This window comes from Photinus pyralis, unplaced genomic scaffold (genome assembly GCF_008802855.1).
Source record: "Photinus pyralis isolate 1611_PpyrPB1 unplaced genomic scaffold, Ppyr1.3 Ppyr1.4_LG4, whole genome shotgun sequence".
NCBI lineage: Eukaryota > Metazoa > Arthropoda > Insecta > Coleoptera > Lampyridae > Photinus > Photinus pyralis.
Window position 1 is genome coordinate 8,717,045 of NW_022170511.1, and position 65,256 is coordinate 8,782,300.

The window sequence follows — 65,256 nt, forward strand, 5'->3', positions numbered from 1 at the left end:
ACTTGCAACTTGTTCGCATAATTATAAGAGTTTTAATTTATTCATTTGTTTACGGTTGTTTTCAATATCGATGAAAAGTTTTTCAAAATTAACGCGAAATCGCAAAACGACTATCTAACCTTTACACTGCCAGCTCACAAACAAATTACGGACGTTTTCACAGGAGGTTTGAAAACTACTCTACATACTTTTATTGATTCTTAAGAATTACCATCGAGCGTTCTTTGTGCGAACTCTCATATAGTGAATTTAACTATATGAATTTAAGAGCGGTATGAAAAATCACGTGAGAAATAATTTCATGAGAAAATGCTGTCTTAAAAGTTGCTTTTCCTTTACGAAAAGCACTTTAGCTTGTAATGTTTTTATTTTCTGACGCAAATGGGAATTTTTGGTTTATACCCAAAGTAACAAAAGGATTTTATACACCAGTGAGTAGTTTTTAACACGCAATGTTTTATGAAGCGGAACTTGAAACAAGTAAAAAAGCGGATCAAAAGAAATAAAGAAAATGTATTCAATTATTTTATTAATTTGCCGCCTGAAAAGCTCTCGACGATTTTGTTATAATTTATGAAGTGTGAAATGTCTAGATAATGACAAAGAAAATTGATGTTTCGCCATAAACGAATATTAAATACAAATATTTATTCCAAAATATTCCAATTTCCTTTCGTATCTTAAGCGTATTTCAAATTAAGTATAAAGCCTCTTTTGATATCCACAAAGTATGGTAGTGGAGGAGCGGGCTTATTTCCATTTATTTGATGTAGAAATATCGCCCATGGCGGTTAGTTAATTGGTAATATCTCTTTACTTCTAAACGGAATTGTCAATAACGAAATAAAATTGCCGTAATTTTAATTTAAGTTCACGTCGGTCCACGAATTAACTAAATTGGATTTATAGACAAGTGTTTTATTAAATATTGCGCTTTATGGGGCTGCAGATTCGTGTGTAAGGAAGTATGGTAGATGGAAATTAGGTATAATTATGGTTTTCGTAAACTTCGCCTGGCAATCGTATGTTAATTTAATTATACGAGGCGAATCAAATTGCAGCCTGCATATAAACCGAAATCTTTGGTAATCAATTTCGGTAATTTTGACACGTTTGTAGTTTTGAATTGATCATTTAACTATAATTCAACCCTTCTCATCTTAATTATAAGTCTGTTTGATCTAATAGGTTTAAATTTCTACTTTTATTATGTTACAAGCATCACAAAAAAATGTGGAGGCATTTAAAGATCAATAATTCATTTATCAGTCGCTTCAAATTATAACATACGCAATCTGGAGCGTCATTATTTATTGTGTCCAGTAAATAACACCGTCCTCCTCTTTTTTTTCGAACGATTCTCTCGTTTTCACGGACCTTGATCTTTAATCACTATAATCGCATCATCCCATAATATAATTCTAAAATTATCTTTCTTATAATAAACTAAAAGCAACTCTCGTTCACTTATAATGCAATCAGACGAGGATGGGGATATAAAGAGAGCGAAGCGTATAGAGCGCTCCCACTTTTATTCTACAGGTAGATGAGTTGGTCACTAAAATCCATGAAGTAACCGCCGTAAAACTGCCCGAAGCAGCTCGAGTCAAGAGCGAATGCCGTAAACTTGACTACTGCCAGAGGTCAGTAGATTAAAAATAAGAAGAAAGAGAAACGACCACAGATTTTATCTACTTACTTCACGTCGTATTGATTCAAGCATTTGGACCTTAAAATTTCCAAAAGTTTCTACATTATCGCAAGATATGTCCGTTTAATAATCGTTTCCACTTTACCTGACATTTTCGAGCGCGTTGTTTTATTTTAACAGGCCGAACCAGACCACCGTCTCTCCCTATATTAACACTAATTATCTAAAGTATCTACCTTGCCGCACTGTAATTTAGTTTTCTTAGTAAAGTTTAGGTCTGAAACAATTCGAAATGTCAACACCAGATCTATGTAATTATGAGAAATTCCTGATAACTTGTACATGAATATTAGTGTCGCTGCATGCGGTTGCTTTGGAATAGTTTAATTAATTAATCAAAGTGTATGCATAATTGATATTTCTGAAGGCGTTACGTTTCCGGCTTTGTATGTCAATTATTTCTAATAAATTCAATTCTACCTGAAGGGTATGTGTAACTTTACGGGGTTACGAATCGTCCAATTTCAGTTTTCTTTGGACTAGTACCAGATGTAATCAATAAATAAAATGAGTCACAGTTTTTTCGAAGTTTCCATATACGACTTCGTCTTCTCTTCCACGCTTGATTTCATTTAATGACCAAAAAAAGGGACCCACACGCACATATGTTTACCTACAGTCTGTGTCTAATCTAATTAGAGCCTTGTGTTTCTAGCCACTAATGAACCATGGATTCAGTTTTTAATAACCGTGCACTAAGCAAGCGTGTTTTTAAAATTCAATTTCGGTCATGTAATTCATCTATTTTTGTGTGTATTTTCTCATTCATGGTGATTGCCTTTAATGTGTAAACTCGAGGCTCTACTAATAAACAAGCTGTAAATCAGCATAATGCATGATGAAAGCGCATTTTTGGAAATGCAGATCAGTATTTCATTAGCAAAGTTTAACATTATCGATCTCACGAGTAATCTAACTCAAAATAGACTAGAGCCTTTTTCCAAAAATGCGCTAAAAAGGGAAATTTAGAGAAACAGTTGATGAGTGAAAACTTGTTCTCTCCTGAAAATAGGAAAGAATAATCGTAAATCTAAAAACAGCTTCATTACTCTTGATATGCCTCTCGTTGCTGGTCATCTTTAATCATTTTTACATTTCTCCTCCAAATTGTTGACAATTGATAACATTTCAAAAATTTAATCTAAACGTTTATCATCTCTGTAGTATGAATTAACTGAAAATTCAACATTACGACGTTCCCCATGTCTTCATCTGACTCTCATACGGTCATCATCCATACCCCAACAGAATTGGGATTCATCATTGAACACTACCCTATGCCACTCAATGTTCTAGAATCGCTCTCTTTTTGCCATAAGTCTAAGATGGCGGTCTTGCACCTCGTTTGTTTTTTTCCGCCACTTGGGTGGCTCGGTGGTAGGTCCTTATGTGGGATTAGAAATTTAAATAAGAATAATGGTGGAAGTGCAGAAAAATTTCAAATTACTATTTTTGTTAAGGAAACGACAAATCTTATTTAACTTAATGAAAAATTTCAAATGTCGACTGCTGAAAAAGGTCCTTTTCGTTGGGGAAATATTATCAAAAATTATTTAAGAAGGCGGCTCTGTAAACGGCCTGTAAACGTCTGTATTCAGTTTAAAAATAAAAACCGGACATGTTTAGGGAATTTTGGAAATGTACAGTAAATACTAAGACATGTGTAGGAAATGTGCATAGTATTTTAGGAACGTCCGAAGCGTTAGAAACATTTTTCAGCGTGTGACGTCACTTGACCTATTCGCATACCAGGCCTATTCGTTCCTTTTTAGGTGTACGGTTGGTTATTGGTGCGCCGCATCGTTACCACGGTAACGAGTGGTAACGACGCCACTCAATTAGGTCAAATGATGTCACAGGATACAGAGAGTGAGTGTAAACAGACGAAGGGGTCGCACGAAAGAATTTTTGCTTTAAGAACACTGAAAAGTAATTGATCTTTGGTTTGAAATGAGCCCGGGATGGTCTTCTTTGCGAATCTTTGTAGGTCATGGTATGGCATCCTTTGATATTCTATGATATTTCTTTGGTTGATTTCAAATTTCATTTGAAAAGTATCCACCATTAATAACTCTTGGCCTGATGTTTTTATTGCTTTGAATGGAAACACGTCGATCGAGGGAGAAGTTCAAAAATGGTACCTGTGTGTATTACACGAGGTATTACCACTTCCCCAATAGGAGTCTATAAAACAAGATCATACTCGTAAAGTACATAGTATACAGTATACTATACTGACATGTTTTTAGCCACTTTGTCACCCTGAAACAATAAAGGTGATACTTGGGTGACCCTTAAGTCCAAGTTTTGTAAAAAAAATGAGTGAGATCGTTATCAAAATGATGATTTTTTTATCGTATACTTTGGTAACAGTTTAGTAATTTAGTATATCTTTCATATATATTTTTCCTTTATAAATTATAAATTATAACAAGGGTGGTATTTTATGAGTGATCCTTTACGAGTATTTTAGTAAACTTCTTACATCCGAATTTTTACGACTTTTATGTAACAAATATAATTACTCTGAATGCGATCGTAAAAACCGATCGAAACCTAATCTCTTTTAGTGGAACTACTCCCAAGTGCAATGGAACGGTATTGTGCTTTAATTGTACATATATTGTAATGGCTGCAGTTATGTAACGATGTCACTTTGGGCGTTAAAACACATTTCTCAAGCACCTATTGTACATAGCTCGAAGTATTAAGATAAATCCTTCCATTAAATCGTCCTTTTAAGCTAATTAGCTTACATCGTGTTTGACTAAATCCTAGCTGGAGGGTGCCTATATCGACGGATTTGGTATATCGAAGATAAAACACGTTCTCCCAATTAAATTTTCATAGAAAAACGACGAATGCACCTATGCATTGCAAGCGTTTTTCAGGCAATTAATTTTTTGTCTTTTACACAAAATCAGTATTTATGAAGCAACTGAAATTCTAGGTCTCTTCGGAAATCGCACAGTTTCAATTAGCACAATAGACATTCAATATGCAGGCTGTTTATGAAACACCCGTTTTATCTAACAATCAGCAGCGTGTAATAACTTTTGGGGAGTGAAATTTTCTGTTAAAATAAGCAGGTGTGTTTGTAAAACAAACAAAACCTTTTAGATTGTTATCCCGAATCTACCTGGCATGACTTTCAATCTTCAAGATTCTTAAATATGGATTTGTGTGACACGAAAATAAAAATCTTCGGGAATTATCTGATTATATCTCCTGTTTCTATTTGCAAGGTTTCCCAAAAATTTTTCATCTCGAAGGCGTTCCTTTCATCCGCGATTAAACTTCCCATAATACGATTGTATTTTCAAGCCGAAGCGACACAAAGTTCATTATTATTGCGAAAGCTGAAAGTTCTTTTTGAAGAGAGTTTGTGCTGTTCTCGGAACAAATTACGTTACTAGTATTAAGATTTTCTAGAGGCGTTCACATTTAAATGTTGGGTCTTCTGCTAAATTAATTTCGAATTCGGAGCGAATCCCCCTTCGTTGGGTGCTTTATCTGTTAGTAAGGGCTGCTACAGCCCCTTTACTATATTAAAGGCAGGGACAGAAATTGCATGTTACGTTCCGTAATTGCCAAACTTCATAAGAAAATATGTAATATACCTAGTACGCTTTTCTTTTTCGCCTCGGATTGTCTTGTTTAAACCGGCTTTTAGAAAATAATAAAATTTCATATATGCCAAAGATAAAATCGGTTATTTTTCACATCTTGTTTGTGTAATCGATTTCGAATGACAGAAATACAGGTTTCGTTACAAATTCGATGCCTGTATTTGTTTTTTAAAAAAAGCAATTCAGGTTAAGCTGTGTAAAATTTTGTAGCGGCGAATGTAAATCCGCTTTTTCAACCTCTTATTCGACCCGATTGGCAATATTAACGCGCATTTGTAAGTGCATTTCAAGTAAAGTTATGTAAATGTCAGAATTAAGGTTAACTTTTGCATATTATATAGAAGAAATAGCATGCACTTCAAGTTTTCTCTCAAATCGTTAACGTTCTCCGTTGCAAAACTTGCGACTTTATTTTTTCGTGCATGCGAATCATGCTGTTGAAAAACTGGTACTAGAATCTATCATTTATAATTTATACCTCTAAAAAGGCATCTTATTAATTAATTCTGTAGACATCGCCTTATATGTCCACAAAAGTTTCTTTAGTGTCTTTCGTGAAAATGAATATATTGATCTTATTACCTACGCCCATATCTGTTATAGAAATAGCAGTACTGATTTGAATTTCGAAACCAGATAAATCAAAGCGGATTAAAGCTATATAAATAAATTGGGGATTAAAGAGGTATTAGTTGCTGATTGAATTTAATATTTATTAACCGGATTTGGCATTAAAATTGAGTATAAATATATTTAGAAATTAGTTTGTCATATTTTATTTCTTTTGATGGTACCGCTTTGTTATATAGATTATTATACTTTTTATTTAATCCCATGCAAAAGAGGCATTAATGAACTAATAATATAACGCATTTCTCAAATGTCGCCTATAAAAACGTTTTATTTTATCTGTTCATTATGAGATGGAATATATTTTATCTTTTATGTATATACGTTATGTAATGCGGTCTAAAATGACATAATCTAAATGATATTTTTATTGGTACGTGTGTGGTACGCATACATAGGATATATTATGGGCGACCAACAGTTATGTTTAAAATTCATTAAAAAAGTAAGACTAACCAAATGTATAGCAAAACCTTATAATTTCCCAAATGATCTTGATTAATATTTAAAAACAGTTATTTTTTATGGGTATATTGATTTTTGTGTATCAAATTATATTTATTTGAACTTACCGGGAAGATAAAGCGTTATGAGTTAAGTCGAACTTAAAATTTTTCAAAGGAATTTCTGAAAACCACAGTGGAAAATTTCCAGGAAATAAATGGTGCCAGAGTTGGAGAATTTAGTTCCGGATAAAGAAGAATTTATAAATGATTGTTTGGCATATGTCGCGGGCCAGCGCAATGGCGGCAAAGTGGTGGAGATGTACCCCTGCTAGTACCTGTCAGGGTCACGTCCCTATCCCCCATAATGGTGGCACTGGCGAACGTTTAAGAAATTTACCCAATGCATTCTTAGGACGTTTCCGCTCTTTCTTAGGAGTGGGTAGGACCATATTTATGTGTAGATGTCGCGCTACGGTGGAGCTTGTGCAGTCGTAATACCTCACTATAGGACAGCTCGGTTTGATCCTACTGTTTACTATAGGTCAGCTTGCAGTATAATGAATCTAACGCACGCGTCGCCTTATAAAGCCTTGTTCGTCGGGGGGATGATTGTTTTTCACAGCATGGGGGAAAACACCGAGTCGCTTTTACTGACATCCCGCTATGTTGATGTGGTGTGATGCGTATCGGCTACCATATGTACCACCACAGACCGATTTTTTCGTATCGAACGCCGATTAACTTTGAACGACTTTTTCCTATCAGCCGGTGAATAGCATCGTCTTATCACTCGAAAGGGGAAAGGATACCTTTCGCATCTTTCATAGACTACCTCTTTGTTATCGACCGCCGATTCACTCCGAGCGTGTTTTTCGTATCAACCGGTGATTAAGTGCAATCAAGTTGTAGAAAATTATTAGTAGTGAACTTTGTTAGTATTTCAAGCTCGAAAATTACTGCTCAATGTACACATAAATTATGTAAAACATGTATTGAACTAGGTACTTACTGCTATTTGGTGGAATTAGAAACACAACGGTTATACATTATTTTTTAACGTTTATTAAATCGTGAAAAAATAACATAATCTCTTAAGAAATTTTTAAGAAGATTGTGGATAGTTTAGCGCTTCTCCTGCAAATTTCTTGTTGAAAACGCTTAATTAAGGTGCCTTCTAGCCATTTTTATTAATTTTAGAATCGTAGCTGGAGAGAAAAATTATACACGAACCGCACTGGTGGTGTAGTGAATGCTATGGCAAACTTTCATCCACTTTCCTTGTCCATGATATTCAACTTGTACAAGAAAGAGGTCCCAATATTTTTAATTGTAAAATTTTTTCGTAGTGTAACAAATTGGGGAGTGGAACTTGCGGCTTTACGTATAATTTTGAGTGTAATTTTTTGATTTTGCTAACATGTTTCTTATATTTCTACTGCGAGGTGGGTTAAAAAATTCAAACTACATATATTGAAAAAACAATTCCAACTGTAGGTAATCTTATTTGAACCAAAATATGCTCAGTATCCGTTTTTACTTTAAAAAAACCTTCCAGTATACAACTTATGGGCGGAATGGTCTAAATATATTCGAAAATACGCTTGGTTGACTAAAAGTGCTCGACTGCACATGATCATACCCAGTGTTTACGGCAGTTTTTTTCTCCTTCAGGTCGTGCCGTGCGACCTTTGGGAAAAAAATTTCAAATTCAAGAATGGCATACTCAAAAATCTACTGCTATAGTTGCTGAGAAAAATATTACAGAAGACACGCACTTTTTTATAGACTTTTGGATCTACAGTTTATTTGGCAAAATGAATCAAAAATTAAGAACGCACTTAGGAGCGTTCCGCCTAGTAAATGACGTAAGAAAAGTCGTATATTCACCCATGTTTCCAGTTATCCGTTTGTCATTCCAAGAGTGTAATTTCTTATTGGAGAGTAGCTTATGGACTCGGCTTCAGATAAACACACAAATGGAGACACAAATCTAGCACCTAAATATTATTACTATAACTTCACGGGAGTAGCTAGCATCCCCACTGCAAATTTTGCTTTCCTCATGAAGTACTCAAAAATACTCTAATTAGATCAAAATTATGAACTTCATGTTTTTAAATTTTACGCCTTGCGAAAATCCATCAAATTTGATATAACATGTGCGAGTTTCAGAAAAATTAGTGATCCACTGTGATTTGTCCCTTTTACATTTACCACAACGAAAAGGCATGCTGTCAATCTTACCTTCGTACTATACCAAAACGATAATACATTTTTGTTTCATTTCGAACATGGTTTCGCATGCTTTCAAATAAGTCTAAAATATAGCCAATTGCGAGGACAATTTGGCAATCGATACTTTTTTGTATCAGTCTCTAAACCGCGAATTGAGAAGTATACCGTAACGAATCAAAGAACGAGGCAATTTAAATTCAATATTTTATTCGAAAATTTCGTTTCTGGTATAATTTGTACAAGATTAATGAAATTTCTAGAATTTGTAATTTATTTACAGAAACCAAGCTTGTTTTATTTGAAACCGAACCACACACTTTGAAGCGTTAAGTGATTGACATGACATTAATTACTGTTTTATTTTCAGGTAAGCTACTAGACTTTGTTGCCTTCTACAACAAATCCACGTCACTATGTCAGATTATCCTCAACAAGCAGATGTGGGATAAGCTTCGTAAGTTTATTCAAATTAAATATTAGAAATTAATATTCTCGAGTAATTAATCAAAGTGAATTTAGCTAAACGTAAAAATACATTTTTGTGGGTAATGCTAATTAAATGCAACAGAAAGATGTTGAATAAGTAATTTAAATTGCTTAAACAACCTACTTCAGTCGCTTAAAAAGTTGTTTCGTTAAAATAGAACATGTCAAAGTGACATTACAAGAGACTGAATTAATGATAATCTAGAGAGGCTACTTTAAAAATGTGATATTCCCTTGTAAGTGATTTCAAAATGTAATTTTTCTTGTTAAATAACGTTTTTATTGATCCTACTCTCACTAGGTGCACCACCCTAATTGACATAAGTAATCATATCGTGTGATACGCACTTAAAGTGGAATTTTGCATGGAATTGCCCACGCAAATGGTTTAACACTTACAAGTTTCAATACACGAACTGCTCACTTAATATTTTTTGGATGTATTTATTGAAACTCGATGTGCAGTTAAACGAAATTTGGGACTCTTAAATTTGCATACTTTGTTATTATTTTAATTCTTGCGGCGGGTATTTACGATAAGTGGCTACCAAACGTCTCTACTCTATCATTGACAGCATACTTAATACTTATCTTTGGTTAATGATGGCGTAAACGCTGTGGCCACTGCAGTTTTTTTTCCTGTTTTCGTACAACTGGTTTGTGTTAGTGCGCAAATCTACATAGATTGCTGATTTTATTTTTTCCGCTTAACAAATTAGGGAAACGGTTACCGAGTTGTATTAGTACGAATGCAACTGGTTTTATAAAGACGTCGTTATTAGCACTATCGCTCGATTTTAATGTATGCAAGTACTGCCGGTACTGCTGCTGTTACAGTGCAGATAAGGCCGTAAACGGGCAACCCATTATTACTAATGATAAGTTTATGGGGAAATAGGTGATTTATTTGCCGAAGAGCGGACCGAATTGTATACACGATTATTTGTTATTCTATACAGGCAATTCCATCGCTTCCTGAATGCGAAAGTTAAGATTTCTCATTCGTATACACAACAGAAATTGACCCACCGGAATTCCAAAAAAGTTTCTCAATTTATTTTTTCCCTCGAATGCCAAATGAAATTCGTACACGAAGTGTTTAGCAATTATTACCATTTTCCTTATATTAATTGATGACAAATCGCTCGCACAAAATTGCAAAATGGGTATAGCTTACGGATATATCCGATTAATTTAGAATGCGCGCGCGTGCTATTGTTCCAAATACAAAGTTGCGTGTGTAACTACAATAATCGTGCATGACATCTCAAGGGGGAGTTTATTTGAAAAGTTGGGAGTCAGCTTATGGGATTCATCGATTATTACATTTATTGTAAATTGTGTGCGACGACGGCACGAAGTATTTTATTTTTTTTATTTCGGTTACCTATTTTGAGTATTTGCTAAGGCAAGACTAAAATCGATTCGAAAAAAGTTTTAGAAACGTATTTGAGGAATGTCATTGGCAGATCGCTTGGAGGTTTGGGGTTAACTCCCTCCTACAATTGTTTTGGTTTAATTGAGACTTCGATTGATCTCTTACATGTTCCTGTAGTAGTACACCGTATACCAACAAGAATATACGTATTACAACGTAGTATATTATATAAACTATCGATAGCTGTGGTGTGCTGTGGTTTTCGGAGGAAGGAGTAGATTGTTCAGTTTCTATCGCTTTCTCGCTCATGTGTTGGCATCTGATAGAGAATAAAGAACTCGTTTGACATTGGTTCACAAACTAGTGACGTAGGACTCACCTTTCATGAATTCAACTGTATTTTACAAAAATTTCAAAAAATAGAACGTCCGATCTCCCTTCAGTCGTCAAGTCTGAAATTTGTTACTCATATAGGAAACAAAAATTGACGAAGTCCTCATGTTCGATACGACTTCAGCGCACTTTTGTGTGGCAGATCAGTATCCTATTAGTCAGTTATGAACCCACTTCCAAAGTCTCGTTCACCCGCAATTCGCGTTTAGGGTTTTGACTCCACCATAAGTAAAATCTTGTCGGAGGCTACCACATTCCCTTTGTCGGTACCCACTTCCCACCAAAATTGTAGAAGATAGGAAAAACTGAAATATCAGTCAGTAAACCACGCTCGGAGAGGACTCCCAGATATCGCCGACCCCACATCATGTGGTAATTGTTGTTAATTTACATGGCTCCGGTAGGTACACGTAGATACAGTCCTTGTCTTTCTACAAACGTTCTTCTAGGGGTTATATCAAAATTATTAAAATAATTAAAAATTGAATAATGAATCCCAAAATTAATAAATCCCCTAATTCAATAATGATCGACCACGTTAATTTACAGAATTCACAATAATTTCCCTCGAAAACCGAAACCCGGACTAGAAAATGTAAAAACTCGGTCAGATATTAATTCGAGAATTCCAAAAAATATAGGTTTAATCGCAAGAATATAATTACGGTTTTTCGGTAAAATTGCAAATTTTAAAATTCGGAGCGTAGGAATGTGTTGAGCAAAAATATCCCAGCATAATATATAGGTACGGAGGCTAAAAAGATCATTTCCGCCCTGCGATGTGGCCGTTACAATTCTAGCGAAATATTAAGGAATAATTTCCGGTATTACATGGGAAATTCTTATATAGGAAAGGGAGGAAATTTTCGATCAAGATACGGAATTTTATTTTTTGCGAAAAGTTCCTGGTTTTTTTGTGTATTTAAGTAGCTTGCATATTTTGGTGTACGTAATCTTTTCCGAGTTTTTGGGAAATTTCCGGTGCAAAATGTTGTGTCAAAGTGTTTCAGGATGTTTTTGCACGCTCTTTTGTCGATAGGCGAATGCTTGAAACTATAGTCAGAAGAATATCACATGGAGAGGTTCTGTTGATAAGGAAAAGGTGCAGCAACAATTTTACCGGACAATAAATTATAGCCGATGCCTCAAAAATTTTCCAATTCTACCGGCACCGGAAAGATGCCCTCAAATGCATTTCATGAGAAAGTGATTTGGCAAGGCACATTTTGCCTTTCTACAATTTTAGGTGAATAACCTCGTGAATAACACTTACACCAAAAAGTAGTAGTAGATTGACAAGAGTCTGAAAATGTTTGATCGTGCAGAAGTCATCTAAATTAAGGCATTTTTGAAAGAACTAGAAGACGGAAAAGCAAACTGAAGTGCCTACCCTTAATTTTTGTAATATACAAAGTCCATTTTGCAAAAAAAAAGGTTGGAAGTTCTGAATTCGAAATTTTGGTGGATTAAGAGAGCACTGGACTCTTCGAGAAGAATATAATGGTATACCTATAATACATTTATTGTGGCGTAGATACTTTTTGCTTGTACAACCGCATCTGGGCTATGAATTAAACTGACCACAATCGTGACGTTGATTCTCCGTTGCTACAGCTGCAACCAAAGTTATTCGTTACAGAAAGTTCCCAAGCAAACAGTAATATTATCATAGGCTCGCGCGAAGTGGTGCATAAACTACTCGATAAACTATTAACGAAAATTATAAATGTAGACATCAAATTTGGACAAATTAATAAAACAAGTTATGGATTGTCGCCTTTTTTAACCTTTTGTTATGCAACCGGTAGATCCGTCAAACAGATTCCGTCAATTTAAGCATTAATTTATTTAAGTTATTCCGACAGAGCTTAATTTTCGTTTTTGCCCGTGAGATCGAGATGCGGATAAGCAACTGTTGACGATTCGTATAGAGATAACAGTTTTTGGTGATCGCGACACAAAAAGTTAATTGCTAAATTACGAAGCAATATTTTTTGAAGGCAACCCATATAATTTCGGGGGCCCAAATTCTCGATTTAACTAATGGAATCGCTTTTGGTCCAGTCACAGTTTAAATTCCCTGCATTAATACGGGTTAATAAAGGGGCATTTTTAAGATTTTATTATTAATGTCGCCCAAGTTGAGCGTCCGGCTTCCAGCGTGGCGCGCATTAGCCGAATTCTGGGGATCCTGTGTGGTCCATTTAAAGTGCTTACGTGTTATGTGCGTTTTGTACCGATGCATTAACGTTAAACTAGTTCTTTGTGTTTAATTCGAATTATCATTCGCTATCGTTTCGATCTCGTTATTTCGAATTGTTTATCTGTGAAACGCGACTACTGTTTCAAGTTCGAGCTATATTTTATAAGCAACTGTATTCTTTAAAGTCCTTATCGTATCGTTAACTCTAACGACCTCCTTTTCCAAGTCATTTGCACCAGGAATCGTTCTTTGTTAGAAGCTCGTACCGGTAGAACTTAATGCGTTTTGTATGTTGTGTTGTACTCACTACGCGGTCTGACTACACATAAACGAGACGGCACCCCATTCCTAGTGTGAACGGACGTTACCTGTCGCATGTGAGCTGCAATTTACGACCATTGAGACCAGATCTGTCATTACCTGCACCTATCGTTCATCAGCCCTAACTCGAGCCTATTCAGTTGTCGACAATATTGCCACATCCTTCACATTACGCAGATAAACTACACAAAAGCAAGATCTAACTAGCGCTAATTGCGTAATTGAGAAGGAAAAACTAATTTACGATCATCCCGTCTCCTAATTTTCTAGTTAATTATAAACATTGACACGACAAAAGCCTCGAACAAAAAATCGGACGATGGCTTTATGCTTCCTCGTGCAGTTTAACTTATGATGCGAAACCGGATTTCCCATTAACCTACTAAGTCGAGTCTCTCTGGGCGAGTTCTGAAAAATTATCTTCTTGCTCCTTTTATGTCGGTTTGTTATTTTGACATAGTTCCGCATAAATTCGGCAATTCAATTTATGATTTCAAAGTAGAGTCGTTCTATTTTCTGGGGCGCGTCGATAAACTGTTCGGCAATAAATGCATAACGTACAATATGATGATGGACATATTTTCAACTTGAAGTGCTTCCACTTTTAACTTTTGTTTGTTTTTGGGCTAATTAATACAAAATTGCAATGACGGAATTCTGCCCTCAGTTCGACTAATTAAAGAGGTCCGTATTGTCAATTGTAGAAAAAGTGCGGTTTACTGTGGGAGTAGACCGAAACTGAAACATTTCTTTCATGCGAGATCTTTGAAGAGGAAATTCCGAGGGAAATTCCTGGGGATTGCGGGTTTTTTGGGATCTGTCCCGCAATTTTAAAAGGTTTGGTTTCCACTCTTAAATTTTAAAATCGTGGGTTTCCAAGGTTCAGTTTCAAATTATTAAGGATCCTTTATAGTTTTGAATGGAAACCGAGAAAAATTAATGGCTTAAATAATATAAATTAATTTTCATTCCCTATATGTAGGTATCGAGTCGGAACTTACGCTAAATTAGTCCGTATGCGGACCTCCTCTCTTGCGGTCTAGGTCAAACGTTTTGGAGCAAAATGTACTCAAAATTATTATTTAACCAAGCAACAATTTGGAGTGGGGAAAGCTTTCAAATGCACCAACATCCATTTTCGGTGATCACGTGTATTTTGATTAAGAAAGGCAATTAACTAGTGTGATCCAAGCACTAAATGGTCTTCTACTTCTTCTTTTTCTTTGTTTTAGGCGTTCCGCCTGTTACTTCGTTCGTTTGCAACGGTTTCAAGGGGCGGGCTACGCTTATATGCCCTTTTCATGTTGATGTATTCGTTCTATTCTTCTTTTCTGCATCCTATGCCAACTGTAAATGCTTCTATGCCAGATGTGTGTCTTATACATATTTCCCTTCTATCTCTGTCCAGCAGCGTTTTCCCAGCTATACTACGAAGCACCTTCATTTCTGTGGTTTCTAGTAGTCAGTTTTGTTTTTTTGGCCATTTCTGCCCTAGTTTCTGCAGTGTAAGTCTTGATAGACCGTACAACTGTTTTATATATTTTTGATTTTTTTATGGTTTTGTTTACGGAATTTAAATTTTGCGTTCAGGATTTTTTGTTGTGTGGAAACCCAGTCGTGCCCCGATAACAATTTAAAAACGAAAAGACTCTAAATGGTGTAATTTGAACTAGCTAGGTAGGTATCTCTTGTAGTATTTTGACCGCATACAATTGCACACAGCATTATTTATTGGGCCCCCAACGTGGGGCCACGGCATTATTTATTTGGCGCCCAACGTGGGGCCACAGCAATACATACTTTCGAATTATCACATGTTGATATGTTACCTTTCAAATTTTAATTTGAAATGCAGTTTTCGTACTGCAAATTTTCAAACGTTGCATTTCATATTGAAACTACAGAAACTAACAAATTCTCTTCAGGATTTCCGTTTGAATTGATTGTTTCTACAACTTTCGTGCTGCAGATTTTAGAATATTAAGCGTTTTCTGCACTACCTCCCGCCCCCCCCCCCTCCAAATTTAAAATGTTGATCGCGCCTCCTTAAGGGCGAAAGTGAAGTTTCAATGAGGTGAAATTATCTGTAACCCAAACGTGCTCGGGAAAATACAAAATGAATTAGATAAGGTCGGACAACTTTCTTTCCTTATTTTAACACATTTAAAGAAAATTCATGAATTATCAACTTCAAGAATGGCTTTCAGCTTTCAAGTTAAGCGATGCAGGAATAGCACGATATTCCGAATAAAACACCGAAAATCGAAAGTTCTTTCAGTGGAGTTGATGTCAGAATCTGTGAATGGCCAGCCTTCCTGTTTTGGTGTAAAAGACGTATTCAACGTCAATAACCTCCTTTAATTGCGATTCGGAATTTTAAGACATCATTATGAATGGGCTGCTTACATTGAATGCCACTAGGACCAGGCAAAGGAGTTGGTGGTGCCGTCCTTTCGTGTACATATATTTTCTAATGCTTTCTGGAGGAGGGGGGAGGGGTGCTTCGGTTGGTACTTGTGGCATAGAAATTATTGAAAGTATTACGGAAGATTTCGTCCATGCCTTTTTCATGGCTTATCGGACTCTTGATCATATACGGTGATATTCATTTAGAAGTAGACATAGGGATTTCCTATATCTAGTTTGCGATCCACATAAGACACCGCAAACAACTTTCAAATTTAACGGAGAATATGAAACTGAATATTTTAATTTTTGTGGAAGAGAATCCTATAAGAAACTTAAGGGAAATAACGACCGAATTTAATATCAATCAAAAATCGACCAATCATATACCATAGTCCATATAATCATTGATTAACTAACACTCTTTGTGAAACCGGGTATAAGTCACTGATGTAGAAACATCATAACCCAAAAGCAAACTATTACCTACTGTCGTTTTTATTAAAAAAATCTAGAATGACAATACAAAATGCGTGCGTATGTTATTTCGGTTGTATCAAATTAGGCGTCTTTCATAAGGATTTTTGTCATTTAAAAGTAGGCATAGCACTGTATATCAAATCCACTGGCTGGAACCGGTGGAACTGTGAGGAGGTATGGACAGGAGAGAAATTCCTGTTTCGCTACAGAAATTGTACGATTTCAGACTACAGTAAGTCTAAACTAAACGCACCCACCACTGTAGTTGTCTGGCCCCTTTCATCGCTTGTAATGGCTCCCACCTATTTCTGTCCTTTTTTTTGCGATTTTTGTGGGACCGTGGAGAAACCCGTCCCATCCACGTTAAAAATACGATGACTTGGAAATTTGACGTTGTAGAGGCTATCCAAATCGTTGAACTCTTGGACCCTACTGGTGTTTGTAGTCTCCGGTCTCCTAAAAGTGAGTTCAGGGTTCTTCTCATGAACGCGGAAAGCCGGTCCTTGTCACACGGTCTCGTTTCTTGGTTAAATGTATGTGTAATTTTGTTTTCGGTGGCGTAGTTATAAACCGTCTCTCGCAGAGTAATTGGCGAGAGTCTATAGATAACTCAATTATATTTGAAGCCATTTCAGTATCTTGTTCCGCTGTGAATATAGATCTACGTCCTAACTTTATCTTCTTATACACTTTCATTGGTCATACTTGGTACAACCCGAGGTACAACCGCTTGACGTACTGCCATCTATGGTATACTTTGTACCTTGCTTTGTACTATACTGGTAACAGAGTAGACGTTGCACGCGTAATTTTTGAAATATGAGTGTGATCGATCTCCTAAGTAAAATTAATCACAGTGATTTTACTTTAGTTTAGAAATTCTTTGATAATTCTGAGGGTGTTCAAAGATTTTGTTGTGGGAGTATTTCTTCCAAAAGTGTTTCGATCGAGGTAAACGTGTAGCAACTTTGAAAGGTTACAAAATTCCAGTTACTGGAGATATCCTCTTCATTTAATGATGGCAGAAGAAGAAGAAGAGCTGAGATTTGTACGTGGTTCCTAACCTTGTCTCGATTTGACTAAAAGTAATTTTTAGCGTAATAAGTTGACGTGGAAAGCCTGGAAAAAGGCACCCAACAAAGTCAAGATTGGATTGCACTTTTTTAGCCTTCGTTTTTGAAATATTATAGAAGACCACAAGGCGAGGTTTACATGGACTGAAACGAATATATCCGCATTGTGGCTCAACTTTTCGGGTCCCACCACAAAAAACTTTACACATCAAATTTAAAGGATGAAATTGAGTGTGCGACGAAGGTACAAATCGCCATCAATGAACAAGTTACCCATAGTTTTTGCTTGAAGCATTAAGTTCGATGTTCGCATATCTTTGTTGCTTGCTTCTACTACTACGGATAACACAAGCTTCATTTACTTTGCACAGTTGACGTTATAAGCGTTGTCTCTTAAAGGATCGCAAATTAGAGAGGTACGTTTCATTTGAAGTTGGTCCCAATCCGCATTCATCTTTGGCCGTTTGTAACGCATGTCTCCAGTCTAGGAACCTAGATGAAATCTTGATCCATACAGGCTAATGAGCTCTCTTCTTGAGGCCTTGTGAAATTAAAGTTAAACAATGTTATTGATTTAATAAATCATGATTAAGTTACGTTAAAAACATCGAGTTGATAAAGAAGGGAGGTACTCACATTAGGCATTGTTAGAAGGAATTGTTTAGAACACTGGAAGAGAAATTCCATATCTTTTTTTATGTGCTCAACATGTGTTTTCTGATTAAAGTTTGTTGGACTTGCACAACGCGCTGGAAAAATTAAATGAATTAGCAAAATCCGTATTCAGAACCGCAGCATTCCAAAACATTTAAACAGATGCACAAGTGAATTATAAGCTTTAAAAGACACTGTAAATCAGCAAAACAAACTGTTTTTTTGCCTAATAAATTACTGACACATAGTATATGTAGGTATAAAGGAAAAAATCGCCATATTTTACAGATCTAATCTAATATTTTTGGCAACAAATGGGTAGCAGAAACTTAAAAACAGTCCTTAAAGCGACATAAAACCTACGCATTTATTTAGTGTGTGTGGTGGGTTTTTTTTATAAATTTCGTTCTGATTTTACTCTTATGTAGAATCTTATCAAAATTACTTAAAAATAGACCGAACCATTTATATAATAGTCCCCGTTTGAGCTCACATCTGTGGGGGCTGTAATATTTCTTGAAACTTATCAACTTTTAGAACTAATGAACGAGCTGTCGTTGGGACCTCAACCGACTGTTTTTTTGTTCCCCCTTAGTTAGATAACGAATTTATCTTTATTTTTAAATACTTTAAATGGAAGCGAACCATTTGGAACCGAAAGGAGCGTTTTAGATTACTTCGGCCATTTGTCATCGCCTATTAGGCTGCTGAAAGTTGAAATTCTTGGATAATTGCTTTATATACCGTACTTTAAGATAGGTAGTTTATCTAAAACACCGGTGACGCAAACCGAGCTACTCGTTTTAGTTTGTCGTTGGAAAGAAAGTAGTGGCGGCGACGGTAATTTAAATTGGGACGGACTAGAGAGGAGAAGAAGCTACTTCCTTTAAGGTGTTTTACGTTCAGCCAACTGCATGCATAGCTAAGGTTGTTTTATAGCGGCAATAAAGAATGAATAATAACTATGTGAGAATTTTACGGAACGAGTAACACATGGCCTAAGCTAGGCGTCTATAAACTTTCCTGTCGCCGCCTTAAGCTTGGGTGTTTCTTAATTGGCAAGACGAATCAAACGACTTCTAGCTAGCCCACCTGATAATCTTCCATTGTGCTTCACACGCCTTACGAATTTTAATATGAGTTATATTGATTTGGTTTTTTGCTTAAAATACATTAAAACCTACCGCCATTTTTGGCGCCTCATTAGTTGGTGACACCACTCCACTACCACTAATAAATGGAACTGTGGTGGAGTGGAAGGTGATTAAGTGCTTCAATTAACTTACCCCGAAAATGTGTCCGTACGCCACCATTTGGAGTAATTTGCTTCTAGTCACATTGGATTAACATTAAAAGTGAATAATTATACAAGGGATGGTATCCCATATATTTCAATTGTGACAGAAGTCTTCACATGTTCTGCATATGGATCCATGATTTTCTTAACTTGCACAATAAATGTCTGCACTGCAGCTGTTTATTGGCAAAGACAGAAATATTTCATTTTACATCCAGCCCAAGTTTTGTCTTGTTACATAAAACATTCTACCGTTTAACATGATGTTACAGTAATAGCTGCATTGTAACTGTTTCTCGATTGCATGGATTTAATTTATTCAAGTATAAGCCATGAAATTAACGAGCAAATTGATCCTGCGGAACAGCAATGGACAAAACAGCTGCTTATTGTTTCAACATAGCGTGCCCGTAATTTATTCCAATACCCCAAACTGATGTCGTAATTGTTTTAGTTAAAACCGCGCAAAATGCGCTATGATTACAATTGGCGTATTCATGAGAAGATGCAAGTATAACTTAAATGTTTATTGGCATCTGTTTTAGCGTAGAGTTGTTACGCTTATGCTTTCTCGCAATCGGCCGCTCGCTCGCTCGATGGCTTCATGTCCCTCGATTTAAAAGAGAACGGATGGACCGGTTACGATGAAATTTTGCCGGGGGATTATCAAATTGGTAGATCAGAGTTCTGAATTGACAATGTAGGCCAAAAAACATATACGTTAGTTATGAACCCAATTGCATAAAATTCAAACTGGACATAGCTTTAGCGGAAACTAGCGAAGATATCAAAAAATTATGTATATCAGATATTCTTCATATCGAGGGGTCCATTAAATGATGCACATTTTAACTTAGCTGCCCCTTAAGAGCGTAGAGCAACTTAATTTTTTCCGATAGAACCCTATACTTTTTATTGAATGTTCTTATTCTACATCGGAAAATAATAAATTTGCGTGGAAAACACCATTTTTTCAGACACTCAATTAGTGGAAAAAACAAGCTCGATGACCGCACTTTTCAATTAACAAAGTCACATCGTAACGCTCCCTTTATTATCTACTGCATTTGCTGTGTTCATTAGTATCTATCATTTTGCTTTGGGCTGAAACAGTAATGAAATGTATCATTAATCGCACCGAGAACTAATATAAATACATACGACACCACGTAACATGTGAACGCATCATTTATACCTGATGGATTATATATCGCACGGACCTCAATTAAATTATTATTAACCATCTATTTTAATTCCGAAACAGCGCTTTACTCTTACGGAAATTCTAATAAACATCCCTTGATTATTTCTGAACTAAACCCAAAAAGCCCATAATTTTACGGTCTAGGTGGGTGAAATTAGCGTTGTTCAGAACAGCTACCTTTTCAGCGAGCCAGGATTGAAAGATACGTTATGTTTATTAACTAGATTTTCCCGCGACCTCGTACGCTTGATAGTGATGGATGTATGAAAGTCCACCGTTTAGAATTAAAAAATGTAAACCTATCGGCACGGTACGACTAAGTGACTTGGCGAATGTATCGATCGGTACGCGAAATAGCGCACTCTGCTATCAACAAAAAAAGAAGGTTTTTTTAAAATCCTATAATCCGATCGGGCCCAATTGTGAATCTAAACCATTGGGGATCACACAAATTTTAAAATAATTGCATTTATTTTCAAAACACTTGAGCGTGACACGCCTTTATGACACACCCTGTATGAAACTAGTCAAAATCGACAAAAACATGTCTTGATGCGTCATTATTTTGAATCGCATCAAACTCCGGACATTCTTTTTCTTTCTTCCTTAAGATGCAATGTCATTTTCACTTTTCCCTAAATTTGTACGCGTTAGTGTAAACAGTGAGTGATGATATATGACGGCCTCTCATAAGAATTTAGGAAAATGCTGTCTTTGGGCGAAATACACTCCGTATTTAGCTTTCTTAGTATGAATGAGAGCGATTTTATCAATTGTAACGGCTCAGTTACACTTCCTACTTCACTTACATTAAGGGTGGAAATTAAATCCCCCTACAGTACGATTGGTGAACTAAACTTATTAGCTAGCAACTTATATCCATCTATAATGTTTTTCAAAAACTAAACACAAGAGAAGATTGTTACCTATACCTACTCTCTAACAGATGTCGCTGTTACTGTATAAGGTACCGACTACTCCAGAAAGCCCCAAACTTTTTTTTACATATGTATAAGCATTAAGTACGGATATTTTGTTATTGCGTAGTACACTGAAATTATTCATTGGTGTAGTGTCATTACAAAGGTGCCAAGTTTAATTTTTAACATATCTACAAAACATTATTTTTGTTAATATTAGTATCATCATTCTCCAAATTCAGATAATTTGGGGACAACTAAGTGCATTTAAGTGATTATTTTAATTGTATGTTATTATTCATTTATTATAGGTATGTCAAACAGTGTCGGAACGAGATACGATTTTCATATCCGCATTTAATTCGAACAAAAATATGCACAATTATAAGCCATTCAAAACTTAAAAATAGCGGCATTCTTTTGTATTGTAAACGGTAGAAGTCTAAACACAGTTTATTTAAGGAGATGTAATCCTCTCTAGAACCTACCTGAAACCTTTTCCTTATTACAATTGCATGTTTACTTCTCAGAAGCAAGGGTATTTATGATCACAATGGTTTAAAACATAGTCGTCGGTCTTGTCCTTAAATGAAACGATACTTTAATTGTTTACAATAAATTTTCTAATTTTGGTGTGCAAGGTAGAAAAAACCACCTACACCTGTACTTGTTGGATCATTAACACCTTTTCTGCTATTCCCTTTGCATAACAAAATACATGGTATGATACGCTTATGAGGTGTAATATTGTAAAAATACACGACAAACGACCAAAATGTATATACCTACTTTATATTATGTGTATTTTTACTTTGATAATTCCGGTAATAGGCATTATTGCTGTTGGAATTAAATAATAAATAAATAAAATTAAATTTAAAAAAATAAAATAAATAGGTACATAAGGTGTGAATAGGTAGTTAGAATAGGATGGAGAGAAATTGTTGCAAGTGTACCGTGTGTCCTCTTTTTGTTGAGACTGCGGTGTATCTCAGCTGTTTTTAAAGATAGAGACGCGGTTTTAGCGACCCTCTGCCACTTTTTTGTGCAAGTGTGAATACCACAATTAGTATTTTTTAAATGTAACACCTTGTACATCTTAACGTCAATTTTTTGCATTGTTATTCCTTGTTACACTGATGTATCACATCCTATAATTTTGTTTAATTTTAGCCATGAACCAAAAATAGAAACTAAATTAATAGTTTTAAAATTTTTTTTAATTTATAATTTTTAAATAGTAGGCCATAGATTTATGGAGATTTTGTTTTTTTTGTTGTATTCATGGCCGCCGATCCCAATCAATAAAAATGGCTGACGATAGAAACATCTCATTTCAAAATTTTGAAAAATATGATATAATATATAATTATATAAAAAATACAGGTTGTGGTACATAATATAATTCGGAAATAATTGACGATAAAATATACACGGTGTTGCATTTAAAAAATACCACCATTGGGTCAAATATCGAAAACGGTGGTTCACACATTTTTTACTATGCCACTGGATTCTACGTGGAAATATCTAAAAGAAAAAGTGTTTATCTTTTTTCTACCTTGCATGGGTAGTAAGATATTATAACAAGATGTTAAACTTTTCGATTTCGCCCTGTATCTCAGAAACAAACGTAGCTAGATTGATTCTGTTTGTGACATTACAATTTTCACAAAAAAGTGGCCCAGGGTCGCGAAAACCCGAGCGAAAACCCCAAGTCTGTATTATTAAAAACAGTTGAGATACATCGCAGTCTCAACCAAAATAGGACACACGGTACAACAATCGACTGCTAAGTTTTACATTTTAGTTTACGTCTCCATTACTTTTTTGAAGGTTCGTGGATGATGTGAAGCATTTAAGTACCTACTGTACATTATCGTCTATCGAGTAGTATAGGTAAATTAAATTATATTATTTTATTTGTCACACTAATACTGGGTTTATACAATCATTATCATTAAGGAATAGCTAATAGAAACAAAGGTATGGTTTCGTTGGTTAGCGACGCTGCGACGAACAATAAACCTTTGTTTCTATTGGCTATTTCTTAATGATCTAATGACAATTAAGTAATGATAATGATTGTATAAACCCACCATTATAGTTTTGTATTGACACCATTGTTAATCGGAATTGCTAAATGCTATATCAAATATTCTTTAACAATAAATTAGGTGGCCACCTACACCCCTCCATATGTGACTGACACCCACGGACCAGACCATTTTTTCAAATTCTGTTTTTAGGGAAATTTACGAAAACAATTTCCCTTGTGGGAAGGTTTTGTCCGTCTGTTCCTCGTCTAATTCGACAACGAAAAAAAGACGGCGATCGCATTTCACCACAGTTTTGTGAAAATTAGAATCTGGTCCAAATATAGAAATGTTATGTGATTTTATCCGAAATTCGTTTAGGGCGAGCACTAGAAAGCGGAAGTTTAAATAAAATAAATCCCCGAGTATTCGTGTCAGTATTTGAACTTTTTTTTTAATACAACAGGAAAATATTATTTTAAAAAGTAGGCTAAATGCAAATTGTTCAGAGGAGCAGTAAAAAGCGTAGGTATGTGTACTATCAGTGTAAAATTGACATCGTAACTTAAGAGTTTCCAATTTCCAAACAAACAAGCATACCAAAACCACTACAGACAGACGGAATAGTAAGGGCACAAGCATAATAATGTCTCTTTTGTGGAAAAATATTTTGCTCGTCATTAATATACATGATCTTACGCATCAAGCAATCGAGCCTGGTCTTTAGTGCATAAATAACGATTTTGACACATTTTGGGTAAACATATTCACTTAGTTGGATATCATGCAATATCTTTCCCAAAAATTGGTGAATAAATATCGATTTTGGGCAATAACATGATGAATACCAAAGATACTTTTGATAGTTGCATGTTGGAACCCATTATTCGGTTTCATATAGCAAAAACTCGGAGCCAATACGAGGTCTAGGACCCGAGCTATAGCGTGGAGCGACAGAGAGACGGGCGGAAAAGTGAGGATATAAGCGCTCCACTTTCGTGGGTTGTGCTAAAAATTTTTGTTCTAAAATTAACGTTTCTTCTTTAATTTTGAAGATAAAAATGTGTAGCAGCTGAAAAAGTTATCTACTGATGCGGTGTAAAACTAGGTTATAGAGAAAAAATGACTTTATGGACACATGTAAAATTGTAGAAAAATGTTAATTGCGGTGACCTAATAAATCTCGTAAAGAGGATCTAAAAAAGCGGCAGTGCTACGGGGTCATTGGATTTGGCCCATTTTCAATAGGCTTGTTACATGTAGCAATAATAGGTCAAATGTGTAAAGTTTGAACCTCGGTTTGAACCGAATTGGCTCAAGCATTAGGCAGTTATCGTGTCCGTGTGTATCACGGACAGACAGACAAGCAAATCAAACCGCTCTTATAATTATATTTTAAGGACTGTCTGTCATAAATGTCATCGTACGTAGGTACTGTTGTTTAGATATTTAGAAAATTCTAATAATTGTAAACGCCAGCGTCGCTCAGGCACCTCGCATACCATAATAAATGAGTTTTTTTTTTCAGAAAAAGGCAACGACAACAAAGGTCTTACGCCTAATTTATTGTTTAAATAAATAAATATAGTTCGGATCGGTATAGTGTTTGTATTATTGTGTAGTAGGTAACGATACGTATTGAATTTCAATAAGTGGTTATCTCTTATTTTTTAATTTAATTGCTTATTGTTTTGTAGTTTATCGTTTTTACTAAATATATAAATTACCAACATTGGTAATTTTCACTATTTGAATATTCTCCTTCTAACTAAAGGAATGAAGAATGCTATTATAGGTTGTAGTTGTATGAATCAATTATCTCTTTTTTTTAGATTTCTTGAGTTTGTCTTGTAAGTAGGTAGGTACTCGACAAGAAGTCAACGCCATCCCTTTTTCTGAGAATTGCAAAACGAACTTGCCTTTCATCTTAACATCAAAGTTGCACAATGGTAACCGTCCTAGTCGAGTATTTTGTTATTTTGTAATGCCGTCGCCGTTAATAGAAATGAAGCATTATTTTATTATAAATTTGACTACATACATCACAATTCAATACCTAATTTACCATAGTTTGATATTTATATTATGCACCCTATAAGAGTGCTTATAGATTTTAGAGTAATATATATTTGCTGGACTTTACAATCCGATAATTATTCACAATGTGCAATCAGGTGGCCAAGTTTGTCAACCCCTCAAGTTTCTGAGACAAACTGTTAAAATGCCTGCAGGGGCGGTAAATACCGGTTCGCACTTGGGGGTTCAACCCGTTGTAAAAACAGAAACTCAAGTAAGGAAATGAGAGCAACTGTTAGAAATATAAATAAATACAGATTAGTATCTATACATTTCAAATTAAAAGCCTTTCAACCTTGCGAATGGTTTGAAACATTGACCCCTAACTAACACTTTTTTAGGGTGATTTAGTCCTTATCAGCGTTTCAAGGAATTGCAGCAAGTAGTAAGATTACCTAAGTAGGTAAATCTAACGTGAAATAAACAAATGAATGACAATATTATCGATTTCACACGCATCGCCTTCATTGACGTTATTTGAGGTATGACCATAAAATGTACCCATAATACAAAAAGGTTTTGAACCACTGGATTAGGAACTGATAGTCATTACCGCCATCTAAGTGTAAATAGCCACACTAAATTGAACAGCAGAAAATAATAATGGCGACGTTTTATTTAACATTTTTGTTTCGTGGTTAGAAGAGCACGTATACATTTGTTAATAATTTACTTATGCAAATTTAATTCTGCGTAACTTTATCTTTCTAATGATACCAAATTCATCTATTTTCATTGAAGATCTTAAAAAAGTTTTAGTGGAATTTACGATATTTTACAACAAATTTTGTTACAAAAACATTCAAATGATTCAATACATCATATATTAGTATGAACATGTTTGAATTTCGATATAAAATGGATAATTTTTAAAATAACCACGAAATAAAAACCGATGTTTTGGTTATGCAACTTATCGTACTTCAATTCCAGCTTTAAATAAAATTGAACCTGTACGACAGTGGCAAAAATTTTAATATGAGAACTAATTTTGTTTCACCCACGGCTAGCTCAGTAATAAAAAATGGTTTTTTATATCCCTACCTCGCGGAGATATAATGCCTATTTCGTGATCAGGTGCAATAATAAAAATCATCCTTATCTAAACTGTCAATTTTTTATACATAATAAATTACTGATCACATTCTCCTGTTTAAAATATAAACGCACTTCTGAATGTTAAACAATGAAAATGAATAAAATGCCAATCCTCCGCTGTGTTGATATTAATTTTGCTCAATTTATTAACTAGTAAATGCACTGATCAATTTCTTTAAATTCCCTGCCGTATGCGAATGAATTCAGATTTGATTTAACGTACAATGCGCTATTTTTGCCATAGGAAAATTATAATAAACGTTATTCAACTTCGATGTTATATTTTACTCTGTACAATGCGCTGTCTACTAATGTCATTGAAATCTAAAGCACTTGCTTTAAACCAGCCGTGGCCATTTGTTTATCACAATGGGTTTTAATATCAGCTTATTTTCTCGCGGTTTGGTTGTAAAAGTGCTTCACCGACTCGAAAATGTTCCTTCGCGTAAGTTTTATCACTCCGTACATAAACGATCTTGCTCATACGAATCAAAATTTTTCTTTACTCCGTAATCCACTGCAATTACTCTATTTGCACAGGTGTAAAATTGTGGGTACCTCGCGATTTGTCGCGAACCTAAATTTGTTTAAATGTTTCTCTATGACGTACCCGAAATTTTATGACTTAATGACACAAGTTACATAGCGGATTCTTTAGTACCATTCGGATCATTCAATAAACGCATGTTCCGGTTCTTGAATTTGGACTGCAAATATTCACACATACCCGAAATTAAATCTCTCGTACACAAGCATCTGGTTTTATAACTTCGCTGAAAACTCAATTTCAACGCACTGGTACGCAATGGTTCGCGAAAAGCAACTTCTAACAAATCATAAACAGTAGTAAAATTCACGCACAAAAAGTACGTGATCGCTCGCAAATTTTTCTTCGAATCTAATTTTTTAACGTACTTGTCGACTCCTCAAAAGTCTAAGCTCGTCTGTCGAAGAACCGCCTTACAATCCGACCTCTCTTCTCCTATCTGGCACCGCACACTTATCTAAAACGCCCCGTTGTTATCGCCAGACATACTTTTCGTTCATGTTCGCTATGAAGCGGTACATCTGTACATTTTCCTATACTGAACAAAAAAATACTTTTTTAATTTTAAAGCCTACCTGTTACACAGCAATGGACGCATTTCGACACTGTTTAATGATATTAGTTGAATTCAATCCAAGGAAAGTCTTGAGGGCCATTTAAAAATGTACGAATATCTATTGAAACCACTATGGAAATGGAATATTATTCATTCATACTATCTATTAAGCTGAAATTGTTGGAAAAATTCTATCAGGTGTCTGGTATCGAGGAAGTCTTATACCGTTCGTAATATTTCACGAGTTTTAAAACTTTCTACAGAGTTTCCTGAATAGAAATTCTGTCGATGTCATCATTTTTGTTTGGAGAATGATGAGCCTTCGACTACTTAAACGAAACCAGAACCTTGTTCCAACTTCGATCTTGACTCAAATTTTAGATGTTCTTTCCGTACAAAATGTTCAAAATCCTGGCGGTATATGTTTTAATATTTTTTCGACCACTTAGCTGCTATGCAAATGTAATATATAAAAATCTCGTGCCACGGTGTTTGTGGCCGCACTCCTCCCAAACGGCTCGTCCGATTTTTTTGAACTTTTTGTATATTTGATAGGTTAAAAAAGCACTACATCATTTTAGTGAAAATTTGAAGTCTCTAGCTATTGTAATTGCTGAGATCTCAGCCGGACAGCCAGCCAGCCAGCCATAACCAATATAATAGCGTATTTTTTTTCCAAAAATGCGCTAAAAAATGTCAAGTAGATTCCAGGACAATGAAATGAAAAATTAAGGTGCGAATCTACTTTCACCCTGACAATTTTCAGTTATAAGAAATTTTCTCAACCATGAAAAACCACTGTCCCTGTAATAAATTTCCCTCGAAATTTCCTATAGCTATACTAAAGCAAGGAATGGTTGAATTAAACAAACTTGACATATAGTTTTATAAATTATGGAATATTAGTAATTACTCATTGACGTTTTTTTCCAGGCTGATTTTTTTTTAAAGCGAAATATCGGTGGGCTTATGGCACTGATTTGTCTAAATTTTGGATTATTCGAAAAAAAAACACTGCAAAAGATTGCGGTAAACATGCAAATCGGTGTTAATAATCGTCATCCTGAAAACGTGATCGTACCTACGTCGATGTTGGCTTTAAAAACTGTTATTGCTGCCAATTTTATTGTGACCGGAGTTATCAACATAGATCAGCCAATGTCCAATGCGAGAGCCTTTCAATTTGCATAAGAATCCGAAAACGACGATAATTCTAGGAAAACAACTTGTCAATTTACAATCAGATCTCTATCTCCCGTTATTAATTAATTGTCATGGCCGTTTGAGCGAAATTATCTTGCCGAGTACTATTGGCGTTTAAATGTAAATGTCTGATTTTAACAAGCTGAAAAATGAAGATAAATTATTTGCGATAACGCGGAAATTTATGAAAAGTAAAGTGGTAGTTACCAGTTACGGTAAATTGTTTACATTAAAATTAAAAACACATTCCGAATACGACTTTATTATATTAAACAGCGCCCACACCAAAAGATAGATATCTTCGAAATTTATTGCGGGTTCGCGAATTTCGGTAGGCAACTACTCACTTTGTTTTGTATTGGACACTTGGAAGTTACGACCCCAAGTGATTGAAATGGGTACCTGGTAGCATTGGAGGTCATTTTACCGATCGTTATTTTAAGACCTTACAGTTGCTTCCTGATGATACAAAAACTTGCGTGACAATTTTTGTAGACGTTCTCTAAATGTATGCGAAACACGCGCGTGTACCAAAAAAAATTTCCTACATGATTCATTTTAACAATAATTTACTTTACTATATTTGAAAGATTTGAATTTAAAATTATATCGCCGCTGAATTATTGAAATGGGAATGTCGAAGTGGGCTTTTACAGTAGAATTGCCGTGTCTTGAAACGCGATTATTGTTCTTTTGTTCAAAAATTTATTTCCATATTTTTGAGATGGAACTGAGACGTCCATTGTGTAAAAGACGAAGGAGCTATTAGGGACTAATTATTAGAAGTTTCGGGCGAAGGAGCGCAAAAAAATCGTCTGGAATGCACTGTTAATAAAAAGTTGGAGTTTTAAATTTTATTCTTACGTTTAAAATGGAAATGGCGCCGAATTCGTGGGATCTCTATTCTATTGTCTTAATGCGAAATTTACTTAACACTTCTTATTCTGTTTACTTACATCTTGAGCATTTACGATTATATACGCGCTATTGTTTTTGGTACAAAAGGACTCGAAAAAAGAGGAGCTTTTCTGGATCGTGTTACAAAATAACTTTTTTCAATTCCGTGTTACGGAATTCATATTCATGAAGAGACCCCAATAAAATAAGGTTTATTTAACGTTGTGACCTCGGAAGATTTATGTATCGCGAATTTTCTCCGCGATCGTGTTCGTCGAAGATGTATTGCATTCAATGTAAATGAGTGAGAGAATAATACTGATTACCTTAGTGAATAATGACACTGCTTATTTTAGTCTGCCTCCTGCCCGTAGCAGTTTGCGCGAACGATTTGGAAATTAGCAAAGCACGCACCTATACGTTTAATATGCAGCAAAAGTGAAGCGGATGGATAATGGAAAACGTCGGGCAGCAGTGAATGAAGGATAAAAAATTAATGGCAGCTCGTAGCACCTATGATTGATTTCTAACCAAGTTCAATTATTTATTTTTGTTTGACAGAATGCAGGTTTTATTATTCTCTTTGATTGTTTAGTTTGTTTTAGGCCAGGTGCGGTTTAGCGACGATGTACGTTATTTATTATCGCCATCTGACAGGTTATTTTGTTCGTGAGGCTAATTAGATTTATGATGCGTTCAGCTAGATTAATAAACAATTTTAGGTTGTATATCTGTGTCGGTGTGGAGCTTTCAGAAGTTATCTGTGTAACTACAAGATCAATAGTTAACACAAATTTGTATATCCAAATTGCTCTTCGCCGTTGCCTATCTGCGTATCTGTTCGATCCATTACGTACGCTTTACCATTACGTATTCAAATTTTCATTGATCGTCTTCTTCTTGATTGGTTGTAATAGCGGTTTGCTTTTTGACGTATAATTTGATTTGTCATGAACCCCTCGGTTAACCTCTGATGTTCTTCGTTACCCTGCTTGTAATTCAGTTTTTTTCAGGGCGAATCGATCTTTTCAAAATGTACCTACTGTATACTCCAAGCACTCATTATGAAGAGTTCAAATTTGTTCAAATTTCGCCATAGATTTCGAAAGTTTAACTAGCAAAAGATGATCATTATGTTTCCTAACCAATTTATCAAAAAGACTACTTTAAAGTTGCTGATTTAAGAAACGTTTTGGAATGTAATGTAAATCTATCAGAAATTTCAAAATAAAGAATGTTTGGACCTGCATTTCTGAAAAGTTCGAGGAATTGTCTATAAATAAATATAAAGACATAGTGTTAATTATATACAGGGTAGCACTTTTAAAACCTTTAAATGGGTTATCTTTTTTCTATGAGAGATGTTAGAAAATAACCAATACCGTTTCTGTAGGATCGAAAATGGAAAATGCCCTTTAGAAATACACTGGTCACTTGGACTGACCTACTTATTTATCAAAAATGAGCAATTTAAAGATGTGATGAATTTTTCAGTAATTGAAAAGTTTAACTACGGTCTAACCTTTGTTGCATTTTTGGTCTCGTTTTTAGCATTTATTTGCACGAAAATTACACCTTTTGGATTTAAATTCAATTAAAATTTAGTAATTGCGCCTACATTAGCCGAAAGTGTTGAAATTATTTTCATTTACGATCCTGCTGTGCGATCTGCAATCAGAACAGCCGCTGAGCTAATGAAAAAATTTGGTTTAGTGAGTGCACATTATTTTTAATTGGAAATGTGACCAAACATAACTCCACAAAATGAAAGTCTGGACAGGTATATTCTTAGGTGATAAAATTATGGATCCTCTATTTCTCGAAATGGAGCATATTGACATAAACATGCTACACAATAATGTAACGTAAATTTAATTACGTGATTTGTTTATTTACAATTAATTAGCAATAAATTTATAACAGTCTTCAAATGAATTTATTTAATAACAGTTAAACTATTATTTTATCACTCACATATATCCAATTTATAATAGCGCCAACTATTTATTAGTTCGGCGTTGAAATTGGAACTGTCCTGAAACGCCATTCGAGTTATTTAGCAAACTCGAGTGTTCTCGTGCTCGCGAATGTTCTCAAACATTCTAGAATAAAACAGGTCATATTTCCCAGAAGATTCGGTTTTGATCGCCGATGACGAATTTTGACGCCCAGATTTCTGGAACATTCGCTACAATATCATCTTATCACACCTGAAATAGAGAATTTCACATATAAACGAAATTGAGGTAAAAATGAATTTGAATGAAAATTTCATACGTTACCAACAAGATGGGATTCCTCCTCATTACTCTATGGCTGTACGTTCATTTTTAGATGATACATTTCCAGGACAATGGATCGGTCGAAGTGGTTCCATAGACTCGCCACCGCGCTAAATCTTACAACCACTGGGTTTCTTTCTTTGGAGTCGTTTAAAGTCGGGAAGTGCCGTTCACTTTCCATGAAAGTGTTAGAGACGAATTGGAAAACCATTTGCGGCATTCTTTAGTGCAAAACCGTGAAAATGTCGCACATTTTATTAAATAATGGTTAGCAATTAATCAAATTAGAGATATATTTGCAAGTAGTTAAAATCCTATCTAAATCTGCGCGTGGTCTGATATTAAATAAATGCAACAGATGGGGCGCGTTAGTCAGGGACGATAAAGGGATGGTTAGTTTCCCTTAATTCTCGTGTACATTATAAAACTTCTGAAAATTCTGAATGTAATTTAGACGTCAAAAATCGCAAAGTTGGGTTCTTCCGTCTTCTGTTGTAATCTTCATCCTATTTCGTGCTCCGCGTCCTATTTTTAATAAGAATTACAGATGTCAGTAGATAATTTGGTTCATTGTATCTACCATTGCGGTTAAAGAGATCACTTGAAGCACTCTTACTGCTAAAGAGAGACTACTCATTCGAACCTATTAAAATGTTAATTCAATATCTGATATAAAATAAATATTTTTGTGAAATCAGTGATGCATCAGAATGTCACAATGCAAAATTTAGGCTTGAGGGAGGGTATAGGGTATCTTACTTATATGGCCATTTTGGTTTCCTTCGAAACGGTTTTTGCCATTTTGTGATATCTCTAATACAAAAAAAGGTATCGTCCATTGAAAGTTTTGATTCTAAAACTAAAACTAAAATATGAAAACTGATGCCAATTTGCATAACTTTACCGACGTTTTTTCATTACGATGGTGGATGGATATCGGGGCGTCACTAACCGCCATTACGGCGCCATCAAATCGATAAAAGATAGTCACCGGCGATAACGAACGAAAGCAGATGCGACGCATTCTTTCTATGAAATGTGATATGCCGACTTCGAGAACGTTCCGTTTTTCGACAAACCTTCCGTTTGCTATATAAGTAAATTGAATCATGTTCCAACTTCGACGCCGAATCGATAAATTTGAGTACAAGTGGGTGATTAATAATAATTATCTGTTATAAATCAATATTCAATGGACTGTTGTCAATTTAATTACGTGCTTTTTTATTGATAATTACAATAAGAAGCTGAATTAGTGTTACAACTTTCAACCAGAATACGATACGTAACTCTCGAAAAGGTGTGAAGCATCATCAGGAAAGCTCCATTATATTTCATTTGTCATTTGACAAAATTGCCATAATATTGGTTAACTGAGGCATGCTCATCGTAGACCTCCGAGCTTATACCTACTTAAGTTTGGAAAAGCGGTGTTCATCCCACATTTCTCGCTTCAGTGTCTACTTAGAGAATAAAGCAGATTTAAGATTCTTCGATGGTCATCGTTGTTACTTACACAATGAAAATTGCTGTCATATAGCTTCACTTATATTTCAGTAACGAAAAGTGATATCAGCGTGCATTTTTTATACAAATGTCTTCTATTCTATACAAAAGTTCCAGTTAATTTTTGGCGAAACTGTCGTGCCATCTGCCGCCTATGCATAAATCTAAATTGCACGCATGAAATCTCATGTACTAACGTACTTTCAAACAAATTTAATGTTTTGAAATAGCCCCTGCGTAATGAAACAGGTTCATATCATTTCGGCACGGGCCAAAAGGGCAGTATCTTTTACCTGATGGTTCGAGGTTAAAAATTTGGATTGGACCGAAAATATGAGAACCCGGACCAAGTATACCAAACCCAATCTCATCCTCATCCTCTCTTGTTTCAGTCCATGTCTAAACGTTCTTTTTTTCGATCCATTCCGGTGTTTAAGATTCCGATCGAACTGAATATGGCACGGGGTGGACCAAGGGACGGAGCGAAGCGAGCGAATATACCACCAACAATTTCTGAAGCTGTCTTATTATTGTTCTTGGCACCCTATTCAACATTTTGGATTTCGTGTGATAAAGTTGTGTTAATTAAACGAAAAAACATTTAAATCCAAAGTCAAGACCTGAACGTTATTTTCTTTCGGGACGCGGTTCTCGGGTGATGATTTGTCGTGTAATTCATCCCAGAATGAGTTTAAGAACTAACTCACAGCCACTGCCATCGATAAAAAAAAATGCTTATTCGCAATTTCCTCTTTTCTACCGCTACTTCGGCTACCAACGACAGAACTGAACGCCACGATACTTCCTTGGTTAATCTATCAAATGATTAATGAAGCTTTCCTTGAACTCTGTACCCTGGTTTATCACTCCCCACTTTGGCTGTCCCCACCACAAACTCTCGGGTTCTTTCGTTTCAAAATTACCGCTACCAGCACCTGTCACCAAGTGTGCCACAAAAGTCGCCGTATTATCTACCAAATGATGATATTCAATACTCTTGTTTCTTTAGTATCACATTCTCACTGGAATCGTTTCGTTGGATTTTTTCCCTTCTACGATAAAAACAACGTTACTTTAACGAATTTTCTTTTCCCGGGAATGATTTCGGTTTCATCGTCTTTTATGTTTGAATTTGATTTATCTGTATTGCGGTATCTATGTTAAAATCCTAAATAAAGCATAAAGCTATACATAATTATTAAAGTGGCAAAAACTTAACAAGCAACGTAATTTTGATGAGAAAGTGTAACATTAACTAAGGGAAACAAGTGTGCAGCCTAACGATTGGAGATGATGAAGGGTGTGGGCATAATTGCTCGTTTTCTCCGACGACGATCCCTAACGTTACTACTCCCTCCGACCTTCCACAAGACAGAACCTTTTTCGGAAAATTTCAGAGGTTTACGGATATTATCTCTTCAAAATTTTTCCAAATGTTACCAAAAAAGAGTGATGTGATCCTCTTGGAAAATGAAACGGATATTTAAATTGTGTGTAAACAGATACACCCCTACGGTGAAGTAATTCTGAAAATGCCTACACAATACCTGCCTTTAAAGTCGTGAACAGTTCATTATACTTTTGAGAAAATCTTAACGACACAATCGTGCAATTTTCTAAAAAAGAACGTATACAATTTGTGATCTTAACGTAGAACCGTTATAAGCATACTTTTTACTTGTATCTCTACGAATGCACGATTCAAGAGTATTACATTCTATTGAAGTATATGCTATAAATTGCTGTGGTTTCGCCTTACACTAAACATGCACCTCAATCAGCAGCTACGAGTTTACCAAGCACTTGCACAGTTTCTATTACGGTATAATTGCGCCATTTCTTACATCAGACTTTACATAGAGCCACTAGTGTAAGGCACTCAATCCCTTCGAGCTTGCAATAAAAAATTCACTTCCAATATATTAATTGAAAAGCAGCCGCTACCGCTACCATCGCGTACTCTCTAAACATATTGCTGAAATGTTCGGAGTTCTCATCCCAGCTGAATCTTAATTATAATGAAATTCGTTGCCCAGATAAATTGGGGGCGGTAGAGAAGCAGATCCTCTCGTTCACGACTGATAGATACATTTGTTTATGGTCGCAAGATAAACTACGTGTCTAGTTTGTTGCAAATTAAACTACGAATTGGTTACATTTGATTGAGCGAACACACCCATCTTTTTTAACATCGAAAGTAATAAACTTTATCAGCCCCTGACAATTTTTGGTGGCGTGTAATTACCTACACTGTTTAACTGCCAGTAATTGTGTTCGAAAGTTGTGGATTTTTGCATGGGAACCATTTATTATTATCGAGTGTAATGAAGAATACCATCAATCAAAGCGGCTTAGTAACGCTTTTGATTTCGTTGCGTGCCTGTTTGTTTGTAGCGAAGGGCTCTAAATGCGCCCTTTGAGCTTTATGCGAGGGTAACTGACCGTGCGAATATAATTTCGTTGTTCATCATGACTCATTGATGCACATAGTGCAACATATTTCTGTTTCGATGAGAAACGAAAATCGTGATTGGATGTTTGCCAATTTAATATCTTCACCACTGGTATAGGACACTTACGCGCACATGTGTCGAATATATTGGAAAACATTTTAATGCAGTGTTGGAACGAATGCGTGCAAACAAATCTCTGATCGGCACTCTCGAAATTGGAACTTACATCAATATTGGCGCGTCAGAAGTGTTTATTTTACTGAAATGAGTATGTATTGGCCGCCGTCGCACGGTGGAGGTCCTATAACTGAATTATCCTGGGGACAGGACTGGCGCCGTATCCATAGAAACTTGTAACAGGATTTTATCATGCAGTGGTCCGAAATCCCCAGAGTGCCTTGAACGGAACCCCACTAATGAAAATGGCCGAATGCACCACGATGTGTTTGTTATGGCCTACCGCCATAAATACGGGTGGTTATTAAGCTCATACGCTAACAACCGGCATTTAAATGCGAAGAATGGTGCCATTGAAACATTGTAAGTACCTGAACAAAACAAGCCGAACACATGTTCCTTTTGTAAACTAAAATATGGCGACTGCGTTAGTATAATTCCCATTAAATGTTAATGATACAACGGAATGTCACACAATTTAATGTCAACATGCGCTACCATTTCAGTGCTACCAAACTTTGTGTAAATTCGACATGTAAAGTACCGCGGACGGCTTTATGTTGGCACGAACTCGCCACCAGACTCGCTTTAATCTAAATTCCTTTAAATACTCGCCGATGAAAATTACTACCGCTATTTTGTGACAATACGAATTTCAACCATCCTTGTACTTACATACTGAATATCATCCAGATAAACGCGTTCTCAATAAATGTTCCAGCTCTAAAGATACAATCAAGTTTAACGCAAAACAATCTTTCAAATAAATTTTTGCCCACAGGAATGTTCGAACGTGTTACAATTTCAGCGCGTCGATCAGGCTTCTTGCATATAAAAATAAATTCCCCATAAAATTTTTTAGTAGTTTTTAAATAATTTTAATTGCATAGTGAGGTAGCGTTATCTTGATTGAAATTATACTAAATGCTTTTATGAAACCACTTCGTGCTTTTTTTTCTACAGCATTACCCGCCTATTTACTTTATCTTAATTCGAAATAAATTCATAATTATTTTTGCTCCTGATGGACCTTTAATACTCCAGTGAAATACTTAATTACAATCATTGATCCGATTCCGCTGGGATAGTGAATATTTGATTTAATCGCCCATTTCAATTGAAGTGTGTTCTCTAATGGCAAATAAATACCTGCGCGTTCATTTATAGTCAATAAAAGAAATGGTAGTAGCAATTATGTTCACTCTCAAATTCATAAATGGCATAATGTGTAGATATAATATAATAATGGGCTCTGATGAGATCCCTCAGGCACCTCAACTGGTCAAAATTATGGACAAATGAGATCATTCATTAGCTGTTTGCGATTATAATTTTTTTACTCAAAGTTCGTTTTTATTATATCTATACCGTGCCTTTGATTTCGTCCTGCACTGTCTGATACATCCGTTTACTTATGTATATAACAATATTAGTGCAAGGAAATGTGAGGGGTATGTTACCCAGTCTTGAAAACTGCAATAATTGGTGAAATATTGTCTCCAGTTTACACCTGTACATAATGAATTCCCAATTTTTTCTTAATTCACCGCCACTTAATTATAGTGACTGACAGTAAATAAGTTTTGTTTCATTTTGGTCGTATAAATATTTTGGTAATTTTTGGAAATGAAAAATTGAGGGAAAAGATTTTCTTTTTTCGATAGTAAAGAGAGAGAAAATCCAAGGTTTTCAATTGCGTCTGACGTCACCGGGAGAAATTTCTGTGATCAAAAATCTGCAAACCTTTAATTTGATATATTATTTGGGCCCCTAGCATGTATAGTTTAGGAGATAAATTAATGTAAGGTTCCGTGTTTTTCTCAATTTTTGGAAATACCTACATAATACCATTTTTAACGCATTTTTTAAGAATTAAAAGAAATGTGGGACAAGTAATTTGTCTCAGATTTTTCATGTACCTGCCTCTAGTGAAGTCATGAAAAATTTGAAAATGGTGGGAGGGGGTAAATACAACGTTCTACCCTTCATGGTATTCTAATGAAAGGTCTCATCGAAATGAATTGGTTTCTACAAACCTTCCTACGCGACTGGGTGACCGTCGGAGGGGGGATATTATCTTTCATGGCAAAAGAAACGGTTTTCTTACCGTCCTTCTTTATATTCCCTTATCAAAAGGTTGGGGGGACTGGTTTTATCCTTTACGGTAATCTAAAGCATGGTCTCAATTAAAGGAATTAACTTTTACCAATCATATTCTTCCTTCTCGACCCCTTATCGTAATCGATTATAATTACTTATATCTCAAGAGCGGATTGTCGGGAAAGGTACTTACAAAAGGCGATTGAGACATCTGGAAGAAATATATCCATTGGTGATGGTATAATTTTAAGAGCGAATATCTCAAAAAGTATTTGTCAGAGGAGAATACTCACAGATAGGCAAAATGAATCCTCTGAACGAGATATACCTATCTATTGGTGAAGTCCAACCGAACATCTTGAAAACGAAGCTTAGCTTCAGGGATATCTATAGATGTATGTAGCATCAAATACAATTGATCCCGTTTAATTACACCTGTGATTTATTTAGGGATATTTTACGTTCCCCTTCCCTAAACTCTCCATATAGAACGGCTTTTGCTTATATAGCTAACCTGTCAGCCTCACTATATTTACAATAAATACGAAGAATTTGATTTTGTACCCCAGGCGGAACCGATTATACGAATGCACAAAAGGCAATGGTATATCTCTGCATTAACCCCCTGACGTTAAACGCAAAACGTTCCTCTGCAAATTTAATTTGAAGCTTTTAAGAAGCATAGCTGTCACCAAACAGGTAGGTACTTTCGTCATATCTCAAAATTAGATTTACACGGAAAGTCAATTTATAGGAAATTGTTATTCAAATTGCCCTCTCAGTAGGTATATATCGAGGCAAACCTTCAATTCGAATTAGATCCAATAACAGCAAAGAAAACACAATTTTAGGGGTAGGTAGTGCTCGCGGAACGATTTATAACATTCCAAATTGAATTGGAGCTTTGAAAAATCGTAATATGGTAAAACTTGATGCGAGCCAAAGTGCCCTTAAATAGTTAACAAACTGTATTTCCTGTTTTTATAGATATTTTAAGGTGTATCGCTTTTTTATTAATGAGCCTCATTTTAAAGGCATAAATTTAGAATAGGAGATTATAAATGAATGTTTAATGTAAAAAATAAAATGGTCACTATAATTACAATATAAAATATGAAAATTAAATCAGATTCTTTTGAATGATAACGTTCCTACCTTGTAATCTTTTACTAAAATTAATTATAATTAATAACATCAAGCTTGCCTAACACCGATGTAATTAGCATCTCAATTAATAACCGTGAATGTGTTTTATTGATAGTAAAAGGCGAGTGTCACTTATTGAAACTTTATAGGTAAACGAAATTGCAAGGGGAATTGACAAATAAAAAGGGCATATGAGGTTTTTGTTGATATGACGTTGAAAGTGTCATTTTCAACATACAACGTTAGGTATAATGGCTAGTTTCGTTCGCCATATTGCCATAAAAGCTCCCATTCTGAGAGGCCGTTGAAACAGCGCCCTGCTAACTACTCACATAAAAGAAAATAGTCTGACGCGATTTGTTAAATAAACGGGAGGTCCAGTAGTTATCTGAATGTGTTTCGTACCGTTTATATGGAGTTTCTTTGTTCCCTTTATTATCGCCTTAAAATGCGACCTGAGGAATAAAATCCGGCTTAAGATAAAGTAAAATTTGTACGAAATCTCGTACGTGTCCCGAAAAGTGGATCAAACGATATTTTCGTATGTGCGCGGCCGTAATAACTGAGCCGATCCAACGTTTTGGTATAATACGCAAACAAAGTAACGGCTTTGTGTGTGTTGCAAAACATTCAACCCGGGGGGTGAAATCGGTGCGTGGGACACAAAGGATAATACGCATCTGTCGAGTTGTGCCTTTGATGATTTCCTATTCCACTGCACCCGTATTTCGCTAAATTTATAACGTGCTAATGCGAATATATATATACGTGTGTTAACTTCGTTAATTCATTTCTCTGGAGTATAATGCGCTCAAACGGACGGACATAATTAAATAAAATTAAACTTCTAAGCCGGCCCTATACGCACTCGTTTTAAGTGACACTTGAGAAGACATTGCAAAAGCGTCTTATCAAAGGAAAGCGCTTTATAAAGTTTGTTGACGTTTCAAATACTTTCGGTAGTTGGGTGTTAACTTTTAAACTTTGCCTGTACGCGTATCCCTAATCCTGCCAATTTTAACTTTTCTTCATAAATCGCTTTGGTTTCGCATGCTCACAAAACAAAAGTAATTATTTTTGGGCCGAATGGAAATTTAAATCGATGTGCTCGTGCTACCTGTATGATAGTTCATCAATATTTCAGGAAATCGACCTATGATCATCAAATATTGGTACCTAATGGAAGGCAAACGGCGGCATGCTTAATTGTGGTTATTGGCGAGGGGTTTAATGTTTCTCGTAATAGAGTGACGTTTTCAGTCACATCAAAGAAATTTGGTAAATTGCTTTAATTCGAGCAAAATCATTTCAGCTATCGCACAAACAATTATTACCGTCAGATGTGCATTATTATGGATGGCTCAGAACCTCGGATCGTGAGGGTCGTTCTAAAGTCTGCTTTGGCAACCTCTTTTGTAAACGTATTCACTCAGTTCGCTTCTTTCAAGTTTTCATCGTAGGTCTGTCAACGGTAGTTACCTATGTTAGCATTAGTATTGCATCCCCCCAAATCTTGACACAACTCAAACTCCGATGCTTGTGAAGTTAACAATAGATTATATCTTCTGTATATTCTCGAAGAGGCGAGTGCATTACAGAATTTCTGAAGATGCATTTTAATTATGTCACCACGCTGACGTAATTTGCTTTATTTGTTCTTTTAAAGGGATTACTAATCTGGTATCAAATAAACATAAATCAAGTAACGGGCGATCGAAAATGAGTTGCTGTCACGTTTGGAATTTTTTTACATGAGAAATCGTACTTAACTTGAACTTCCAAAGCCGACTTGAAAGCAATTTATTTTTGATCGCCCGTTACTCGAGAAGATGGAGACTTGTAGCACACATTAGAGAATGACGAAATTTAAGGATTAAGGATGCAACCACAAAAGGCAATAAATAACCGTGTTATAGGATTCTGAATTTCTGGACCAGACCAAATCCAACAAGAAAGCTCACTAATTTAACAAAAAGGAGTATTTTTTTTACATACCTATCAAAAATAAATCGAAAGGCGAGCTAAATTAAATAGAAACCATAATAGTCACTCGGAAATTGTTAATAGGTAATTAATGAACTTATGTCTCGACTTATGTGCTATGGTACTTGTTAACCGATGGACGGCAAAAGCAATAGGCCAAAGAAGAAAAGAACACACCTTTCCGGATGGCCCTATCTACTGTAACTATTTATATCAAGCGTGATAAATTGTGGACATTTGCAACAGTCGTAATGGGAAAAAATCCGATACAACTGAATACCGAACAATCCTAGAGATCTTTCTGCAACTACGCAACTGTAAAACAATTGTAAACGATCTCGAGGTTCGTTAATAAAAAATTAGTACCTAAAGGAGATTTATCGTTTTTTAAAAGATAAAATCACTGTTGTGTTATGTCTGAGCACTGTGTATTCAATCGTATATACAGTGTGTTTCCGATCGAGTTGCTTTGCATGGGTAACTTTATTATTGAAAATGAATGGAAAATCTTTTGTATGCTAATGATTTTCATTTAGAAAAATTCAATTGATGTGAATTATTTGAAAAACCCTGGAAAAAACAGATTAAAAAACAAACTTCTGTCGTAAAAAGCGACCCTCCACCATACCGGTAAAGGTGTTCAATCTAATAAAAATAACTATTATAAAAGCAATCAAGGCATATCACACTCGTCGAAACCTCTGAAACTGAAATATTACCTATTTACTCGCATAGATCACATATTGCTGTGTGCACTGGCAAACGGTCACTAACCACCCGCAAAACACCTGTGCAGCTAGCCCAATTAAATAAATTTGATTATAGATTTCTCAAGGCACGTTCGGCCTCCGCTACAATAAAAAAAATCTTGTTAAAAACTTAATTTTATTAATTTAGGAATCTCGGCAGCCTTGATTACATTCAGCAACTCTAAGGGAAGGATTTATTTAAACAAATTTTGAATAACACCTACCATCTCTAATCCTGGATCGTAAAATTCAGGGTTTGATTAAACACAAAATTGTTCTGACAAATAAAAAAACTTTATTCGGACTACACACAAATTGACAAAGCTGAAAGAAATTACTAATAACATCGTTATTAAACCGGCGACACTTAAAATTTCCCTACGTCGCCAGAACTGATAAAACACCTGCATCGTTTATCTCGCACGTCACGTTGTTTGAATTCTTGCCCGGTAACAACTTTTTATCAACACCTGAACAGATAACAAACACGTAAAAATTTCGACTAAATACTCCCTTGGTTACCAGTTTTAAATTTATCATACAAACTAAGTAAAACAAATATAATTAAGCGAATTAAACAATTACCGACTAAATTGGAAATAAAACATTCATTAAAAAGACAATTTAGCAAATGTTTCTAATTCTGTGTCTCTTCGAAAAAAATACCACAAAAAACATACAGGATGTCCTGACCGTTATTTTCAATATTCAGACCTGCATTGTTTCAACGTAAAGAAACGACGCCCACATGTAGTTTACACAACAATAAATTTTGTTGGCGTGACATGTGTAGATTTAATATCAATCGCATATCCAAAAACCCTAAATTGAACTTGTCCATCACCACTGCGTTTACCCATAAAAATTATTCAGTTTTAAAACTATTTCCACACAAATTAAGACTACCTGTATAAATTTTATTGACTTTATTTCAGGGATGATATGTGTAGATTTAGTATTAATATCAACATTCAATATAATTAGTGTTCAAACCCCTATAAATAGGATTTACCCGTGCATATGCATATCAAATACACATACAGTCAAACATGTGTGCTTGTACAGTGTCCGGAATAGTTTTAACGTGGATAACTTTTGTTTTCACAGGAGATTAGATATACCCACTTCCTGCGAAACAGGAAGGGCTGAACTGGTTTTTGCATATTTATGCTTGCTTGACATGAAATTGAAATATGGCGGGATTGCTAACTACATATACACATGGGTCTGCGGTAACCACTTAATCACTGATAGAGGTTGTTAATACTTAACCAAAGAAAACTGGTTATTGGTAAAATCCCCCCTTCTTACTTGTTTACCTGTATTACAAAGAATAATGTAAATGTCAGTGTCTAACTGAATCTGCCTCAGAGCAGTTGAGTTGTAATAAACCTTACATTACAGCAAAGTATTCTTATTCAGTTTCATAGGCACTCGATAAACTAACTAAATCTTGAGCAATCGTTGATTAGTTAAATTAACAATGTTTTAACCGGACATCCGGCTCGAAGGACCATTGTTAATTTAACTAATCAACGATTGCTCAAGATTTAGTTACTTTATCGAGTGCCTATTAAACTGAATAAAAATACTACTAATGCTGTAATGTAAAGTTTATTACAACTCAACTGCTCTGAGGCAGATTCAGTTAGACACTGACATTTACATTATTCTTTGTAATACAGGTAAATAAGTAAGAAAGGGGGGATTTTACCAATAATCAGTTTTCTTTGGTTAAGTATTAACAGAGGTTATATTATGAAGAATTAATGTGAAATTCCCACTTCTTGATAAGGCGGCTTGTGGTCGACCAAAAGTGTCCACCGCATCGTACGAAAAGGATCAATATAGGCAATTTTTAGTTTGCAAATGATGTATCTAAAATTTCATTGTATCTACAGATCGAGGTGCAGATTGATAGCAAAATCATTTTTTAAGCTCACGAGAAAGCAGACGGTTTTTAGACAGTTTATGAACCAGAAATTGTCATTTGAACGTTGTCGGCCGAAAAGTAGGTATGGGCATCAAATCAAGATAGTATCGGTCTCATTATTTTTCCACTACATTTATATCAATTCTAGAAGTTAAAAGCAATAAAAATGACAAAACACAGATGGTTTGTAGGTACCTACCTAATGTTTGAAATGAAAATATAAATGAAAATATTAGATATGAACTACTAAAAAATTAATGGAAGCAGCTGATAAATAAATAAATAAAAAATTTCCCATCTACAGCACAGATACCACCCGCACAACTGCGCATGCACGATTCTGCTCAAAAGCTCTCTTCCTTCTATATCTAAGAATATGTGTACCAAATTTGGTTCTAATTGGTTCAGCGTGTTAGGCGAAAATGAGAGTATAGACAGATAGACCGACGGAAAAAATGGACTTAAAATTATAAAAAGGATTTTGTGATACATTACTCAAAAAGTGTACATTCTGAATTCCATACTCTCAAATTGGGTTGAAACAAGATGTTGTCTCCCCGAATCAATTTATGCTTTAGAGCCAATTTTTTGTTTTTTTTTGATCTCGCAAATTTCGTCCAATAATACAAATTCGGACGCTCATATGTATAATGAGCATCGTGTTCTCATTGTTCATATCTGCTTCCTCCATAGCATTAAATGGTAATTTTTTTGCGATTGCATGTAGATTTCTAGTAGTGCCAAAATGGTTTCAAGTGGTGACAAAAATACGTCCAATATCTTCGCCGTTTAATTAAATCCATTCCGCTGCCAACAAATTCAACCTGCCATAGCAACTTCGTATTTCCGCGTTAACCGGTATAAAATACGATTTGGCAACTTAGTTGCGAATAAATCAATTCGGATCGCGAATTAAACGAATCCAAGCGTGGCCCCCCCATTCCATTCACTCACGTTTCTGAGATGTTTCCGGTTATTCTAATCCAGCACTTTTAGCTAATTTATACAGGATGTGAAAAATTCAAACTTGAGGTATACTGATGTACTTAATTTGTTAACAGTTTACATTAGGGAGGAGGCTTTCTAATTGTCAGGCGAACAAATGTTTTCGAAACGCCCACAAAAGCAATGAAATTTTAGAAGCCCAACGTTTTTTTTGTTCCTTAATAAAACCCTTACGCCACTGGTATCTTGGATGTAAATTATCTCACGCATGAAAAACCTTTCATAAAACAGGCAATTATGTAATTGGATACCGCATCCATTTTGAAATACTCTTTGATCTTATTGGGTATAGCGTTTTTTATATAAACGTTTTTTATAAAGCGCGTAGGATTTTCATATTTGCGAAATATAAATTGCCGGTACGTTTTTTGCAAGTAAGCGAATGTAGAAATGTGACTCGGGGCAGGAAATGTGGTGTAGATGTAGTGTATGAAACGGCAAATATTGTTCATGTTTCTATGTAATTTAATATTGCCGTACATTCGATATGAAAATGGCTATCCCATTTTCCATATTTAGTGGTGGCGCTCTGTTTACGTCATGCAAAATCTTTAGAGTTACAGGTCGCAATTGCCTTTTTTTAGGTCGGCGAGTAGGAATATTAAAAATTTGTTAACCGATATTAAACGCCAGAGAGTTTAATATTAAGCCGATAACTTAATAAGTATAAAAGAGGTCGGGGATCTCGGTACCTGCTTGACTGCTTTAAAACTATTATATCAGATCTACTGTACATATATAAGATCGATATACAGGTGTTCGACCTTTGTTTATGTTCATATGGTTTCTGTGTTAACTAATAAAATATAACGAAGCTGTTTTCAGTTTAAAATATGAATTGGTATTTAACTTTTTATTGGCGTACTAAGTATATCTTTTGTTAAGGTAGAAATGCTAAGGCTTCCTCTTTGCTATTAAATTAATTAGAATGTTAATTTATTTGTTATTGAAGTAAGTTAGCGCTTGCTTGCACTGACGCAAATAACCCCGAAAGGGTTTAATGAAATTGTGCTGTGTAGTGCACTTAGTTTCTCTCCATAATGAACGAATTTCGAATTAAGTAAAACCCAGTGAGCTACATTAAACAAGTATATTTGAATTGTTAATGAGATCTATCGTATCTATCTTCGGACCCATATCTTCGAGAGTCTTAGGTCAAGTAACGTTTGAAATTCAAAGAGAGGTCACAAACTGTGTGTAACTGGGCGTGCTAAAGGGAATTAGTTATTTAGATCAATTTACATAAATTCAGCATTCGGATGTTGGGATGCGACGGCGGAGTGTGATTTAACCACTTTCCATTTAATCATAAGTTGCAGCACGGCTATTATGGGTGTAATTACAATTTGAAATGTGAATACCTGGATCCGCAATCATTAAAAACGCATTTGCTTGACAAAGTGAGGGGAGTAATGTTTTATACCTTCGACTGTATCGTGAATTTTATACATTAACCGAATCACATGTAATGGCGATACACGTTTTTATTATCATTCAGAGTTTTCCGTACATAATGGCTAAAATAGTTTGGGCGTGTTAAAATGTCACCGTAATGAATTCTGTGACCAGCTGTGAAGCTTTTTATACATGGCGCGTTTCGCTGCATAAATTTTGCACATGGCCAATGTACGTTGTACGTATACTCGCATTCACATCCTTCCTTATTATAAATTAACTTAAATTATATCCACTTCGCTATCATCCGTTGTTCAATCTGTACAACTTTTCGTGTTTATTCATATTGTAGGCAAAACGCGGCATTTATAATAAACAACAGACTGCTCTAATGGCGATATGGTAATATAAAGTCGTAAAAATCCCTAATAGGGTAGAAACTCGTTTTGATGATTATCACAATTAAATTTTTTATAATTTGTTTTCCTTAATTACGAACGCATCTGTCATGGCCTAGCGCGCTAGCCTTATAGCGCACGTTACTTCATTAAACGGTACCTTGCGGCTCTGGAATCGGACCCTCCCCCATCGATAAAACTGATGTGTGTTCTTCCAAATCTAAATTAGCCGTTTATAAATGTTTGATACCGCGCTTGTGAAAGAGCGCATAGATCTATCTTTCTATAATTCTGTTTCGCACATAGAAACAATATATGTATACTTATATTAGGAACAATTTTGGTGCTGTAATGGGTTTCATTCTCCCATTATTTTTTTACTTTTTCATTCTTTCAAGATTTTTGGGGGAATTTTTAGTCATGGATTGGTATACCTTATTCATCGCACAAAACAGTGGCTGAAGATATAATTAAAGGAGGAATAATCAATGATTAGTAACGAAATAGTGGTAACATTTTAAACCATCAGAACTATTAAATATGCCATACACGCAAACACGAATAAGAATGTTTGATATATCGACATAAATTAATTTTCCTACGACTTTCATTGAAAATGACATATGTCGTACAATTATGTTTACTTGAAAATTGACAATTTCGCTCACTTATGGCAAAATGTAACGGAAAACAAAACGCACCCGTGTGATTTGCTTTCTCATAAGATTGACCATATAGTAGAAAGCAAATCGCATGTTACGTTTTGCTTTCGTAGTAGTCTAATCTTCTTGTAACATCAACGTAGTAGGCGTACGTCAAACTCTAAAATTACGATTAGTTTATTCTTGAGTTTATTCCCTTGTGCTACACATTTAATTCCTTACTTATTTTTAATGGCGAAAAGTGATTCTTCCATGGATGTAGAGTGTACTCCACCCAACATCAGGGAAGAGGCAAAATCCACTACACTCGAATTACTACCAACTAAATTGCGGCCGATATGAAAAGTAGCGTACGTCTAATAATATTAGTAAATTTCTTGCAGAAGCTCCAAACGACAAGTACCTACCTCTTTAGTCTTTGCTAAAGTAATTATAACAATAGTTCGTTAAAGAGAAATTGAATCTATTTCGTATTTTTAGATAGTTTTAGTAGTTGGTTCGAAATAAAATAACTTTTGTTTCATTATGTAAGTAGATTTTTGGTTGTATGGAGAGTCGTAGGAAAAATAGTGTACATGACTCGTTTGAAAGCCACTTTTCACACTCGTGTGATTGCCACACTCGGCTTCGCCTCGTATGGCAAACTTCACATCTCGTGTGAAAAGTATCGCTTTCAACACTCGTTACGTAATATACTATATCGTATTCCCCGTGCTTGCTGTGCGAAAGTATTAAAAGATATCACCTCTTTTATTGTACCACATGGAATTCCCGTCTGTCAAAATTTTTATCTAACCTAGCATTTATTAAACGCACAAACGCACGGAAGGATTTCATTTCGATTCCTAAACAATTACAAATGTTTGAATCTTCTTTTTCATATGACATTTTGCGAAGGTATATAATTCATTTCCGTCGAATGTTAAATATTTAAATATTTCACAATTTAAAAAAGTCGTGCGTAAAACTCTTTTAGGTATTTTTGTTCATTTTCCTTTGTTTATGTCACTACTTTTCATTTACTTGCCCTTTCTATTTTTTAGACTCACAGTTTGGGTTAATCAAGATGTGTTCATTCTGTATTCTAGAACTGTGGCCATCTTTTACTTTATTGTTAATTTAAGTTTATTTTTTTGGGTCAAGTGGAAGATCACGAAAAATATTTCTTTTTTTGTGAACTTCGCGATTTTGACATTTATATCTAGTTTATTTAGTTGTTTATGTATGAACTATTGATTTTCCTCACTCTTTTGTTATTTTCATCACTTATTCATCTTTAACTGCCCAAATAAAGACATTATTATTGAACTCTATGACTTCGCCAATATAGATCCCCAAATAGCAGAGGATTAGAGCTGCTATATAGCGCACTCAACCTTCGTACGCAATTTGAATTAATACCCCCGTCCCCCGACTACATACAATTGTAAACCATTTAATAACAAAATCGCTGCAGCGAACAACACACAAATTAAAACAAAATTGAAAAGTACACGAGCACGAAATCGCAGCAAATTCAACGAATTGTACACTTTAGGACTCTCTAAACTAAACCATACAACATTCTTTAGACGCCGTTTTGGGAGTATTTCCAAGCAACATCTTAGAAAAATAATTTTTATAGAAATTTAAAAAAAATGTAGAAGTTTGAGAAGAAAAATAGGAAAACAAGCTTTTTGATCCTCGAGCAGTGACTGGTACCTACTTCAATATTTTACACATTGCATTGCTGAACGTGTGATCTTAAATACCATGTGTTAGATGAGTTCTAGCTAAGCAGAACATATCAATCATAGGCTGATTCACTAGTTTCAGCATTTCATAAGAGAACAGTACTTCATCGATAGAACTTTTAATGCTCGTTACACGAAAGACGCTTCAAAAATACAACACCAAAATGAGGTTACTTACTTAAAAACTTACGTACTCCGTCAATAAATGGGTTTCGGATTGCGATATAGGTAGAAGAAAGATAGGTAATAATTAAATTAAAACATATGGAATAACCTAAAAAGAAACGTGTTAACCAAATAGAGATACGGTGTAGGTTAAATGGGAGCCAAATTGCTCCTTTTTGTGACCAAAAAAGGCATTTGAAATTTTTGGAAAATAACTGTGTAGATCACCGAAAAACTGAAATAGTCAAATTTATTTTTTAATTTTTTTGCTTAAACGGTTCCCGTCTATGGGCACTTTTTTCGGAGAATCTGAATCTGTTATCAGAATTTCCATATTTCTTATCGACGCCTAATTAGATTTTTACGGAATGAGATAGAGGACAAAAAAAGGAAAATAATGATATACTTTTACATAAAATTATAACAAAAATTTCAAGATAAAATGTTTTATCTCAACAAAACATCCACGGGTAATTAGATCCTGCCGAATCAAAATGGCTACGATGGCGATACATTCAAATGAAATTCTTTTTTGTCACCCATCTCATTCCATTAAAATCCAAATATAGCGTCCTAAAAAAATAAGAACGTAGTAGCCTGTAGATTCTATACATCTATAGCGTGTTATGGAAATTCTGATAACAGATTCAGATCGGCCGCAAAAAATGCCCACAAGAGGATTGATGAAAACGAAATTTGACATTTTCAGTTTTTCGGTGACATCTCGCTTATTTTCAAAAATTTCAAATGCGTGTTTTTAGTCGCAAAAAGGGACCACTCTTCTTTTTATGGCATGGAAAATTATAAAATGTTTGCTATCAATCTACGTACTTTAAATTTGTGGTCAGTGGCGTATTTATGCATGGTCAAGGGGGGAAGGGATATTTTTTAAATAGCAACCAGTATCCAAAAAAGGTCATTCTTTAATAATATGTCATGAAAACTAATAGGTGCCATTAAAAAATGCATCAGTACGCCACTGGCCACAAATTTAAAGTGCGTGGATTGGTTGCTAACTTGTTATAATTTTGGATACGGGATTTTTTTACTAAAAATATTCATGTAGCATGCTGGTTAACATACAGATGAGAATATTGTAGGCTTACTAAATTTATGGTGACAGATTGACTAAACGGAAAGTAAAAAGTCATTTGAAGAAGATCATATCCACACTGATAACTGGCACGTAATCTGGAACAGTTGATTTTTGCTAAAACAGTAGATGTACAATTTTATAGTCGTATCTAATCTCTAATCTAAGAAGTAATAAAAACACTACGAGCGATTCGCACTATAAACACATAAGCATAATTAATATCCTATTAGTTAATGAAACCATTTATAATATAAATTTCATCTTGCATTCCGGAGATTAAATAACACCCTCATATAATGGAACGATGGAGCTTAGTTGCCATCTATCATAAGAATTTCCACTATCGTGATCACGTCGTAGTAATGGCTTAATTATAGGTACGTTCAAAAATCAAAGCTCTACCATTTTGTTGGTCGACGTGTTGTTTGATTTCTCTTTTATGGATCCAACAAACTTGCCTATTAAGATATTTATTTACAGTTTTATTGATTTACTGACGTTTCATAAAACTTTCGTTGTGTTTGATCAAATTGTAAATTGATGGGTGTAATTGCATTAGTCATAATACGTTTTTCTCTTTCAAGGAGTAAGAAACGTGAAAAACTAATCAGCTACGTTTTTTTTTATGTTTTGCACTTAAACTTCCCAAATTCGTGTAAAAGTTTTATGCTGAATCGGCACTCGTTATACGCGATAAGTTTTATTTTTTAGCGTTGTACATAAAGGCGTGAGGTATTCCTAGATTTCTAGTTCAAATTTGACCTCAAAAGTCACGATTTCAGTGCACTTTATAATTAAACATGTTCCTTTGTATAATCACTGCAAGTGTTCTACAATAATACTGCAACTTTCGTCACGTCCATCTTTATTTACACGAATGCTGTGGACATTACGCGGGTAATAATAGAATTCAATTGTAGGGAGATATTGGCGGTCTTCTTTTTAATTGGTCTAACCTTGGGTGGTTAATTTTCATTCTACAAGGAACGTATAATTGTACAGAGAGGAAGACGTAAAAATCTATATCACGTTCGAGAAATGTTTTCTGGATTCCAAAGGGCTTGCATATGGAAACTATGCACTAATGAAATTTATTCACTTTGATTATCTAGCATTGTACTGAGTTTAAGTATGCACTGATATATCTGCTATGTTTGTAATTGAATAATTTATTTCCCCATTTGAATAATATTTATGCCAGATCCGCACAGTAGCATTAAGAATGTAGGAATACTTTCAACAAATTCACGCCAATTTTTACAATAGTCGCCTTGCATTGCTCACATTTTCCGAGCGAATTACCCATACTGTCTGTAAAAATAAACCATACGTTCCTTTTGTTAGGAAATATATAGCGAATCAGTTTTTTTCTTGCGGATTTTTAAAAAAATAGTTCGAGATACCGTCTTGTTTGTTCTGTATTATAGTGTACGTTTCGTGTTACGTGAGCAAAACAATCCTGGCTTTCTAAGCCTTTGTAAGCCAGCTTAGAGTTGGGATTCCAAATTCTAGGCGCAATCACGATTTAGACCTAACGTATTACATCCCATTTAGATTGGTATCTGTATAATCCAGGTTGTTCTTTCATCTTATGTTATATACGTTGGCTTAGTTTGTATGACTTGAATTAAACTAGAAACAATTTCGAATTGAAATTCATTCAACCCCTCGAGAGCTTATTATTTTAATTATCTCGATTAACTGCTGAAAAAGTTGGGCTAAATGTAAGGGACAGGTAAAGATTTAGTGGGATAACTGTCGCAAACAGCAATGTCGCAAGTTTAATGAAGTTTTTAATTTAATTCTCTTTTTGGTTGCAGTTTTCAAATGACGGACCTAACGGAGAATCGATGTGCCTTCAGGGACCAGATTGTTTTATGGTAAGTTAAAAACTAAGCAACAACTCGGGTCGTAAACCAAATTTTCGCCATTTCTCACTTCTACAGGCGAAATCGTTTTTCAGAAGTTTAAACAAGATTTGCTCCCTTTTTGGCAGAAACGTTGAAAAAGTTCGCAAGTTACTTCCGCGAAACTAACATTCCAGGTTGTGAGTGCTATAAACGTTTAAATATAAAGACGAAGCGCAATTTTCACCTCCGCCGAGTTCTGTAATGATTTTTAACTCGAAACCGAGCCAGTGTTTTCTGATGTTTTGGTTTTATTTTAGTGTGATTATATTCGGTTCAGCGAATTAGGCCCACCGCAATTTCTCAAGTATTTTATTCTCATTAAAACCATCTGCACACGACAATTAACAAAAATATGAAATTCTCTATACGCCGCATTTTAAATTAACAAAATCGTGCCATTATTTTTGCGCATACCGGTGGTATTTGTCGTGATGTTTATCCAATTAATTGAATTTATCGAATTACTGCTTTTAGCACTTGTCTAATTATATTTTATGCCACCTACAAATTGCTCTTCAATTGTTTTCGTATCACTGAAAGATCAGTTCGGTAGCAACGGAAATCGTTTAGAGCTGTAATTGTATATGCACCTTATAATTTAAAGCGCCGCGGGGAAAGTGCGTTTAACAGCGACTTGTTTTCCGATGAGGATTTCATTTAATTTAAATTTGTTTGAAATTCCGTTTTGTAAAATTCGTCATGACCAGATCTACCGCATGACGCGAATTCGTTCAAATGCGAATTGTAATGAAGCATAAAAGTGTCTGCTGGACAAGTTTAATGCACAATAAAAGTATTCTAAATTTTATAAAACAATGAAGGGTATAGATGCGAGCTTTATCGTCTGTCCATACTACATATGAAATCACTTTGTTAATTGAACCTCGTAAAAATGTGCGATCCGTATTTCACATTCGCATGGAAATTGAAAAGTTTTGTTACATGAAAAGTTTTTCCAACATTGCTAACTGGAACAAAGTTATCATGCAGGGTGTGTAATTTGAAGTGACTGAAAAACAATTAAAACACATCACCGAAAAACCTCGACCGAAACCGTATGTTATTGCACATTTCCTTCTTGAATTTTCATGGTACTCGGCACCTAAAGAAAAATGTAAATAATTTAAGCGAAGTCGTCTCATATAGGGTTGAACAAAAAATCGATTGGTTTTTTAATTGGTCGTTTATTTTTTTATTGAATTGAGTGTACCGCTAATAATTTGGTAAATTGGTACATACTTATTTATTAAAATTAGGGTTTCATTATTAATTGCCGAACAATCTACTGTTTTCAATAATCTTTTATCTACTCCTTATCTCTAATTATAGAGGGAGATTTTAAACATTGTCGTTTGGTTCACTAATTACCCGATGGATTTTTTCAGGCATTCGATAAGTTCCATCTTTTTGAAAGTTCAAAGTTGTAGCATTTCTTTCATCTCCCCCTATTTTACAAAATTGGGAAAAAGACATAGGAGCGGTATCGAACACTCAAAGATTTTTGAATGCATATATGGTCGTAATTTTACTCGTTATACCGCAAGCCGCATTTTAATACATTTTCAGCATCCTTCAGTTGGTATTACTAAAGCTTTTACGAAATGGACCCTATCTTAATTTACAGCCCATTGCAAAATTAGAACCCTAAAAGACGTGCCAAATTCTTAGTAAAACACAAAGTTTAACCTACCTACCTTTGATTATAAGAGGAATATTTAGAAAATAATAGTATGGCAACGGTTTAGAAATTCAAACGCCATATAAAACAAATAGAAAAGTTGGAATTCGCCAAAATTCAATTAAACCATCCACAATGAGAGATAAGTGTTTCAACTCGAACCGTAATTACTTCAAGATTAATCGCAATAATCTTGGAATTACACCGTCTTTGAATTTTTATCGATGAACACAACTACTTACTGTTGTAAAGTAAGTTAACGTTTATCTTAGGTATACTAAATGTAGATCATAATACTGCAAGGAGTATTATTACTCGTATTGTAAATTAAAAAAAGAAATGAGAAATATCCCTGAAAAGGATCAGATTCAATTTGAAAATAAGATTCATATATTGGATTCGGTTAGGAAACTTGAATTTAGTTGTCCGTATGTAATTTCGGATTTAATCTTAACCAAATCAAAGTTTTCAGGTTTTCAATCATTAAATCATTAATAAGAATAATGTCCTTATTTGGGTATTTAACAAATGAACAACTGATAGAACAACAAAAGTGAGGAAAAAAATGGCTATACACATAGTTCATAGAGAAAGGTTTCAAAACCTGCCCGTAGGTGTCGCCGCCTAACACTACTGTAAATGAAGGGCAACGGGCAAATTTAGACCATACCAGCTGTCAATTACGGAAATGACGGAAAATCGAGCACATACCTAAGCGTTACCTCAACTTCGTTGTGTTACGCTAATTATTATGGATCCTCAGATTTATTGTTTTGTATTGTTGTCGGTCCGTCCATGTGCGCTATAACCGTAGAGTAATCCTTCACTCAACGCCATAACCTTTTTTAAAAGTGGCCGATCATACTTTGGATATTAAGGCAGGACGCAATTGACTTTCAGGAAGCTGGTTCAACAGGAACAAAAGTTATAGTACTTCGAGTGAATTGGGAACAGGAAACACTGTGGACTCAATAATAGGAATCTAGATCAAAACTTTTAGAACATATACCCAAAATTTTTTCCCACAATCTATTGACATTCTCGCACTAAGACATTCTCGCACGAGTGCGGGAATTGATCACTTATTTGATTAATTCTTAAACGAGTGTAGGAAAAACGTTATTCCAAATTTCGGAATCATCAACTTCACGCACTTGTTAGGGAAATAACTATTTACACATAAATTTGGATTTGTAATAGCTTGCAAACGCAATATCTCGATGCCAAAAGAGTACATGGCATGCACATTTGGTAACCGCGTGTGTTTGATTCAGCGATATTACATTCTTTTTCTGGAGCCACATGTATTTTGATCAAAACGTGTCAAAATCGTTGTTCATGCACCAAGATCGTTTGGAAAAGAGGTCAAGAGAGTTAGATGTTTGGATTTTCAGGTAAACAAGGTAAGGAGTCCAAATATTATAATAGCTACTCGGGAATTCGTTTATGGGCAGTAAAATTTAACAGTTTTAAGTAAATAATCAAAAATTTTAAAAATCGTTTGGGGTTGGCCACCCCCCCTGAAATGTCCTTCCGTGGCAGCATGTCCAATTTAAATATTTTTTGAGGCGCCATCCATCCACTAATATAAAAGTTGCGTCTGTGTGCAAAGCAATTTTTTATAAATAATGGTCCAAGTAATCGCCATGGCTGCCAACAGAACCAATTTTCTTTGTCTTCGTCTTTATGAAATAGAAGATTGAAGCTCCTGGGTCCAAAATGATTGCTACATCTGAGTAAGGGTTTATGTGCGGGTTTTGTCCAATCAAGGATCAATATACAAGTGTATAGGGTAAGATTTATAAGCGCAATAAACGCCAAAAGTATGAGAAAAAAATAGATTTGTTTGCCTTGGCACCACAACGATCCAAATATCGAAAAAAGTAGGACAAATAAAACAACTAAAAAATGTACCTCGGTTTCGTAATGACAAACAAAACCAGCGATTGCAAATTCCAATTGAGGAAAATTTAATGATCAAAATTATAAAAAAAAAATTTGTAACAATGGAAACGATGAAAAATACCAAAGCAAACACTTGCAAGAAAAAAAATTAAACTAAGTGCTCCGAACACATTCTACCTACTATCCATAACATGGCATGTTGACTATGAAAAGTGCAGATTGCAAATATCTTTCAGATAAACTCTTCGTCAAAATTGAGCGTGAACCTCGCCATTAAGATGTTCATAGTAAATTAGTAACTTGTTTAAGTAGAAGTGAAAATTAAACTTGTAACTTGTAACTTTGACATATGCCTGGCGTCGCCGCCTCTCCCAGGATTTAGTCAACTGTCGTGAGGATGCGTCCCTGGTAGACACTATCAGGGACGTTTCTCCACTACTTTGTTGCCATCGCGCTGGGCCGCGACATATGCCAAACAATGTGGTGGATTTTGTGGATTGGGGGGGTTGTGGGGGGGCGGCTAACTGGGTGTTATCCGACCCGAACGGGTACGCCCACAGCTTCGCCACTGGTATTCTGCCTTAGAGGGAACTCTGCTTTCTAGTGATAGCTTCTTCTCCGGGCGTTCATTGGCTTCCGATGTTCCTATCCTTTGGTCTCGTTCCCTTCCCTGTTTTCCCTCGTGTTAGGCTCTTTTTATTGTTGTCCTCTCCCCGCATTACTTTCTGTCCCCTTTTCCTCCTCCCCTTGGCTACTTGTCCTTGTGGCTGATTATTCCTCCACCTCCAGTATTCTTCTGCTTTCTTTCTTCCTTTGATGTTTGTCTCTGCTATTCTCTCCCATCTTCTCATGGTAATCCCCGAGACCTCTACCGTTTGGTTTATGGTGGTGTTCCATGTTTGGCAGGGTCGGCCTACCTTCCGTTCCGAGGCACATAGAATCTTGGCAGCCCGAATGATATGGTCTTTGTTCCTCCTGTTGGTATGTCCCCAGTATCTCATCTGCCTCATCTTCAGTCTCCTGGCAATCGTCTTTCCCTCTAATAGTTCTCTTCTCTGCTTTCCTGTGAGGTTGCTGTTTTCCTCAGTATCCTGAGTGCCTTCCACTCTGCCCTCCTCAATGTTCGTCTGTTGCTCTTTGTTGGCGCTGAAGTGTTAATTCCGTATAAGATTGTCGGTGCTACGATCGTGTTGTAAATCATCATTTCAACCTGTCCGGTATTTTCTTCGCTCGTATGAAGTTCCAGATTCCGTGTGCGATTCTGAATGCGTTGGTTATTCTGTCTTTCACTGCGTTGTGCCTGCTGAGGGTGCTGCTTATGTACTTACGTTCCCATAAACTCGAAATTAAATTAAACTGTATGATTTAGCAATCCCTTGTTAAGCGTAACTGTATGCTAAAATTGAAGTGTGAAAAAAATCGAAGTTTGGATTAAAGGTCCGGACCGATAAAGGTAAACTATTGTCAACAACCAAAAGGTTACGAAATGATGCCACGAAGAACCAAAGCTAGATTCATAATTGTGCGGAAGGAACGGGAACCCGTAGAAAATGCATAAAGCTAATGTATTAGAATTCGCTTATGGTATGGTAACAAATTAACCAGAGGTAGTCAAAAAGTAATTTTGGTAAAGGCTATACTATTTGTTGATAGACCACGGATTAACAGAAAAGGTATATCTTCCGAAATGAAAATTGGACAACATAAATGTGTTACTGTCAGAAGAAAAAAAAAATGATGAATGCCATATCGGCCACGTACTAATGAAAAATTTAGTCAAATGTTTTGAATATTACATTGATTTATTGGGTAATATAGAAAATTGGTTTTCTTGCGGTAAGTAGTTCCCGCAACGTCTATTTTAAACCAAAAAAGATCTATCGCTCTAACGCTAACCATTAGATTATAAATTTTAAGCATACTTTTTGGTAGTAGCAATTAAAATAATTTATGAGTCAATAAAAGTCGTAACTTTCCATTTAGTGCCGAATGATAAAGAATCTTAGTATCTATAATCTTTTAATTCCGATCGAGGGCAATTTTTCGAATAAATTTTCTTATTCGCGCAGCAAACGGAGACGATAAAGAAATAATAATGGTGTCGTGACCTTCGGCAAAACATTAGGATTTCGAGATAAAGTAGCTGTAAATGCTCCACATACCATATTCAAGCACATCACGAAACATGATCACGGAGTAAATGCCAATCGCATTAAAGGCGTAATAAATTTTGATTAGAATATAGCGGTAGTCTCGAAATGCATCCGCACTTCCGCTTCGCGGGTGAAAAATGAGATCGAACATAATCTAAGCTCGGTTTTCTATCGAAAACTTTCGAGTTTTCCACACATTCGTCTCCTTAACCGCGGGTGCCGTGGTAAGTGCCTATATTCAGGGCTGAAACAAATTTCCGCTATTCCTCGCAAACTGCAGTGCTTGTGACACTAATAGTCTATACTAAGGAAATATACCTTTTCATACTGCTGCCGTATATCACGCAGATATGATCCCTGAATATTTCCAACGTTAAGAAACTACCTGTTATTATATCAGCCACATAAATTTTTGTTAAATAAAGTTTTGTTCGGGGGCTCACAAACTTTTTCAAAATGAATTGTAGAGGTAAAACCAACTTCCTGCTCGTTACACCGCATCAGAACAATAATAAATGATGACATTTAATAAAACCCATCCGCTTTTTTCTGGATTACCCACAGCTAAAGTACCGCAATTTGTAGAGACGATCAAAATCTGCTTATATTTCCGGTTTTTCAATTTCGTTACAGGAAATGACTATTTAAAAACGGTGCGAAATGTCATACACGCCGGCGAATGGAACAAAAGAAATGCAAGTAATCCATCAGAAGCCGCTTTAGGAAAAGTGTGTTCAAACGAATGTTCTCCATTCTTGATCAGTGTCATTCGTTCTCAATTTGTTTACTTCGCAGTAACGTCTATAATCGCAGTCCACCAGTCTTTGTCACAACGATGCCCACATTTAATTTGATCCGCAGTTTTAGTCGATCAGTGTGCATCCAGTCGGATGAAAGAGAATGACGCTGATAATTATTATGGGATTCTGCTTTGAGCACTCTGCTATGCACAAATTGCAACATGTGAGTGAATTTATAAACGTTACCGAATTCTCTTACTACATTTTAATGATTGATTTTTTTGTCTTAGAACAGAAAAAAATAAAGGAATTTTAAAAACCTTCAAGGAAACTGTACATTTTTTTTGGAATCGTTAGAGAATCATAAATTTAGGTTTGAAGCTTGTTCTATTTTAACACTACTATCTAAGGTCAATATTATTGCTTATAATCCTATATTCATTTCAAAGTTGGTATACGGTCGCCTTTATGGTTTGAAATTTATGTAACGGTTATGGAAATGGTTGTCATATGTTTATTTCTCGGTTTATTTTTTAATTTAAAACTGAGAGTTATGTCTGTGTAACTGGAACCATGATTTTCGTGAGAAACCTTTTTATTCCTCAATCATCGATTGTTTTAAAAAGATCTGTCAACTATTACTCAAACTTGGGATATACGGGGGTTCTTCAACGTGAACATAACGAATCCAAATCCGAAAACACATCCAACTTTAATTCTTGGTCGCAACACGAGAATGGTCAGAATTTCATTAAATTCGCTTCCCTTGCATAAAACTGGTAGAGCATCGCGCATGTCCAAATCCAATGTAGACCAAACACCGTCTGGCAGTTTCATGAATGGATAAGTAGTTTTCTAATGACAATAAATATAACGATTTTTTAGTTATCCTGTACCTCGTCCTGTACCAAGTACGACTACTTCATTCTTTTTTTAATTTTCGAAAAACTACGTTTGGTTTCGTTCTTAATTCTTTTTAGTACAACTGATTAGAAAGCTTAGCTTGAGAACATTATTCCAAAAACACCCTAAAACATTGAAAATGCGTTGATTCAATTTTTCTATGAAAAAAACGCAAATGTTAACACTTATAACGAAATTTAAGACCCGTCTTAAATGATTCGTTATGTGTCAAAATTTGCGTTTTTTTCATAGAAAAATTGAATTTTCAGATTTTGAAAAAAAAACTGTTTGTCCCCCTGCCACCGAAGTGTTGTTACAGGTCCATTTTTAGTTTAGTTTTGCGTTATTTATTTTGATTTTTAGGTTAGGAATTTGTTTATTTTGTTTTGAATTTCGTCTCATAGGCGTGACCATTCTCTTAAATCTCTTCTTGTTATTTCTTCGCTTCTTTCGATTCTTGTCTTTTTCTTATAATTTCATCTTCCTTCTCATAATCTAAACGCTTCTTCTTTCCTGACTGTTTTCACTCTTCTAATTTTCGAAGCTTATATGTATACTATTTGGTTCAATGTTACGCCTCTGACCAGCTTTCAGTGCCATCTTTTGTCAGTTCTTGTAAACTACGCTATTCTTTCCCGCTCTTTTCAAAAATCTATTCTTCTTTTCCCGCGAACATTTCATGTTCCTTATATTATTGGTATTACTGATCGTTTTTTTTCAAAATCTTCTACGTTTTCGTTTCCGTTTTGGATAATTGTCAATTCGATCGTGTGCTTGTGAGGTGCGGAATTTTTGCAGCCGCTATAATCCAATAATTTTGGGATTTCTACCCTCCTGAAATATACTCTACTTATCCCAAGGAATTAGTATTTCGTCCTTAGAAACCCTATTTTGGGGATTAAGAGTAGAGGAGAGGCACATTTGTATTTGTGATTTGCCATCTACTTACAACCAATATATATTTTACCCTTGCGTTACTTCACCTTCCACCAATTTAATTAAGCATACAAAATATGTATTGTCTCTACGTTTAAGGTCCACACCATCTTGTAAGTAGCCTTTTCGTGCTAGTGTTGCGTTGTAATTTGGGTCTTTGTTTTAGGGCCTTGTATTTTGAGTTTATTTCTTATCTATACCTGTTATACGTACCTACTAAGACTAAGAGATCTTCTCGTCCGTCGTATTTTTAACCTTGAGTCGTCCGTCTTCAGCCTTCGGTCGTCCGTTTTCAGTCCGCCGAACAACCACTGAAAAATTCAAAGGAGCCAGAACAGCTAAGCAATCTCCAAGTTACCTTTACTTATTTTATTACCTAAAAAAACCGTTAAGTTTAATTTTAAAAAAACCATTACATTAATTCTGCCACCCTACATCAGATTAAGTAATTGGTCAAGTTTTATTGTGTCTTACTGTGAGACGAGATCTCGTACCGATTTTTTCTTTTTGCCGTTATCATAATCATTCTCCCTACAATATCTGTTTTAGTTCTTGATTTCCCTGAATAAATACTTTTTTTCCCGCTATTTTCCTCTATTTCTCTTCTTTATAGTTCTACCCTTCGCCCTGCATTTCCAGACCAACAGGAGCAGGTTTCTAGTTTTTCCTGTACGGCTTGGAATTACCGAAAAATTAGTGGCGCCTAAATTTTCTGAGCATATTTCTTCCAGTATCGTTGAACCACCCATCCCACCGAGAGCAGCTGGAGCCGCAGAGCTGGATTTCATTCGAGATTTCTTTATTTTCTTTCAGTTTTCTTCGTCACAGGGTTTGCCATACCTACTTTATTGTTATTGTTACATGATTTAAATAACTTCGCACAGTATTTTCATTTGTATATAAGACATAGTGCCATGCTGGGTGCCATGTTTGTACTGAACTAAAGGCGCATGTTATGAGTAAATCGACACTTTTCTAGTTACTCGATAATAATCTAAATTTGTCACATTGATTTTCTCGTGTAGATGTAATCTCTAAATTGTGTTTTTCAATTGAATTCTGGGCGAACAAAATTGGTATTATCAAAAAACAACGAATGAATAAATAATTAAAATTACATACGTAGGGTTAACCGATGTTGAGAAAAAGTCGAGGAAAAAGTAAAACAGATTTCATCACTTTTCTTCTATTTATTTGCATTCCGGCTATTTTTGCCAGGAAACAACAGTCCCAGTGTATTGTTTGTCGCGAAACTAACAACCTTCGTACCAAAAATAAACTATTCTTCTGTACAGATTTGATCAACGTTTGGTTCCTGTCTCGGTTCCTGTATTAGACACAAAGAGTAGATCGTATTCTGTTGATATCTGGCTAAGGGTGTTTGGCATGCGATCATCTTCAAATCCCCATTGAAACCCATACAGGATTCGCACCCTTCCGTCAACATAAAATAGTGTAAGCAATTTATCGATAACATACCTGAGTAAATTTAAATAAAAGAATGTTTACCGGCATTATACAATTAGCATTTTATGCTTAGTGGAACGCAGCTCGTTATTGTTGACGGTATGAATGTAAGTCATGAAATAGTTACGGTAAAATAACAACTACAAAGTTATTATAGATTATAGTATACCTGATTTATTACCCCGCTACTGACGACTTTGGTGTTCGCTTTTGATTCGATATTTAAATTTTACGATCACTCTAATCCATAGTTGTCCTCTGCTATGAATAGATCTGGGTACATTACCATAAATAGTTAACCGTTCACAGCTATAAAATTATTTCCTTTGTTTGGATTGAATTGAAAACGAGATCTGAGATTAGGGGTGGGCTAATTTGAATGGTTGATAATTCATTAATGAGCGATATCGATAAAGCAAACAATAAAAGAGGGAGGATTCGCTAATCGATAAAATAATTGGCCAAGTACATAATCTTTATCGAGTTAATAACGAGAACGATCGATAAACCGAAAGATTACCACAATATGTGATGCCGTTTTAGTGTCATTATTTACGAAATCTTTGTGAAAATAACTAATAAAAGTGGACCAGTGATAGATCCCTGTGGATGCGAGATGTTAGTGACCAAGAAATTATAACGCGATTCCATTTTTGATGCCGTCGGCAATCGAATTTGCTTAAAACTGATAAACAAGCACATAAGTTGGGTAATAGTGAACATTTGAACCAACGAAGGATCGTGTATCTTTGCATAAATTAGTAATTTGGCAGCAGCTTTGATATACTGCAGATCTGCATTCATTATTTTCCTACCGATGGACGGCCTCGTTTCATTTCAATCTCTACATCGACCGATTGATAGATATCTGGGTAAACTTTGAAGGCAGTCAAAGTTTTAGAAGTAGCTCGGAACTTTTTTATAATATTTATTCATTATGTAGATCAAATCAGGAGTATCCGTTAGTTAAAGTGGCTCGTGTAGTGCATTTGGGTGTATTTAGATTAACGAGCCAGCATCTCCTGGCTCGGACGGATTGAATTTCGGTGAATGTCTAACTTTAAAAAGTTGGAACGTCTGGAGATGGAAAGTTAAGAAAGCTATTCGATCGCGCAAATTTCAATCACTGAACGTGATAGTTCCAGAACGAGAGGAGATTGCATCCCAGCGCAATAATATCGGAGCTGAACTAAATTATTTTTTCATTACTACCTGGTTAAATCGAGTCAAGGTATTGGGTTCAACAAATTACAGTGACCGTGATCGTGTGCGGGGTCGTTGCCTAATGTCGATATCTCATGAATTGAGCGTCCCGCTATCGTGAGCCCTCGCGTCGGAGGGCATGACGTTTGCCACCCACAAGAGATATGTACAATAAATCCATATTTCCGAAGTCGGTCTTTGTTGCTTTGTGGGAACTACAGATTGGCGATCTCCGCTTGCAAACAGGTGACCTTTAAGGGTAACTGGATATGACACAACCACGTATTGTTCACGAGTCAATGATATCTTGATACAGATTCACAATTACTACAACCAGTTCATGAGGTAACAATAAGAACAATAACGATTTTCATGGTTCTTGTGCGCCAACAAAAATAATAAACATCACTTTATCGCAAATTGAACAAGAGCATCTTTCAGTAAGATTTCAAGGTAAATGATTACGCAACGTCACCGTCTTTTATAAAGAATCGTCTCTCACATCGACTTTCAATACAGGTCTTAATTGTTATTCTTCACTTTCATGAATGCTTTTGTGTATATAAAATAAATCCAACCCTACCGACAAAAAAACCTCATTCCTACTTCATCACTTATACAAATAAATCCTCATGGCATTTTTACTTCAAATTAACGAATACATTGAGGACGACTATCTTAAATAAACGCTTCACTCTGGTTATATGTAAAATTAACAACAAGATGGTCCATTTAGACAGCTGTGTGGGAAAAAGGTACCTACCAAGTATCTTTCTTGGAAATATCACATGAAATTATTTACACCAAAGTGGACTACTTATCCCTGGGAAAGTTTATCTTAATTTGGTTCATTATCAGCACCATCTAATTGAAAATGATCATTCTTTGATAAATATTATTATTGTGTTGAACTTAGGAATTCTGCTTATCGTTCAAGATATAGCCTCCCGACACTTATCTAATTAGTTTGGGATGACAGGGTATAATAATATGGTTTCGGATTCTTAGATACTATTTATTATTATTTTTATTTAGTGGAGTAAATAAGAAAGAATAAACCGAATAGATTCAAGCGTTTGCCAGAGACAGAGAGGTGTGACCCAACGGGGTCTTTGGATTTGACCCATTTTCAATAGGCTTGTTACATGTGGCATATAGTAGGGTGACCATAATTTTTCAACAAGAAAAAAGTACATTTATAATTTATAAGGGAATGCACTGCTAAAGCTAATACTCTAGGAAATTTTTCTGGTCACAATTTTACGAATCTAATCAAACAGTAAGAAAACAAAGTTTTTTTTTATCAAACATAGGTACATAAATTATGTGTCTTTATATGTATATATAAATTTTAAAAGTTAATTTTCTTCCGACGTTCCTGCCTGAACATTTTAATCATCATTTTGGTACCAGTCGTACTTTTTGGAACCATGAATTTACTTCAGAAGTTGCCATTTCATCGATAGGTTGCTGAACAATGGATCAAAATACCTACAACTAAGCCATACGCCAAAGCATCAAAGACATGCAAGAAGTCATAATTATATTTCGTTTGGACAAAAACTATGACTTAATTTTGTGTAATTAAGAAAAAGAGTACATTTATGTGTACTTGATAAATCGTAAAGGACAATAGGACAGCGTTTCAAAAGAAAGTACTGTCCTACTAAAAAAAGTACATATGGTCACCATACTTATA

At 35.3% G+C, this 65,256-nt stretch overlaps 1 long non-coding RNA gene across 1 annotated transcript; it reads left to right on the forward strand.

Moving 5' to 3' along the window:
• The first annotated feature begins 8,798 nt into the window (after positions 1 to 8,798).
• LOC116168788 lies at positions 8,799 to 52,891 on the forward strand. The gene is made up of 3 exons (XR_004144840.1): positions 8,799 to 8,878; positions 9,019 to 9,105; positions 52,483 to 52,891. It is a non-coding gene; the product is annotated as an uncharacterized LOC116168788 (long non-coding RNA).
• The last annotated feature ends 12,365 nt before the right edge of the window (positions 52,892 to 65,256 follow it).